This window comes from Coturnix japonica, chromosome 3, assembly GCF_001577835.2.
Source record: "Coturnix japonica isolate 7356 chromosome 3, Coturnix japonica 2.1, whole genome shotgun sequence".
NCBI classification, from domain to species: Eukaryota; Metazoa; Chordata; class Aves; order Galliformes; family Phasianidae; genus Coturnix; species Coturnix japonica.
Genome location: NC_029518.1, coordinates 11,660,865 through 11,721,812, shown reverse-complemented (window position 1 = coordinate 11,721,812; position 60,948 = coordinate 11,660,865). Strand labels below are relative to the sequence as shown.

General features: G+C 41.5%; 1 protein-coding gene and 1 long non-coding RNA gene across 2 annotated transcripts; one reads left to right on the top strand and one right to left on the bottom strand.

The window, feature by feature from the left end:
• Nucleotides 1-3,103: 3,103 nt before the first annotated feature.
• Nucleotides 3,104-39,068, bottom strand: JAG1 (jagged canonical Notch ligand 1). The gene is made up of 26 exons (XM_015857069.1): nt 38,328-39,068; nt 37,423-37,728; nt 26,611-26,662; nt 21,094-21,348; nt 20,069-20,129; nt 16,083-16,213; nt 15,662-15,781; nt 15,125-15,238; nt 14,510-14,623; nt 13,595-13,708; nt 13,151-13,197; nt 12,443-12,616; nt 11,751-11,901; nt 11,171-11,335; nt 10,524-10,637; nt 9,802-9,915; nt 9,577-9,690; nt 9,336-9,452; nt 8,803-8,830; nt 8,591-8,676; nt 7,733-7,846; nt 7,430-7,539; nt 7,106-7,342; nt 6,444-6,575; nt 5,802-5,952; nt 3,104-5,091 (listed from the first exon to the last, which is right to left on the bottom strand). Exons 1-26 carry the CDS (start codon nt 38,397-38,399, stop codon nt 4,634-4,636), a joined length of 3,651 nt encoding a protein of 1,216 aa, XP_015712555.1. The 5' UTR covers nt 38,400-39,068; the 3' UTR covers nt 3,104-4,633.
• LOC116653117 lies at nt 16,212-19,745 on the top strand. The gene is made up of 2 exons (XR_004306485.1): nt 16,212-17,454; nt 19,415-19,745. It is a non-coding gene; the product is annotated as an uncharacterized LOC116653117 (long non-coding RNA).
• Nucleotides 39,069-60,948: the final 21,880 nt, after the last annotated feature.

The following is a 60,948-nucleotide window of genomic DNA, read 5'->3' as shown; positions in this document are numbered from 1 at the left end:
TCACAGAGAAGGAGCTTGCTGGAAGCTGTGGGCTGGAGCTCTGGTCTGACGCCTGTTTGATACCTCAGCACTCCATGGCTGCCCCAGCACTTGGTAAGTCAGCCGCCAACCATCCGGTGGCCAACAGATTGCTCACAACCTTCAACACTTTTCTCCTCAACATTCAAAAACTGGAGTTAATCACATTCAGCACAGCTCTTTTTCTGTTTGGTTTTGTTTTCCCCTTGGTTTGGGAATAATAGCTAGCCTCTAAAAACAGACTTCATAAACAGTAATCATGATGACTACTGGTGTCAATACTGCAAAAGGAGAAGCTGAAAAATTCTTGAATATCAAGCATCTGTTAGTATCTTGCTTCTTTTAGAAAGGGAGGAGGAGCTTATGCAATCACTTCCATCTTCTGGGGAGGAAAAGGCTGAATTTGGTACTTCCCTTGTCAGAACTTCTCATCTTCTTTGCAGACACGAATATAAAAATTGCCTTTGCCTTGTGACTTGTTCCGGGGGAACTCTGCAAAGCCTAAGGGCTGCAATCCAAGCTAGAGGGTAAGGGCTGGAGCAGACACACTGCGGATAGCAGATGACAAGCTGCATCATGCAGTCTTCAAGGAGCAAAGGAGAAAATAACCATGTACATTTTCCAGCTTGCCAGAGAGCTGATTAATAATATTAACTCTTGCCATGGAGAAATGTCCATTGGTGCAAGAACAAGCATCGCTACTGTAAAGAGAAAAATATTTTCATCTGTGAAAATAGCTTGAGGATTGCTAGTCTCATACTTATGCCCTGAGCTGGTTTGTGTTACTTAAATGCTGGGCTTCAAATATACAAGAGCTCTCTGGCTGTCATTTGCTTGTATTAACAGCACAGAAATAGCCCTTCCCAAGGCTATCTTTCACCCAGTGACATGCATTTATCATCAGGCTGGTGTAATATGCGTGGTCAGCAGCTTTTTGCTAGTCACCTCTATGTAAGGTGGGCCCTTTCCGTGCGGAGGCGCAGTGACTTTGATGTGGCTGTGTTCAGTTCACGTTGAACCAAGCCCAGATTTGATGGGTTCAGTTAACCATAGGAATAGCAAAGCTGAGGGAGCAAAGAGGAGTAACGTATGAACTTTAAAATAGGTTTAAATGGCACCTCAGGAAGCACACAATTTTCATTCTTAGACAAATAGGAATCCAAAGAACAAAACACACTAACAGCAGGAGGCTTCTTGTGACTAAACATCTTCTCAGAGTAGTAAACCATGAACGGACAGGTTCCATAAATGTAAACATGTCTTGATGTTCTAATGGGAAAGCCTTAAATGTCCATGTTTCCATGTGTTTTCATCCCAATAGAAAACACTCTGTATATCAGCCCTCCACTGGGGGTAGTTCTGGGCTTTGGAAAACTGTTTTTGTTGTAAATTCTCCAGTGTGAAGTGAGTTTGAAGCTAACACTGAGATTTGAGGATGTAACATAACTTTTACCACTCTAATTTTGTAAGGCTTTATCAGATTATGATGAGTTACACAGGAAAACAATGCCATAACAAAACCTCTGCATGGGCAACAGAGTGCTTTGTTGCTCTGAAAAAAAAAAAAAAAAAAAAATCAAAATAAATGAATGCTGTGCTCAAAGTTTTGCTCTACACTGTTTTTGAGATCTAAATAGCACTGGCACAGTGTTAGGTGATTAAGTCTAATTAGAATTTGCCTCAGCAAGCTTTGAAGTAGCATGTCACAAACATGCTCCCATGACTAGCAGAAGTCCCAGTGTTTGGGTTTCTTTAATTTTGCCTAATAGAAGGCTGTCTCAGGTTGATTCCTTCCAATTCCAGTGTAAGTGTTAAGGTGATTTAGAAGCAGTAGCTGGTTTTGTGCTATTGAAGTTGAGATCTGTGTGAAGAGTAGACTAGAGGAAGATTGTTAATTCAGTTTTATAGCACAGAAAATTCAGTTGACAGCCTCGCTGCGCCTCTAAGCCAGGTGGAGAACTCCATTAAGCGGCTTTTTTAAGATGTAAGTTCTTTGCTTTATTGCAGATTGTAAAAATTCAGGAACAGGGGAAACAAATACTTAGGAGATTTGTTTGATTCAGTACTATTGAAGTGGAGAGATGAAAGTAATCCTGTCAATTTCTCCTTTAGCAAACAGTAAACTGATGATTCCCTGCTACTTCAGCTACATGGCAAGCAACTGTCTACAGTAAGAGCAGTAGCCCTTTCAAGTTAGAAATCTCATCTTGAAATATACTTGAAAAACAAACAAACAAACAAAAAAATTACCACTGAAGAAAGAGATTTCACCTTATTTTTTTGTTTCCAAATAGCGATAAAGACAGTACAGAACGGTATGTCTTGTGCTCAGGTTAATTTCAAGTGTTTATAACAATATTTGTATAAGCTATCTGCATTTATTACAAACAAATATGGAAGAAAAAGCCTTTTTCTAACTCTTGCTTTAAGATGAAGTACAAGAAGGAATCTGAACCTCCTTCATGTTATTTGTCAGCTGAGTTTGTTACTTACTTCATGTTTCCGTCAGCTTTAGCAAAGCTAAGTTACAGCTTCACTGGGAAATGAGCTAAAATAAAGAGTGAGGGCATCATTCAGCTGACCAGCACTTCCACACCCAGCTCCTCAAAGCCAGAGGGGGCTGCATTAGTTAAGCACTGAGCCATTTCAGAATATTCCAAAAGTTTACTTTATGCTTTACAAAGCATTTTGTTGCCCATTAGGCATCAGTATAATCTATGGCTCCTTTCCCATCCAGGTCAGCAGTTTGCATCTTGCCTAGCTACTTGGATTTGGTTACCATCTGTTGGTAGCTCATTGGCCCATGCAAAGTAAACTAGTTGCACAATTCCAGTCACATTATCGTTCCCTTTTCAAAAGGACGCAGAGGTACATTAGCCAGAAGACATCAAGAACAAGGGACGGGTTGCTTTTGAACCCCTTCAATTTGAATGAAAGCCAGACAGAAACGTGTAATCATCTAAGAAAAAGCTAGGCTTCACCAAAACCTGTGTCAGGTCTTAGAAATATAAGCTATCGCCTGCCACTCGTTTTAGCACAACTTAACCAATTGAGAGTGCTTCCAAGCTCAATAATCTCCACGCTGTTTTATGTTTTCATACAAAAAATTTAATAAATATTACTTTTCAAGATTTATTGCCAGGAACAACACATCAAAGATGCATTTTCATATAACACTAATATCACAATACAAGGTATCTTCGTGATCTCAATGGTTAACCACCGAGATTAGTATGTTTATAAGCCTTTTGATCTTAAACATTGTAATAGCACTTTGATTTCCTCACTTGTTAAGGCGGGCAGTGTAATCTATGGCAAACCTACACAGTGATCTTACTGGACATTCTACTGTTCAAGTATTCAACGACTAGCTTATTAGAATACTCCCTAAATGCAGTAGATTACAAAAAAATTCAAATCTACAAGTGGTTCAGTATTACATATTCATGGTGAGAAAAAAAATAATCAGAATTTACAAAATAAGATTGCTGTGTTTCCAACTTCACACGCTAATTTGATATTTTAATTACATGCAACCACTCACATTTCATCTACATAAAGTAATAGCTCAGTTTTGTTCCCTTAAACTGCTTCTTAGCAGATTATCTGCCTGTCACTCGTTTTCAAGTCTAAAGCAGCAAAAAAAATTTCTAGTCTAATTATCTAAACTGCCTCAGTCAGTACTTACAAATAGTCTTAAAGTGATACTATGGGAGGTGTTTCAAACGTTTGACATTGTACAAAAACCAGCATCAAGGCATGAAAGCCCGTCCTATTAAAAATAAACTATTTTAGAACACCTTAGTTTTGGCATATAGGCAACATGTAACAAGAAAATAAATTCAAAATGAAGAAGCCACAAGCTTACAATGCTATCAAAAACCTTCAACTCTAAACACATACATATAAATAAAAAGGAATGATATTTTAAGGCTCTTGATTATTAAGTTAATAAATCAAATATACACAGTGATTAATAAAAAAGAATTATTTACATATCTATACAAACTTCTATTTTTGACACATTTTCCTCTTTAAATTCTTCATTTACCAGCAACTGCTGACAAGTTTCCCCCCGCCCTCCCCCAACAAAAATACAATAAAAAAATAAATAATAAACTTATTTGTGATAGTTGCTGTGGTTCCGAGCTGCAAAGGCACTTTCAAATACAGAACTAGTTGTACGTCACCATAAAACCAATATACAAAAAACTCAGATTCAATAAATATAAATAAAATGTATCATTCTAAAGAAACTGCATAAATTGGGGCATCTGGCAGAAACAAAAAAAGAAATTAACACTAAGGAAGAGTAATAAGGCTACATAATACCTTATGAAACGTCTCCATGATGTATCAGCTACAGCTGAATTTACATTAGGGCACTTTTGACTAGTTTTGCATAGATGTGAAATGCAGCACTTGGTATTCCAGCCAACCACAGCAACTATCATTGCCAGTGTAAGCCAGCTTGTCAAAACTTAAATTAACAGAGGGACTCTAAGTAAATAATAGCCTTAGACTCAAATATTACACAACAGTTTAAGAACTACAAGCTCTTGAGTGCCTTTATAATGATATTTAAAGGCCCTGCATGGCAGCACCCAACTGTCTGCTATACAATGTACTCCATTCTATTTAGACTTTGTGCACTTTCCAAGTCTCTGTTGTCCTGTTTATTTGTCCAGTTTGGGTGTTTTGTGGGTGTGCTGTTGGGTGGCTTTTCATCTCTGTCTACCAAAGTGTACGCTGGCTGCTTGGCAAACCGGGCCTTTTGCTGGTGTTTGTCCATGTCATCTTCCTCCACTTCTGAATTGTGCGTCCTTATTTTGGCGATTTTAGAGTTTTTGTTTTCATAGTCTTTGATTGGAACAGTATTTGCTCCGTGTTTCTCTATGGGGTTTTTTATCTGATTCAGCTGCTCCCTTACGTTGTTGGTGGTGTTGTCATCAGATGCTGTGTGAGTATGGCTGCTCTGCTTTCTGCGCTTTTGAATGCACCAATAGAAAACAGTTACCAGGCAACAGATCCAGGCTACTGTTAAGACTGAGCTCAGTAATGGCACCAAGAAATCTGGAAGAGAGATGAGACCAGTTAACCCTGCTACAGACAAAGTGATCCATCCAGTGCTTTCCACAAAGGATAATCTCAGTTTTTAAGCCTTGTTTATGCACTGGGGTCTGGACAGTAACGTGAGGAGAATCATAGCTCTTTTGGAATACGGGATGTTTTACGTGAGCTTAGTATTCTAACTACTAGCTAACAGCCCCCTCATAGAAGAGGTCATCCTCGTCATCACAGGCACCACTACTGCAGGCTGCATTACACTGCTCTGCCAGGACTCTCTTGGCCTGGGGGCAATTCCCACCAAAGTCATTTCCCTCTCCATTTGTGGCTGGCCATAAGATGTCAGTGAGTTCCTGGTGCTATGGACACTTTTGACCTTAATATTTAATTCATCACATCTGGACAATGGAGTCACCACCCACATCAACTACACAGGAGCTCTCAGAACTAGCTAGCTATCTTCCTTGCTTCTACACGGAAGGGAGCAGCCCTTTTAAGAGGGTAAGTCCCTTGCCTAGAGCATTTTCTAAACACTTTATGTTATTATTCCAAACAGCAAGATCCTGGTGCAAAACTTTGTTGTTCCCAGTTACAGGGCCAACAGGCAGAGATTCTCATAGTTGCTATACATTCAAAAGAAAAGCTTAACCTGCTTTGAAAGTCTTCAGTAGTCATAAAAATGGATGTAAGTCATTTGGAGGCAGGGAAAAACTTACCTGTTCTGTTTTTGGCTGGTCGCCTTTGTACTCTGACTTCTGCAACTGCAGCAATTAGAGTGTTGTTTCCATCACGCTTACTGACAAGGTCAATAATCTTATCTGTGATTTCTTTGATTGGGTTTTCATCTTCCCCTATATCTTCAGCAGACTAAAGAAGATGCACAATTAATACCAGATGCCAGATCAGATGTACGGGTAATTTGCTATCTATAAACTTTCACAATCAGCTAAGGCTCTTAGTTCTTTTCATACTTCAAAAAACAACCAAACAACAAACGTAAACCAAACTAACCGACCAACCAGGAATAAAACAAAAATCCCAGTTACAGGAAGAAAGTAGCATTGCAGAACTTTAGCTCCCCTTATCTTTAACATGAACAAAACAAAACAACAGCGCTCAAGAGAGTATAATAGAAAACAGTTTACTGCCCTATTACTGTTGCTGCCAGATGGTAGCTTTCAGATATGCACATGTAACCAAGATTTCTTCCCTGTCCTTAAAAGAGAACTGGGATGGAAACTGAACCATGAGAAGTGCTGACAAAGCCAGGAATTAGGATTTTTATGAAATCCACATGTTACACACATATCCAGACAATTAACTACTAAGACATTTAGAAATATTCCAGGAATACTTACAATAGCAACATGTATTTCATTATTTGCCAAGTGTGAAGGCTCACAGGTAATATAGATGGAATATTCAACAGAAACATTCTTCAGGATATTCAGATTCCTCAGTTCACTGCAAATGTGCTCTGTGGTAAGGCCCTGGAGGAGATAAAGAAAAGCTTTTTGTTTTTTAAATATATATATGCACAAGAATACACACAAAAATACCTTATTTATATATGTATTATGTTTATGATCTATATATACACATCAAATACATATGCATATCTATAATTTACATACGTTATATGTATTTTCTTATATAAATTTTAGGCATAGGTTTTTATTTTACATATACATATGTTATATGCATTTATAGAATATAATTATATAGAATAAAATACACACATATGCAACTCTTACATCCAGGCAGGAGGGAGGTTTTGACCTTAAATAAAAGTTCTAAAAGGGAAGGGTGTAAAATTCCTTCCAAACCAGCTTTTATTCCCTCTGGACACAAAAACATAGAGGGTAGAAATCTGCATCAACCTTCCATATTTTCTGGTTTTTTTTGGTAATGAAGAAGCATCAGCTTTTACTGTACTTCTATCAGTTAAGTATGTCGTTTCATGCTCAGAGAGACAAACGTGTGTGTACCACAGCATATTGAGTTACGTTCTGCTACTTACTGGTGCCATCATTTCTTTATTAAAGGTGAAGGTGATGTTGGCACAGTTATCTTGGTAGTAAGAATCAGAATTGCATTTGGTCTTCACAGGTTGTTGATTAGAAGGCCAGCATTCACCCACTGCACTACAAGGGTGAGTGAAACAATGGTCTTCTTTAATGGGAACACAAGTATGTCCAGCTGGGCATTCGTTATGACCTTTGGCATGTATTACACAAGGTCGAGGACCACACCAAACCTAGAAGAGAACAAATACCACTATAAGGTAACCATTGGCTACAGAAAATATGACAGTACAACAACCAAGAAGACAACCAAGCTGTACCTTAGAACAGGTGACTTTTCCATTCAAACACTGACAAGTATTACAGTCATCATCCCACTTAGCACCATCTGGCATTACTCGAATACTGGTAAAGCAAGGCCTCCCTGTAACTGAAGACAGATTTAATAGAATTAAAAATTAAAGAAAAAAAAAAAGTTTGAAAAACATATAAGTTCCTAAACTCAGTGATAAGATACTCAATAACTTGCTTTAAAATAACTATTGCTCCCCACACATACAGCTGCCAACCCAGTAACATGCAGTTACAAGTAGTAAGACCAGCTATGATATCCCACACAATACCTTCCTGGCATCCTGGACCACTGCGACCCGGTGGACAAATGCAACGGTATCCATTAATTTCATCTACGCAAGTAGCCCCAAAGGCACAGGGTGAAGACTGACATTCGTTGATGTCTACGACAGGGGAAAACAAACAAACAAAGCATATGAGGCATTTGCCTGCTGGAGCTTTGTTTACTTTCTAGCGTCTATCCAAGGATAGATTCTTCGATCAAGTTCTTTGAAGTCTCTGCTGTGTGGCACTAACGAAGACCAAAACCTGACCCCTACAGCTACTTATGCTTTTCAAGGGCAAGGACACATTCCTTCTCACACAAGGATGCTTTGACATAACTTAGTTTTGTCCACCTACTCAATTCTTCAACCTATAACAATGTTAAACCCCTTTACAGTTGTATTGCTACTATGAAGCATCTATTTCCATGATTATTATTAAGGGTAAAAGGTGTCAGCATCCTCCTACCTGTAATTATTATTAAATTACAGGGAAGTACATACATCACCTGAGGGCATGTAGGTGGATTATTCATTGATAACATTTTTGGCTGGCACCCTTTCACGTCAAACAAACTCACGGCATGTAAACATATTCTAACTGGGAAGACCATATTGAAGGGCATTTTGCCCACTGAGCCGAACCAAGAGGTTTCGGCTTCAGCTTAATAGGCTTTAACATTTCTTTCATTTTCAGTGTAATCCCTGTCCTTCCCCTCATCTACTACTAATCTGGATATAGGTACAGGAGACATAGGACCTCTATCAGATATCTAATCTACCACTTAACTCAGCTGGTTGTCATGCTACAAGATTCAAGCAAGACAAAAAAAAAATCAAGCTGAATGCCAATGAAACACTTACTGATCCTACAGTCAGGACCTGCGAAGCCTGGAGCACACTCACAGCGATACCAGTTGTCTCCATCCACACAAGTACCACTGTTGTAACTGTGGAGAAAGTCAACAAGCATATTATGAAACTGCTGCAAATAAGTAGAATCTAGAATTTTAAGACAACAATAACAACAACAAAAAAACAAAAACAATGGATGAAAGACAAACATTAAAACTTACCAAGGATGAGGACTGCAGTCATTTGTGTCTGTAAAGTGAAGACAGACGATGTTAAACATGCAGACTGGCTAATACAACTCTGCAGTTAGTAAAGAATAATTGAACTTCCCCTACTGCCCAAATTACATGTAGCTCAACTTTAACAAAAATATGCTGAAATTCTCTACTAAATTGATTCCAGGCTTCCACCAGAAAATTTGTTAACTACATTGTGGAACACATGTACACAGGAAGAGATTGTTGTAAAAGAATCTAATGGGGGAAAAAAAAAGTGGAAGCAGAGCTGCTGGTAGAAAAAGAATGCAGGAGAAAACAAGACAACATCTGTCTCCACTTAGCTCATTTGCAACTTTCTCATGCCCAGGTCAAGGCTCTATCACATAAAGTCATTAAAAACAAAGATTCAGGTGATGCTAAAACCTACATCAAACAAGCTTTCCCTTCTGGTTTCAATCTCAACTCCAAGAGCGACAGGATGAGCTAATATTCTCGTCATGCAACACTCTGGAAAAGTTCAAGCAGAGATGACTTACTCTGAGTACATGTGGATCCTTCCCAGCCCTCCTTGCAGACACAAGTGAAAGAATCCCCACTAACTACGCAGGTACCACCATTGTGACAGGGGTTTGGCAGGCAGCTGCTGTTCCTTGCTGTAATAGAAACAAGATTTACCGCTAAGTTGTTAAAAAGCCATCAAAACTGAGCTCAGAGGAAAAACTGAGGTTGCAGACTCAGTGCTGCATCTGCTTCCTGATGATTATGCAGGGTATTTACCTATATTACAAGTGGCTCCTTCCCATCCTGCAGAACACATGCACTTGAAAGTGTCCCCCTCATCATAACATGTTCCTCCATTATTGCATGTTGCCTCATCACACTGGCTGTCACCTACAAAGAACCCAAACTATTTTTAATGCCTGTGTTTTCTTAGTGCTACACGAGAAGCTGAAGCAGCCAAACAGAGCATGCCTATCACAGTTTTGGAACTGCTGAACTTACGAGAGTGGCAAGTTTTTCCTTTCCACCCATTTTTACATTCACAGAAGAAGTCGTTGACCAAGTCTCGGCAAGTTCCTCCATTGTGGCAAGGGTTTTTACTGCAGTCATTAATATCTGGATATATTAAGAAGAAGAAAAACAAGCTAAGCAATGTTTGCAGATTTGACAAACACTTAATGCCTGAAAGGTGCCCGTTCCATCTTTAGTTTTGGCCTGAGTTTCAATCATGGATTAAATGCTTAAGTCAGTATTTTAAAGATTTAAGCACTGACACGGATAGGAAGAATATTCCACCCTGTTCCACCAGTTTGTTTTCTTTTTATTTCAGTAAACAAGAAGTGAAAACGTGTGTTATGTAAACTACCCTATCGGTCAGAGGATAGAAGGAGTGCTCACCCCTCCTCTGTTCCCAAGGCTGACAAAACAAACGTGACACAGACATGCCCTTCCTAAAACAGTATAAGCAAATGCTAAGGTCTTCCTTCAGGAAGTTGTCCAAAGCATGGAGTGAAAAACTAAACAGTAGGAGAATGTGGTGTGGTAATTTGGGTTTAGATTCAAAAGCCTGGGAATCAGCAAGGGGAAAAAAAGAAGATACCTTGTCTTCTGCAGTCATTGCAGCAATGTTTATGTTAAATAGGCACTGGACACTGTCATCTTAGAGACAGTACCAGTCATGCCTCCAAGAGATCTTACTGCATGCCAAAGAACAGTTAACTTACTTGTTTCACAATATGTTCCTTCCCATCCGTCACTACAAATACATTTGTAGGAGTTTACGCCGTCAATACAAGTGCCACCATTTTTACAAGGGTTGCTCTCGCAGTCATTGATATCTGCAATAGTTTGGAAGAGGGAGAGAGAGGGAGAAGGAACAAAAAAAATAAGAGTCAAATGAAATCAAACCAGAAGTACACCCATGGGAAATTATCTGAAGGCCATTTGGTGCTACTTCCCTTTCTAAGCTCCTTATGAGAAGAAGGGTTATAAGCAAGATGAGAAATAGCTCAAAAGCAGTGCAGAGAAAACTGAACGAACCCACTGCTCTGCAATTCAGCATTAAAAAGTAAAAATAAGAAATCAGGAGTCTTTAAGATCCATGTTAAACCCCACTATTAAATACCTAAGACCTTGTATACATAAGTTTTTTTAAAAATATACAGTTCAAGGCCAGAAGGTTCATTACTGTGAACTTTCCCCAAGGCCTAACAAATTCCAATCTGCCTCACCCAACCAGGATATGAAAACTTAACACAGTTCCAAGGTTCACTGTGTTAGGAAAAAGAAGCCTTCCAGCCATCCGGGAGGAAGGATGGAACAGTTAACCCAAAGCAGAAGGGAACAGCAAAGACATCTTTTTAGCTCTTACTCTCATGACAGTAGGTGCCAGTGAATCCTTTGTTGCATTCACAGGTGAATTTTCCACCTGCTTGGCTCTTGCATTTCCCATGAGGGCCACAGACATTTGAAGAAATATAACGAACTCCTTCTGGTGTGCTGTTAGAAGCCACTGCCACTGTACAGCTATCAATTACTGCAGAAAAACAGGAGACTTGAGTGAGGGCTGCCCACTCCATCTGATTTCTTAAGCTAATTGCAACATTTTTCTTTCCAGAGATGGAAATTTAAAAGACATACATAAGCTTACAGCTTTAAAATAAAAGCCCTATTCCTAGTATTTATGCATAAAAGTCATCACAGCATCTTATCTGAAAGTTGCCAGACCTATTTCCACAGTTTGTAACATATTCAACCAAAGTGGCTTATTTAAAACATGTTTTATATTTTGCTATTTTCTAAATAGCTACTATTTATAAATATTACCCAACTTCTCATTGAAATAGAGGCTATTTATATAAAAATGACTCTGCTTGTTCTACTGTTGCAGCTATATTACTATGGCTTTGGTAGGGGACAGGAAGAAACAGTTGTCAGTCATTTCTGCTCACCTTCACAAGGAGTTGTGCGGCAGTGATCTTTCAGGTGGGAGCAGTTCTTGCCTTCGTAATCTTCAGGGCAGTTACAGAAATAGTCCATAGCAAGATTGAAGCAATGGGCACCGTTCTGGCAAGGATTTGGCTCACAGTAGTCTATATCCAGCTGTAAGCAGTGTAGAGAAAGAAAAGAGGAAGGAAAAAAAAAGGGGGGGGGGGGGGGGAAGGGGGACATTGAGAGAAGGGAAAGACTGAGTGACACTGAAGTTTTATCATAGTTTTCCTTCAGTATGACAGGCAGACATTGTGGAATCTGACCTTTTTATCTACTGCCTCAATGACTTGTTCATAACACACAGAGACTTGCAGCTATTTCAACAGACAGCACTCTTGATATTAAACAGCCACTGAAAGTTAATAGTTAGCATGCAACAAAACCTGACGTGCAAACACTTGCGGTCTGTTTAACAAAAAAGAAGCTTCAGCAGCCCATGAGGGCTTTTCTGTTGCTTTCTCCTTCCCTGCTCTTCCCCCCTCCCCCCGTCCCCAAGATATATACTAATCAGTCACTTTCCTGGCAGACTGACAATGATATCAAGTACAACTTATATTATGGTTCACTGCATGCAAGGTATTCAGTGTACAGATCCAAAGCGCTGGTAGAAACACCACTGGCTGAGGGCCTGCTTTTCACCCATGCTTCTTACCTGACAGAGGTTTCCTGAGAAACCAGCAGGACACAGACATTGGAATCCATTGATTTCATCCTGGCAGTGACCCCCATTCATGCAAGGGTTACTTGCACATTCATTGATGTCTTTCTCACAGTGATCTCCTGCATAGCCAGGTGAACAGATGCACCGATAACCATTAACCAAGTCCTGGGAAGAAACAAGAAAATTTAAAGTTACATTGCTTCCCTCTACCTTTAAATAATTTATTAAAAGGAAAAAGAATTAAAAAAATATATCCTCTACATCTTCTGATACCAACATAAGACGGTAGCTCAAATTACAACTAGGTAGTAATAATTGGAAGGGAGGGGAAGTAGAAGAGAGGGGAATTAAAACAAAGCATCTACACACAGCCCCTAAAGGCTCGTGTTTGTACTTTTGAGTCAAACACTGACCCACATTTTGCAGTGAAATTCCTACATTTTACAATAGTTAGTTTGCACAAGCATCTCATTCACTGGTGACACTGATTGTGAAAGAGTCCTTTTACACAGTCATTTTCGGCCCTCATTGTTCTACATATATACCCCTACATGCTGTAACATGACAACCCCTCCTCCCAAAGAAACAACAATTTATGCCAGTTAATTGCTATTTTCTACACAACTTGTGTCGAGACTCAAATGTTTCAGTCACTGTTGCAAGTCTCTGGGAAACCAAAGTAAAACAAGAATGGCTTACCCGACAGGATCCTCCATTCTGACATTGTCCACGACAATCATTAATATCTGTAATAAAATTAGCATGTTAGCAAGCAAAAACCTATTCACTGTAGAAACAGAGTTCAATTCTCTTTAAAACTGCAGCTAGATAAACCTTCTGTCAAGTTTCCTGCACGCCTTCCTTAAGATAAGGTTATTATAATGGGTGGGAACCTCTTGCGATACTTCTACTAGAAGTAGGAAAACTTCACATCATTGTTTTACTCATTTTTATCACAATATAGCTAGGTTATGGACTAATGAGCCTGATAAAATTGTGTATTTTCATTCCATACTAACTACTCCCTTTCTAAAAACATCAGCTGCTGGGACTCAGCCTGATGCTTAAGTCAGAGCTTAGAATTCAGTGGAATATATACATTTACACAGACAATTCCAGAAACCCAAGGATAGAGGCACCTACTTATATCACAGTTGTGGCCAGACCAGCCAGTAATGCAGTCACAATAGTAGCTGCCAATCAGGTTCCTGCAGGAGTTGGCATTGACACAGGGTTTGCCCTCACATTCATTCGCATCTGAAAAACAATGTGAATGGCCAAATGCAGGGCTTGTAGAGTAGGAAGAGGAAAAAAAAAGTCTATGCTCTGTTTTCACAGCAATAATCAGCAGCTCATTCAGATCTAAGGAACTTATACAGTGTGGATTAGCGTGACTTGAACGAACAAAAGTTAATCAAACATCAGGCTTTGAAGCCTCTTTCATTTTCTCTGTAATTAGAATATACAGGCTATGCTAATTATTTTATAATTACCCAGCTACTCATTAAATGCAACTTCCCCTCCCCCCCTTCCCCCCATCTCAGTCCAGAATTTCGAAGGAGTGCTGCAGCCTGGTCACTGGAGTTAGTGTGTTGTGTAAAGAATGCAGACAGCTCAATCTTCGTGAGATCATCCGCATTTTGGAACCCAGCTGTGAACTTCTTGGCCTGGAGGAGTTGACATGGCTGAAGAGATAAAGCAACTTTCTCACAGGCTGAAGGAAGAAATACATGTGGGGGTGGGATTGGAATACACCCTCCCCACTTCATTTATTGTTTAAAGTACGTCTGTTTGACTTAGTCAATGATTTCCTTCAGCTGCTAGCATGCATCAGGAGCACTTACTCTATGCCCTGAATGTGTCCTGAGCCAGTCCTGCCAACATTGCAGCGTAGTTTTCTGAATATGCCAGAGTATGTCCACAGGCATCAGTGCTGTAAACATGCCTGAAGTAAAGGGCATGACTGCCCTTGCCTGCTGGACTATGATCCTTCCTGCATTTCCCTGCCACTCCCAACACCTGGAGCAATGTAAGGATAAAGAGAAAATGAGTTCTTACCTAGCTGGCATGTTTTGCCAGTCCACTGAGGTGGGCAAATACACTTAAATCCATCAACTAGATCTTGGCAAGTTCCTCCATGACCACAGGGATTTGGAGAACAATCATCAATATCTGTAACACAGAATAACAACAAGCTCAGCTCCGCTACCAAGCAGGTAATGTCAGTAAATGATAAACATGACAAATGGTTGTTGCTATGAGGATTTGCCCTGAGGAATAGAGAGACAAGAGGGTTTCTGCTTGGTATTTCTAGCTCTACTCCAATTTTGGAAAAAGCCTTTTAATAATAAAATGATAATAATAAGAAAGGGGCATTCAGAACACAGGGGAAGAAATTCACACCCCTAACCACGCACAAGTAGAAATCAGAGTTTGATACAAGCCTGTATTTTACCAACCTCGCAGCATGCTACCAAAATACTGTGTATTCTGCTTCTCTCTAGAAACTGCTTTTAACAAAAACCTCAGCATCGCAATATTAAATAGCTGGTAAAGACCAATGCTAAAGCTGAGAAACATTAAGTAAGCTGTCTTATTTGTTCGTTAGGTATTAGAACAACAAACATAGACGATGAAGCTAGCACATTTTAATACAATTTTGAAGGGACTTACTATCAGTGCAAGTTGGTCCAGCCCAGCCAGGTGCACACACACACTCAAATCCTGTAGACGTTTCTAGGCAGCTTCCTCCATTGTGGCATGGATCAGAGAGGCAGGCGTGCTCCGCTGCACCAGGGCAGGAGTACATTATGATACAGACTACGGCAGCATCACAAGTCACCCCCTGTTCCTGCTACACACTTCTACATCTGGACACCCATCAGCATTTGATGTATTGTTCTACTGGGCCAACTGTGAATCAAAGCTACTGCCTACTAGGAAGTCATCTTCCACGATGCTTATCAACACCTTGACTTGCACCTGTTTGAGTCAGAGCCAAACTAGGCAACTTGTAGTGATCTCTGGTGAGCAGAAGGCTGATTTGCAGAGATACGAGCTGATGGAGCACAAATATGCAAGTCTGATCTTTATAGCCAGCCCTGACATTAAGACTAACATCAGAAATTGACTTCCCCAACCTCATAAAATCCCCAAACAGCAAAACAATTTGCCATCAGTGGCAGCTCAAGGGCTGCGTCACACACTTACCAATCTCACAGTTCTGTCCTGAGTAACCCTCAGGGCAGGAACATTGGTATTTATCGGGGCCAGTGTTGCTGCAGGTACCACCATTCAGACAAGGCGGGTGGGTTCCACAGTAGTTCAGATCTGCAAAAAGGTGATGAGAGTTGGAAAGCTATGGTTTGAAAAGACAAACATCACCAACACTTATGCTTTGCTCTAGAGACTTTATAGAACACATCCACACACAGAACTAGGACTTGACAAAGAAAGCACATATGCTAACAGTGCAGTAACAGCAGAGAATGCACAGCTAAGGTGATGAAGGACAAAAGCTCCCACATTTCAGGATGCTTACGGTGGAGAGAACACACGCATGACCGAGTGAGTAAGTCTGCCAGTGTTAAAATTCAAGTGTTACCCTTGGCTATCCGTAAGATTAGCATACCTTTGTCACAGAGCTGACCACCCCAGTTGGTTTCACAGAGGCATTGCCATGGTTCAATGCAAGTGCCATGGACACATCCTGGGTGTGGAATGCACTTATCACAGTACTGGCCTTGCCATCCATACTGACACCTTCATTTAAGAATAAAAAAAATAGAATTAAAAAAAATATAAACATATACTAGAACAAAGAAACAAACTGAAATACATTAATAGCCCTCCCTTTCCCCCAGTCCTTTAGAACTACATAGATAGGACTGCAGAACTCCAAAGCATTAAGAAAGACTGGGGAGGTGCAGGAGGAGAAGGAGAAAGGAGAAGCTATTCAACATTTGTTTGATGGTTTCTTGTAAACAAACATTTTAGTAGTTTTGCCAAGGTCTCTGTAGCTGGCCTCCTGACAAAAGAATAACTGTTCAGAGAGAATCAGCATGAGGCCATTCAGCACAATAATACTCTTTTGGAGCCTCATACAAATGTGGCAGAGAGGGTGGGTGTGCACTACAAATCAATCTCTGGGCTTTGACAGGGTGCATTATAAATTGGAAAAGGAGGGGGGGAGTCAGTGGAAACAACAGTTATCCAGAGATCCTCATAAATACAAAGTTCCAGGCATCGCAGCCATGCTGAGTTTGCAGGATGATGAACTGAACCATAAACACCGACTCTGAGCTTTGGCAAGGCAGCAGCACAGCATTAGGAATTCTCTCCTCCATCGGAACCTAACCTTATTCTGAACTAGAACTCATACATGGAAAATATAGATTGGGCCACAGTAGGAGATTAAAGAAAACAGCACACGGCAGGATTCTACCAATGCATTTCAGAGCTTGATTTATGCCTATTTTCAGGTAACAACTAAAATGAATCCAATTCTAAAAAGCTTGAATCTTCATGTTGTGAGAAGAATGCATTATTAAGTATTTATTGCCACTATCAGCGAGTTACTTGAATTATGTTCTTAAAAGGAAGATGCTCTTTTAAAGTAAAGCTCCCATAAAAGAAAGTTCATTTAGGCTTTTACTCAGTTCTCATTACAAGGTATACCAAGGATTCTTCACATTAAAGAATTTGATCTATAGATAGAAGCGAGGAAAACAAGTTAAAAATTAAAAGCAAAGGTTGGTTGAAGTACTGCATTTCATTAACAAGTCCTGAGAGTAATTGATCAGCAGCAATTATGCACTAAGCTGTCACTAAATTATGAAAATAAACCTCTTCTGTACAGAAGTCAGCTAATCTTTCTATTTATAATACCCCCCACCATTCTTCTACAGGCAATTTCTTCTCATGGGAAAAAGCCAGAGGAATCTGTCCAATGGGTAATCACACGCAGCCAGTGGCGAGTCTGACTTCCCTTCTAAAAATCTCAGGTGACAAACTACATCCTAATTAAACTTTCTTTTTTTTTTAATAGCCATTTCAATTGCAGCCTATTCAGGGTCAGTGGGAAAATCTTAATAGCTTGTGTATAAGAAAATAGCTAGTCCAACTGATGTTTCTTTGTGCACAGAGAACTTGAAAGAAAGTCAGACCAGGCAAAACAACCTCTTTCAAGTATCTCCTGGAAAATCCTTCTTGTAGAGGGAAGATTGTAATAGTGCAGAATGATAAAAGAAATTATAAACATTCCCTTTTAATGTGTATTGTTTCGAAAGCAGCTTGCCTATGAGTTTGTATGGCAGCAAAACTAATGAACCTCGCCTGCAAAAACAAGCACTCAGATCTCAAATTTGACTCCTTCCTGCCAAAGTAAAATGTTTTTTTCTTTCTTATAACTCATTTCCTTTAAAGCAGATCTAAACAGAAGTTATTAAGAAAAAAAACCAAAAACACACAAAAGAGCATAAGCCATGGAGCCAAAGATACGGCTTCCTTCAGTCAGATCTTCCACATCTAACAAACAAAATGGGACAAACTATGGGCATGAAAAGAAAAACGCTGGGCATCAATTCCAGAATAAGATTAATGGTAATAATTCCTGATCAATAATATGTAAGCAACACTTTGTCATGAGAAATAGAAAGCTAACTTGCTCTGCAAAACAATTCATGAGTAAATTTGGGTTTGTTGGCAGGCCTACATTGAAGAAAGAGACTTGCACCAAATGGGAAAAGGATATTTTAAGAATGTTTGCAAGTTGTCCATCGTACCAGAACCCAGAGAAGCTTCTGCTAGAATGTTATTTTTAAACCTTGTTGCATTTGTAACATACAGCCTATATGACTCATCAAAACTTAAAAGAAAATAAAATCTTGCTTCTGCGTTCACTTTAAAGATATTGGTCTAACTTGGCAAGCAGAAGTTATCTGAAAGCACCAGAAGGACAGCATTGTTTCAAGACTATGCAAATCAAGTGTGGGAAAGTTGCACCTTAAGTAAATAAGAGCACTAGTGCATGTCTGGGCAGTGAGTGGGAGGTGAGAGACTTAGAAAGAGAAAGGGAAAAAAAAAGATCTGGAAACAAAGCCTGTTGTTCTGACTAGGAGACAGCAACCCTACAAGGCATGTTTATTCTGATGACAGAGGCACAAAATCGCTGGTAGCCTTGACTGACGCACTCCTCTCCCCATCTGGACCCCCAGCACTTCCTGCCACTTGCTTGGCTTTTTTGTTTTTAATTGAAATATATCTAAGTGGTGTTCTGGAGGTTTACCAGCCTATATCAGCACTGCTAAACATTTAAATCCCTTAGCATAACCCAGAATAAGCCTGTCCTGTGGCTTGACTTTCGCTTTGTCACATTGCTTGCAGAAGTTGAGAAGTTACTTCCTACCTTGCATTCAGAATGCTTCTCGATAAAATTGTTTTGTTTTAAAATGCAGAGTACAGAGTCGGTGCACCGTGATTATTTAGGCTGACCTTTCATATAACATAGACCGTCAGACATCTCAGATTTAATTCCTGTTTGAACTACAGCTTATCTAGAAAGGAAAGCAGCTCACTTCATGCAAACGTCTCCGGCAACGGAGAATGCATCAGTATGTTTGTCAAGCAGAAAAAAAAGACTTCTGTTCCTTCAGATGTCGGTGCTTTACTCATGAATACCCAAGCTTCACTTTTAACTTTCCCTACACAGGATCAATGTCACCGCTTTGTAGCCTCAAAAGTGCTGAGCTCCTTATTCCTTAGAAACAGGCATGAGAAAGGGTTACGTGAAAACACAACCAGTCTGCTCATAAAGAATGAGGACAGTTTAATATTTGTTAACCCCGTATTAATAATTGAGAAAGCCTTCCTGTGCCATAAATATACGCTGTATATTTTGAAGCATTCAAAATATTTAGTTGTTGGGTTATGGATAAACTCTGCTTCTCATTGTCTTCTTGCCAGGACAGAACAGACTTCAAAGCGCAGCAGCAAAACTCCACATTCATCAGAGCCTACTGACAAGATTTCATCCCAGCTATTAACCTCTCAGCACTCTGAGCCTGGCTCACAATGGTAAAGGAACAGAAAGATTTAACTAATCCTATTCTAAAGAATGCTTGACTTTTGCCTACTGATCGAAGAAAGCAGGGGTGGGAGGGAGAAAGGGGGAAATGTGAGTGAAAGAGAGAAAAGAGAAGAGAGAAAAGCCACACTGTACTTCAAGCTTGTAGTTGAAACAGCCTATTAATCAGGATAGTGGAGGGGAAAAAAAAAACCCAACCAAAAATAAAAACAAACAAAAAAAAAAACAAGCCACAAAACATTTGCACTATTTATGCAGCAGCAATTAGTGCTCATTAGGCAGTATTCACATGATTTATCCCACTCCGGCCCCCAGCCCTCAAAATGCCACCATTTCACAAACCAAAATTCAAATTATCAGTGCATTAAAAGCCTGCTGCACCCTTATTCTGGGCAAGTCCACATGAATAATGTGCCTTGCTCCAAAACACAGCTCCAAAAATACCCTCCCTCTACAATCCTACTGTATTTAGAGTCACTCATTTAATTGCTTGGTGGAGACAAGGAGAGAGAGAGAGATGGGGGAGCATTTACCTGCACTCTCCTGGAATTGTGCAAGAACCATGCTTGGGGCTACATCCCTGACGACAAATAGCTGTTAAAAAAAAAACAAAACGAAAGAATATCAGTGTGCAGCCTGCTCCCTGCATCCTCACACTGGTGGGAAGGTTTTAATCTCTAACCACCACTGTAATCCTACTAAATCCAAGGTTTTGACAAGTCCCCCCACATCAAGTCTATTAGAAAATAAAGTAGGTGACTCCCTGTGATATGAAATCTATCTGCTAGATTTACAGAGCACTGTTCAAAGAGTTGCTGCTATGTAAAAGCAACCATTTCACCTCTGAGCTGCAAGTCACTGAGTCTACAAGTTTATTTTCCTCTGTGGTGAACTGGCGCACTCTCCCTATCTTTACATCTAATTCAAAGCAACTTTTTAACTAGTCTTTATGTTTAGACCTATCTCTGAACAGACAGGATATTAAGATGAGCGTCTATTCAAATTGCAGTTAAACTCAGTCAGCAAGACATGCTGATACTGTTCCTTATTCACAGCCCTGCTTTCTCCTCCTGAAATTACTTAGGAAGTTGCCATTCCCTAATAAACACGCTGAACACCAGCTCAGGTAGAGCAAACACCCGGGGACTTTTCAAAGACCAAAGCTTCACACTTGCCAGGTCAGCTCTAAAACAAGTCTCCCTTTCCTGCTTGTCTTGAAGTTCTGCACCAAAGGGGAAATCCTGCCATTGAAGTCAGCAGCAGAACTCCCATTGAAGTCAGTGGGCTGGGTTTTCTTCCCAAGGGCAAAGATGTGGATGCTCAGAGAAAGAACACATCTGCTAAGTAACCCAGTACTAGTGAGATCTCTCCTCAAGATTTTAAAAACAAAGCAGAAACTAGTCTTGTCCTGCCCCTGTGTAACAAGTTACTCACTGTCCCATCAGTCCTCAGCCCTACTGTCAACAGAAACTGATCACTGAATTGCAACTTGGGTACAAAGAACTCAAGTCCTGTCCAAGACTACCGGTAATCCAGGGTTCGGGCATTTGTCACAAACCTTTGTTGCATTCTGGTCCCGTCCAGCCTTCCAAGCAGGTTTTGTTGCCATTCTGGTCACAGGTATGGTGAGTGAAGAAGTCATCCCTCGGTCGACAAAATTTGTTGCATCCAAAGCCATAGTAATGTTCTGCACAAGTCACACGGATTTGATACTCAAAGTGGGCAGCTCCTGTGTTATGTTTCAATGTCTGCCACTGACGGCTTGGATTGATCATGCCAGAGTGGGATGCCTTCTCAATTATGCGATCGGGATCTAAAAGTTAGAAAAGACACCAGAGTTAAACCTTTGTTCAGGTATCATTGCCTACCATGTTTCGTATCTCTAGCTTATCAGACTAGACTCTCCAAAATAGCCAGCTGGTTTTATTAATTTTGTGTTTTAGAGAGTAAGATAAGGCTGCCTTGAAGCTATAGACAGGTCACTGAAATGCACATACAGCCTATAAAGCCAGATACAGCTGAAAGTCAGAAGGAACTGATATCTTACTGCCCATCGCTTATCCCTTTCTCGTTGTGCAGACATCCCATAAGAATTAGTGATTAAAGACAATTCAGCTCCCTTTTCGCCAAGCTCCAACAGGCTGGTACATAACGCAGCTAAAAGCTGGCTCTCCCTGCTTCTCCATTACTGGTATTGGTTTCATTTTAACTGGAATGTTTACAAAGAAGAAGTCATACTACAAAACCCTAATAAAGCGATGTCCACAAACTGAACATAAGCACTACAAAATGTTTGCTGCCTTCTGGGACTCTGGTGTAAACACTACTTTGAAAACTAGCAACTTTGGCATTTGGTCAACATCCATGAGTTCTGGCTGAAAAACACCACAAAGTTCTCCCTTCAGATATTAGCTGACACTAAAAACTCAAGATGGCGAGAGCTCCAAGAAGAGAACTCAATTACGGGATGTATTTGCTACACAATCCCCTTCTCTCAATAGAGCTTTTCAAAGTTTAGACTTTGTTCTCGACATTTAGTTCCAGCAAAGGTTTTCTGGCCTTCTGAGCCCTACAACTGTCTAAATTATGGCTTGAAATAATAATATTTCACATTAGCTTGGAACATTGTATACATCTGTGGTATTTCACTTTGTAGTTCATGTCTTGTGACTTGAATGATCTGACACTGTCTTACAACCTGCTGCTAGCAAGCACTTGACTGCCGAATGAAAGTTTATCATAAAACAGCCAAAATATCCTTGCACACATAGTTAAAAAAAAAAAACACAACAAAACACAAAAAAACAAAATAAGTACCAGGCTACACTGTTCTGTGTATGGGACCATAATCCCAAACACAGGAAAAGTTTAGGTATAAGGGCAGTTTGCCAACACTATGTTACAAAGCAGTGCGGGAAGCACTAGCACATTCAAGTGTGAAGAATTCAAGTGTATTCACGTTCAGTTTGCTCTTCTGACAACTCCAAAAGAAAGCCTGGAGATTTTATGGAAGCGCTGAAGACTAATGAACCTGCTACAAGACACGACATAACACATGGGCAGTGTCTGACGTAAAATACTTCTAGATTACTGCTAAAGTCATTTGATTTTTAGCTTTAAAAAGAACATCCAAACAGGCTTTGCAGGAGTGCTACCTATTGTCAGTTCATCACAAGATCCTGCCTACTTGTCTATAGTTTTAAGAATAGTTAAGTCAAAGCCCTTGCTCCACAACCTCAGAAGGGTGCCTATACATGTAAGTAAGCATTTACTGATTTTTATGAGTATTCTTGGCTCAAGTGTGCAGCACTCATTAGCTGTTTACAGTGTGAAATTTAGGGCAACAACTTCTAATGCATCTTCTGGTATTTCTCGTTTTATATTTTCCAATTAAATGCTTTTCTGTTATTTATTATTCATTGGCACTAAGTCCCCAACCTCACATCTTTGTATAAGACTTTCAAAAGCATACAGGCTTTTATTAATTTAGATACCTCAGGACTTTCCATACTGGTATATCCAGAGCAATATCATACCCTGTACTGTGCAGGTGTAAGGCTCTTAGATCTCATCAACAAGATTACTAATTCTAAGAGGTACTTAAGCAGATGCATATCTGTTTGCCTTGAATGGGGCTAGTCAAGCGATTATAGCTCTACTCATGCGTGCTGGAGATGGCTTTGCTGCACTTGCCAAGATTACACCCTGATCTACAGCATAGCTGGAAATGGAATACATTTCCCAAAATACTGAGTGTGGGCATAAAGACATCCTGTTTCTTGTGAGTAAATCAGCTCTATTCCTTTTCTCCTCTAAGTAGTAGAAAGGGATTGACGCTCAACTTAGTATTGCACACCTTCCCACTTGCTTCTCTGGTCTTTTCCTGTTCTCTGTGAGGAACCTCACACAGACGACTGTTTTAGTCCTTGGCACCAGAAAAACAATCACCTTGGAAAAGAGATCTTGCCTCTGTTCTATCATTCTTCCCCTATCTGTCAGCTCATTAGGAAGTATGTCCTTGTACATCTGTGACACCAATTCCTTTGAGTTCAGTCTGTGGATAAGAGCTCAAATGGAAACACCCTTTTTAGTCCACTGGACTTCGTTTTGCTAAGGGCCCAGATGAAAGCCAGCTGCAATCTCACTTTGAATCACAGCTAAAATGCCTTTGATTTGATACATGTTATAAAGCTACTACCACACATTTAAATTCATAGGCTGACAGACTTAAGATCCGTTTCCATTAGCCATCACCCACAGTTTTCACAATGAAGTATTGGCATGTTCCTTCTTGTATAAGAATTTCTCCACCCTTCCTTATTCCCACCTGTCAGTATGCACTTACACAAGTGTGCTGACCCAGACATCGGGGAAGGCATTGCAACAACTCTTCCATTCTTAGCCTGCACTGACAATGTTTTGAAGTTTTAAAGTGTGCAATCCCAAAGCAGTAGATTGGCTAACAAAACAAGAATTCAACAGAGCTTGAAAGAAGGGGATCTTCATAATTCCCTTGACATCATCAGAGTAAAAATCCCATGCTTTGATAGAAAGATTAGAGGAAACATTATTCAATTAGAAATTGATGAAGCAGAAGAGAGTGGCTTTCTGTACATCTTTAGCTTCCTCTCAGCACTTTGCTGTCACAGTTGCTTCCCTTAGCTTTCTGTGGCTAAACTTTAAAGCTATTAATCTGTCTGTTTATTTAGTGAACAACTGTACCCAAGCTTCAAGGCACAGCAAAATTAGCTACTTTTACTGCCTGCCTTTGCCTTTCAGTGGTCTACCTTCTGGAAATTACAGCTATCAAGCATCAAGAAACAAAACGAACTAAAGAACCAAAGAAATCCAGACTCTATCTAAGCAGTTTGGGTGGCTAAGGACAGTATAATTGATACCAGTCATTTATGATAGCTCTTTAACATAGTTTGAGAGGCAATGGCAACCCCATTGGCACTGCGTATGAAGCAACAGTACCAAGATGGAATCTAGAGAAGAGTAAGGAAACTATTTACATTGAATCTTGGCTCCAGCAAAGCATGATTCTCATCAGCTTCAACAGGGTCAGAATTTAACTGCAAGACACTCTTGGAAGTAAGACAAGAGAGAGTATGTGATTAAAGGAACGTAGGAGGAGTGGAATGTAGAGAGGGGAAGGAAGCATCCATTCCAGGATCACCTAATGACTGCATTGATCAGAAGGGTGCTGAAACTATTGCAAAATACACAAAGCCTACTACACTCAGTTTTTTGAGAGCTATCAGAGAGTACAGAAATGTAGGGTTGGAAGGAACCTCCAGAGATCGAGTTCAACCCCCCTGACAAAGCAGGTTCCCTACACCAGGTCTCACAGTACTTAGAATTCAATAGTAATTAGGGTGAAAGAAAATCCTGGGTATTAAAAAACAAAACAAAAAAACCCACCCCTCATCACATTATATGATGACAATTGTTTAGTTCTAATTATTTCCTTAGCTGTTCTTCAAGACATTCCTTAGCTATGGGAAAGCTGACTGTAAGTAAAGTGACTTCACAAAGAAATGGCTTTGTGCAGTACTGTGACTGAAGTGACCTACAGATGGATGCGCGACAACAAAGCCAGTGCAGAAATGCAAATCAGGAACATACATAAGAACTTGTCTGCACTTGGTCAAATGTACTGCTGAGAAATGAGGCAATTTTGTCTGAAGACATTTGTACTTCCAGAACATGAAAGCAAAGAAAGGGTTCATTGTGTAGCTTTGGAAATGCAGTTGTTTCATGAAAAAAGATGAGCTCTAATAATAGCAGAAGTGGCAGAGACCCAGTCTGAAAAAAATCTTCAGATCCTACTGTAAACAAGACCTTCATTTTGAATTCAGGCATCTTCCATTTTTAATACAACTCTGCTGCTGAAGCAATCCATTTTCTACTCCTCCATAAAACATATTTAATCAAGAGCCAAGAGGTTTCCCAAACTGTGCTGGAGTAGAACTTGAGATCACAGGTACTGCAGAAGTGTTGAACGTGGCAGGTTGTAAAGCAAATCACAGACACCACTAAGCAGATCTGTGTAGAAAGGTTCTTGGACTTAAAAAGCTGTTCCCAAACTGTCTGTTCTTCACCAATTAAAATGTAAACAGAAAACCACAGCACTGTGTACATTTCTATAAGGCCTTTCTTCTGTGAAGTCCATTTCAGTCAAAGGGGTCTACAAGTGCCGTAAGATTTATGGAATATGGACCACAATGCTGACATCTCCTTGTTGAAGGAAAAGGCTTGTCATGTCAAAGGCTTACAAGTTCATAGTTCCTCCTGTGGCCTTTACCACACATTATTAAAACCTTACATTGAAAAAAAAGAGCTAATTTTGCATACCTGCTTCAGTACCAGTAGGCAGTATACAGAACAGCTCATAATGCCAGGAGACTATATAGCTTCTTCTAGCCAATGGTAAAAGCTCAGCAGAAAACAACTTCAGCCAAAAGACATTCCAGGGGAAAGATTCCCACCCTTGATTTCCAGCCAGCTCTACCAGGTGTTATCTGGTAAACATTTTTTATAGTCCCTGAATACAAGTCTGTAGACATCCAACCCCCAAGGAAGAACTGATAATCATTTGCTTCTCTTCCTCTTCTACAGTCATTAAATGCATCACCTGGCCATTTATTTCTTTTTTTTTTTAATGCAGTGTTCAGTTTTGAGAAGCAAACAGTTTGCAGGGAGAGGTCCCTCGTCAGCAACTAAATATCTAAACATCAATCTTAAAAAAAGCAAACAATGCACAAAAAAGAAAAACCAAACAAAATGAGAAAAACTCCTGAACCTTTATTCTCCCTGAGGAGGAGGTGAGAATTAACAGCATCTATTTTTAGGCATGAAACTGCTGGTGCCTAAGTGAGCAAGCTACTCACCCTCTACAGGAAATAAGGAGACAGGCTACTGCAGAGCCCGGAGCAGTTGCTCTGAATTGATTGTGGGAGAGCTTATCACTCTCCTCACTGTTCACAGTAAGCTGGGTAGGCTGCCAAATACCTTTCAGTAGACAGGAAATCAAGGAGCCCGAACAAATTAAACCAAGGGAACAAATACTTACTAGTAGAGTTATCATTGTAATCCCATGCCTCAACGAGCAACGTGTAGGATCTCTGCAAAAGAGAAACAAGAGTTAATTTCAAAGCCACCTGAAGGAAAAACAGTAATACAATTCAGATTCAAAAAATACCTGGTCTGCGCCCAGGAAAACATAAATAGGTAATAGGTTATACTTGAGACAAATGTGATCTCCTTGAAACCCTGTAAGCTACCTTATCCAGTCTGACTTAGGAGACCTTTCACCTTGGATACCTCATCTTTGTCATCATTAATGCATCTTATGTACTTAACCAGGAAGTCCAGCCTTTGACACTATGCTGTAGCCTCAGCTGAGCACGTGCGGAATTGCATACTGCACATTGAAGAGAGAAGACACTGAACTAGCATAGCAGCAACAACAACAAAAAAAAAAACAAACCACAAAACATCACAAAAAAAAAAACAAAACCAAAAACCCAACAAAAAAGAGCCACCACTCAACAACTGCTTCAAAAGAATTTTACTTTGAGAAAAGCAGTCTTAATTTCCCTGCCCCCAATCATCCTGAAAGCAAGAAGTGTTGCTAAGATTACTGTGCTCTGCCTTGACATCACAATCTCTAGGGACTTTGCTTTTCAGCACCCCCTTTGAAAGCTTTGTCTGCATGAGGGCCATCGCAGCTCCCACAAGTATCAGGTAACTGAGGGAAGAACTGATGGATGTGGGAAGGGGGTGGGCTAAGAGAGAAGCATTGTAAAACAAAGGCTAAAATCGAGCTATTTGGAAGAGCAGGGGAAAGGGAAGACGCGCTATCCACCCCGTGTCACATTTACAGACAAACTAACCTGCCAATGAGCTCCCTAGCACTCCAGTAATAATAATCATCAGCATAAACTAATCAAGAGTGACTCCATGGGTTGGACAGATGCCAGCTATTTCATCTGAGCCACCTTATCTTCAATCCTAACTTGAGAACAAGAGCCATTAAGATGTATTCCCCACCCCCTCCCTTCTCTGGGATATTATTAACTTAGCTGTATCTCTCAAAATTGCCATGTAGCCAGACACAGCCAAACTTAGAGAAGGATTCAAAAAAAAACCCTCAAAAATGAGAAAAAGCCAAAGAAGAATAAGACAAAAAACCCAACACCCTCTGATTTGATAAGTATATTAAGAACTACAAATGAAGTAATAAACACAACATCTTTCTGGTGAGAACAATAACAGAACAAATATAAACTCTCTCCATGAAGAGCTTTGATGCTTTGCCATAGAAGCTGCGTACTGTAAGGTTTATTTCTTCTTAATTATATATGCACTCAGTAGTGGCCTGCAGCCCTTAACACCTTTTCTCTACCAGAAAGCAAAATGCAGTTGCCAAAATAAACCAAAATAAAGCTGCTACAAGGTGCAGCTTTAAGGCAGACCTCAAATTCCTTAAGAGGACGAGGGGGGAGGAAAGAAAAAGAAGAAAGAAAAAGGGGCTGAGGCAGACTGTTTTCTCACGACTGGACACAGCATGCAGCCTCTGAATGAAAACCTAGTTTGTGATGGACACCAGCTTGGAATATAGCCTAAATATGTTTCATATTCAAAGCAGACTGGGATTCCATTTTGTTCACTGATAACTGTGGGAAAATGCTTCAAAAAGTAAGCAAAGCTGGGCAAGCCGAGACATGCATTCTGACTTTTACAGGAAGGCTGCATTGGCCACACCATTTTTGGTTAATATTTCATGAAAGTGACATATTTATTATTAGTCCAGAACAAGTCTCTCAACTTGGAAGAAGCTTCTGAAACAAAACACAAAAAGCACAAAGTGATCATTTAACAATATTGAAAGCAGACTGAAGTTCTTGCATGAATCAATCAAACAAAACTCAAATAGCGCTCCTGAGCCGTTTCAGAGATACACATTGCACTATCATAAATGCCTTCTTACTGGTTTAATTGGAAACAAAGCACAACGTGTTACTGCAGGCTTGAAGAAAAAAAGTGTTATGATATAGAGAATGAATTATGACAACTAGCGCTATTTCCAATAAAGTTAAGGATGTTTTCCTTTCGGCCTTGCATAATTGTTTTGGAAGATATTTTGTCTAAACTCATAGCAACAGTTACCGGTTGGTTCTCAGGACTGTTTACCAACACACCTAGCCCTTAAGGAAAGGAAAGGCTGAATCCTGGCTTTAAGTACTGATGTTGCTAGATACCTGCGTGACCACTTTCCAACAGGAGTTTGTTTACAGAGTAAAGAGCTTCTGCTTAACTGGATAGAAATAAAACACAGGGAGGAAAGACCTCCCCTAGCAACTCCCTTGTTTCTATGTGCCCCCTCTCACCTCATCTGACATATTTTAAATAAGGAATCCCTATCCTGAAAAGGGAAGGTATCAAGAATGGCAGTTTAATCTCTAGGCTCAGTTCCTCTCAGCACGGGGCAGAGAAAGGACAAGACTTTGCGCTCAATACAAAAAGCACAGACCCCCACGTTCCCACAACAGCAGTAAGTTGCCCCTCAGCGATACAGCCATCACATAACTCTAACCAATGCCTCCCCACCACTGCCCCAAAAAAGGGCCCTGTGCAAAGACTGAACCATTGTTATATTTTAAAAGTGCATATCATCCCCACTCTATAGATCAACAATTAAGATATCTCAGGAATGACTACTTACAGTGAGGAGGTTTAAGTTTTCCCATGCCCACAGCTGACCTCTGCCCATCTTTGAATAAATATATATATATCCAGACACAAGAATTCCACATCGTGCACCTTATTCCATCAAAGCAATGTCCTAAGCAAAGAGGCAGCGGTGAACTTTCTGGAGTCACACCCAATTAGCCACTGTAAGACTGAGCTTGACCAGAAGAGAGAGACTCTGACTTGAGAGGAAAGGCAGTTTGAAAGGAACAGCAAGCTGACACAGCATCCACAGACTGATCCACCCAGAGGGCTGAAAGGCAGCACGGTCAAATTTAAGCGTAAGTCCTATGAGTTAAGCTATGAGAGGATGGAAATGATTGAGATCACTCTCCAAATAAAATAAAGCGAGCAGCCATGTGCAAGGGTTGTTTTCCTGAGTGACAAGCTACCATTACTTAGCCTCAGCCCACTGATAATACAACTCACTGAAATCCATCAAAGAAAGTCCCTTTTAAGGGCCTGAAAGAACAATACAGCATATTTTCTAGTTACTTAAATATTTGCAGCTCCAACTAAACAACAGGCGTTCAAAGCTCTTTTATCTGCTATTTCTTCTTCTCTTCATCCAGATATCTGTCTAATAAAGGTGTTTTTATACTCTGGCTTCTACAGACATTCTGTGTGACAGAGGAAGACCAAAACATCAGGCTTATTAGCAAAAGGACAGCCTCCTTTTGAAAGAGGCTGCAACTTGTCAAACTTCTTTCCCTTCTATCCTTGTGGTTAAACCATGCAAGAGCTTTGCTGAGCATGTGAAACCATGACTAGACAAATGCAGTGGGAAGTTTGCATTCTTAATGTTGTGCCTGCTCCTCCCTCTGCTGAACAAGGAGAGCAGGTTAAGCTCAGCCATGTTCTTCTCCTCATGCACTCCCAGCCAGGCACAGCTGCAAAGACTCATCTCAGAACAGTCCTCAGTCTCTGCCTGCCCACTAGGAAGAAGGCTAGGAGCTGGGCACACTATCATGGGGGCACAGCACATTGAGGGAGCTGCTGCAATCTCTCTGCCCTTCAGCTAGAAGGGGTTGAGACAAAGAATGGATAAACAGTAGTAGTTCAGAGCTCCCAAAAGGCAGGAAGGAGGGCAGCTCTGAGCACATTTAAGGCTAGGCACAAAACCACTTCCCCTAAAAGTCAGCAGGGCTCTCCCTTGAATGCTCCTGCTGCCACATGGCAAGTCACAATGACGCCACGCAGTTGCATCACCACGTCATGCCACAGTCAGCCAGTGAACCCTGACAATAGAGTGCTCCTCCACAGGAGCTGAAGACAACTGGTTCTTCATCCAGAGAAATTACATTACAAAAGAGAAACGATTTCCTTGGTTCTTTCTTGAACACAGTCGGGAAGCAGTTCTATGGCCCAGTTGACACAAGGCTAAGGCAACAACTCATAAGTTGTTAGTCTCTTAATTCTGCATACATTGGCATAGCAAGCTGTAGTGATTTTATGCATCTGAGTTCCTGACCAAGTGCTAGGCTGAGCCTCAAACAGGCAGGTCTCATCAGAACATGCCCAGGTGAAAATGCAAGCACAATGTTCTTTCACTCTTCATTTTGAGCACTACCACCATCGCTGTTAGTGCTGGTAAACACTTCAGTGCCATTGAAAGAATATACAAAAACAAATTTAATTCATTGGCAACTTACAGGAATGACTTTCACCCACCATTCCAGCTTGGCATAAGCCAAGCCAGTAACTGAAGATCATCTCCACGACGCAACTCCTTCCTGCCAGATGATGGACACAAAGTACCACTATCCAAACTACGCATGTGCTTAAGCATCCAGTAAATCAGCCTGATCTCTGATCTGTCAAACTTGCTGGAATAATGAGTGTCCTGTGAATACATAATGTGCTGAAGTTGCCATTGTGCGAAGTAAGTCCATGGTTTGTCTGGGAGCCGAGCAATGCTGAGTCTACTGCTGCTTCCTGTTGCTTGTCCTGTATTAGCATTATTTTTGGATAGGCCCCATTATGTTCTGTAATCCTCCCTGCAGTCAGTATGGCCACGCTATTGTTCTGGGTTAATATTAGCAGTCAGTGTCGCTGTCTGGGTGGCCAGGCTACAATGTATTCCAATCATAAAACTAGCGTGCATTAATGAAACAATGAACTGGGTTAGAGGGGGGTGACTTTGGATCCATCCCTCCCACTGCTCTTCTTAGAACGCACGTATATTTATACTGTGTGATGCTATATGTAAAATCTTTCCTTTTAAACTAAAGATTTTAGGTGACTGCAGCTACTGAGGTGCATCACACAATAACAGCATTTTAATCAGCACCTTATCTGGTTACAGGGTGATTTTCTCACGGAGCCCCGCTTGTTAAAGGCTGGTAGATAGGCCAAGATGTCAACAGTTGCTTTTGACCTCCCCCAACAAGCAGATTACCTGCTTTTATCAGTCCCCCTACCTGTTTAAAGCATCCCACTGATAATTAAATGCACCAGTTACAAAAGGGTGGCAAGGTTAATAGAGAGAATACCTAGTAGCCAGCCAAGCAAAACAGTCAGGTTCACATAGAGCAAGCCTGAACAAGAAGCCTTTCTACTTATTTACCTAAGTGCATAAGAACTGGGTCGAGCTGGTAAAGGACTCGGGATGTTTGACTACTTACAAACCACTTTAACCACTTCTATCCACATTTTACAGCTTCTTCTGAATACTACAACAATAATGAGTATAATTTAAGCTGTAGAAGAGTGACCACAGAGCCATGAGCACCAGAGAAACAAGAAAAGATTGTAACAACTTCTAATTTTCACATCTCTTCCCATTTAAGATGCATATGGCTCACATTTAAAATTATTATTAGAACTGAATTAAGTAACATATAAAACTTCTGTCCCTCAGCAGAAATGCTAACTTTAGTCTGATTGTTCAATGGTGATCCTGTCTTTAGTTTTATCTATATAGAAATGCTTTTAAGAAACACAAGCTTGAGGTTATTGCAGGGCACTGGAGGTACTGAAGCCGGAATAAATGCCATAAATGCAAGCCTCTCAAACTGCACATCTCACACCATGAGCTGAGGCCCAACTTTACCAGCTTCCCAACTCATTTACTTCTACTGAGGCCTTCATTCCACAACCAAGCAGTAAGTTTCCCCAGCTAGAAATTTACGCATAAAGCATCAATTTTATGCAATTCATTTTTAGACATGCAGAATTCCAGCTGCATAAACAAGCCGACAGCACTGGATATATGCAGTCTGAGAAAGTTTCAGAATAAGCTTCAACATGGGGCCCAATCCAGCTGCCACTGAAGCTAAACTGGAGCGGGCCTTCATTATGTAGCACAAGAACAAAAGTTCTGGAAGCAGGCAGGATTTATTTTTAGGCATATTATGGTAATATAATCAAATGGATTTACCAGGAAAATGAAGTCCTGAACTGACTGGAACATAAATAACTCTTTAGAACATGTAACAAGTCCAAAACCCCCAAGTAGCTGCATTGCTTCTCTGCAGTCCTGGGGAAAAAAACACAGCTTCACAGATGGTAATTACGCTCCAGAGGTCAGTTAATACTCTCAGCTCCATCTTGGCTAGTCATCCCAGGCAAAACACTGCACTTTAAGTGCTGAAGATTTATTCTTATTAGTGAACAACAAATGACGGGGTGCGAGTATTATTTGATTGATATGCATTTTGTTATAGCATTTTCTTCTGATCTGCCCCTGCTCCGAGATGATTTAGCAGACATTCCTTAAGAAGAGCTTAAACAAACTGAGCATATGCTACTGCAAGTTCTCAAAAGCTCACTGCAGAGAGGGGAAAAAAACCCACAACACAGAATAAAATCAAGCTTTAGTTGTATGATTGTTACCTAATGGTTTGAAATTATATAAAAGAAATAGAACAACAACACATGCAACAAAGCAAACAAAGATGAAAATAAAACAACAATAACAAGAGCAGCTGAATGATGTGATGCTTTTCTCTCAAAAGGCCACTGCATTAATTAATGAGGCACAGATAAATATTTTGGAAGCCTCTTTGTCAAGGCAAGGGGGGAAAAAAGGAAATAATGAATCTTAAAAACTAGAACACAACACTAAAGCTCTTTTGTTTCCTTCTTTCTAGCCAGAAAAAGCAGTGCCTACACAGAGGACATCTTTTACATCACCAGGAACCAGAAACAGTAAGATTTGTCATTAAAAGAAGGGAAAGGCCAAATATTTTATCTTTTAAAGATGGAATTAAAACATTCAAAACACTTTTTCCATCATATTTTACACTAAAGCTATTTAGATGCTGGAGGGTTTTTTCCACCCTCAGTAGTTTCCTGGTGGGTTGGTGCAATTGGCCCCAATATTAAATAATTACAAGGATCATAATTTCAGGATAAACAAGCTGTTTCAAATTAGAGCTGTGCATACCAGAGGAACTGCCAACTTTGACCTGCTTCTTACTCACAGCCTCATCAAATCTGCAAAAAAAACCTCTCTTCACATAAAAGCAGAGTTTACTGCTAAGCTTTGCTTTGTTAATGCATGTGTGGCTCCCTCAAGGTACAGCACACATCAGACTATGAATGTTGCTTGATTCCTTAAGAAAGGCAAGAGATTTGATTTATGCCAGAGAAGAGCATGTGTCTACCCAACAAAAACTTGTTGGGACCGACTTTGACAAGTGGAACATGGAAATTCTTTTGTTCCATACTTTTTCTGCGTGGCTTCATAAGCCAAGCCTGCCCAGCAAGAAAAATCAATCAAGTCTCTAAAAGAACATATGAGTAAGGCCTAGCTGTGTGTATATATTTTAAAACTATTATTATCATTGCAAATTAGTGTAGAACTGCAAGCTACTGCAGGGGTGGCTTTCCGGATGCACTCTAGTGTGTTTTTATGTGCTGGTCTGCTGCCCTGTTCCCTAGCAACTTTGTCAAACCTCCAATCACTTAAATGAATTTACGGCCCACCATCTCCCCAGCCATTACTCACAAGGATTCATATCAAAACTGACAACAGCTAACTGCGTGAGTCTGTAATAAGACTCCAGAGCTTCAAATCTACCTTACAACTAACAGCACATTTACATTACACACCATTCTCTTTGTTCAGAAACTCTAAAACAACGTACCTATTTTTGACAAAAGACCAGAGGGGCAGCTTGACTGGGAAGAAGTGCTTTGAGTTTCCCATCCCAACCCCCATTTTCTTGTTGCTTTTTTAAAGTCACAAAGGCAACAAGAGTTTGGAATGTTACATCCCAGAAAAACCTCCCTTGAACAACAGAACACAAACAACTCATACACAGAGATGGGCATGAATTTTCAAGCACAACACCATTAACGTTTCAGTTTAGCTCCAGTTTCTTCAAATATACCAACTGAAAACTAATGGTAATCTTCCATGATTACCCACATTTGTAAATCTCAAGCTGATCTCACACTTTGACTAATCAGTGTTAACCCATCTAAAGAAATTGTTTTAAGTGCTGAAATTTCAGCATCAGATTTGAGTTGGCTCATTAAGTTTACCAGTTTATCTTGAGAGCTTTCAGAACTACTTAAAAATGATTTCTGTACACAGTTTTAGTACAAACAAGTGCCTCGTCACATTAGATATTCTTTTGTTCCAGTGCTATTTAGAAGTCACAGTGGCTAAGCAAAAAGCCATGTCCTGTGAAGTTAAAGCTGGGATGCAGGCTTAAGGATTAATTAAGGACAGTCATCACAAGCTCAAAAACAATATTTTTGCATGGAAAAAAAAAAAACAAACAAAAACATTTAGTCCAAAAATTTCCAGTTGCGGGAAACAGTTGTCAGAAGTTGATGAGCTTTACTCATTTTGCAGGCTGCACTGGAGTTACTCTGCTGCTCTGCAATCCCAATCATTCAGCAGGACAACAGAGACATTTCTTCCACTAAAGAAGCAGGGAAAAAAAACCTTCTTCCATGGTCCCCAGAACCCCCAAGTCCTTCTACTACACTGAAAATTTCCCTTCCTAGTGATCCTAAGGACAGAAGAGTGTTAGCAGGGGAAACTTTGCTTTTCACATCTTTCCTATATACACATATCTTCAGATCCAAGGCATTTAAATGACTGGGAGCTGACTGGTGCAGGGGGGAGATGTCCCTAACTTTTCTGAACAAAAAACCAACCAAGAAAAAAAAGCCCTGCAGTACAAGCATTACAGCCACTGGCAGAGCTTCAAATACCTCAGATTTTTACAAAACCCTTTTCTCCCTTTGATGGCATATTTGATAACAGTTTTATCTCATTCATGTTGGGGGAGAAAAAAAAAGAAAAAAGAGGAAGAAAGGACAGACTTGTACTTCCAACAGAGAATACTTTTGTTAACTCCGCTATTGTACTCTGTAATATTATCTCCATAAAAACGCAGGCTTGATTTCACCCTTCTGCCTCTCCAGCCTTTGCTGCTCCAGAAGTCACAACTGACAGAGAAGGCAGGTAGGAGGCAGCACAGGACGCTTCAAGAACTCGCAGCAGCCTACAGCACTTGGCCACAGGACTGACAAAGTGGGTGTCTGCACTACAACTGGAGGAAGGAATGCTTTCGGGGCGGGCTTTCCCCCCCCAAAATAAAAACTCCACGCCCTCACAGCAACCAGACCTTATCTGACTATAGGAAGGGCCAAGCTCTGAAGAGTGCCGAAAATCTACAAATGCTTCCACCTCTCCAGCAATGATATAGTGACACAGGATAGGAAACAGGATTCACTCCTCCCCTGCTTGCACGCAAGAGCCCTCCACCCCTTGCAAAAATGACTGTAGGCATCTAGGTTAGGATGACTGGATATTCAAAACTGCTGAGCATCAACATATCCCAAGGCAGTCACTGGGAAAGTGTGTGCTCAGCACCTTTGGAGAAGGGGAGGGGGAAAAACAGTTTCGTTTCCTAGGTGATCTTTAAATACAAGTTTTAGGAACATAAATTTGGGAGTTTTCTGCTAATATACCAAAGCATCTGAGAGAGCCACCCCAAAAGGCAGACTGCCATGTGTGCACAAAAGCCCCCCCACATTGGCCATCCTCAGCTTTCACTTGTGCATTGGCAGCACTGCTGGGCACAGAGCAGTGCACCTCGTGGTACTGAGACCATGGCAGTGGCAGTCTTACATACCCCCAAACCCTAGTGCATGAATGGGTCACTGTCCCACGTGATGGTTGTTTTGGAAGGGTGGTCCTTAGGGTCTGTGCAACAAGTACAGGGCTCCTCTGCAGGTCTAACCATATTAAGGCTCGAGCTCTCCAGAAGCAACAAGAAACTCTGAAGGGCAAGCCAGCATTCTGCACGTGACCACCAATGAGGCAGATCTCTACTAATGAAGAGGTCACCCCCACTGTTGTCCCACAAGGCTGACCGCTGTTTACTGAAATGGACAACAGTGGGAAAGTGGCTAGCAAAAGGCCCCACAAAGTTTTGCAAACTGGGAAGCCAGAATCTATGGATCACAGAGGCAGCGTGCCAGAAAAGGCACACTGTGGGTAAGAGAGGGTGAGATGGACCAAAGCTATGGCCAGGCTTCTGCCTTAGCCTCCAGAGTCTGCACATACCTCAAAACACAGCAAGCTTCCCAGGGAAGCTGGCAACCAGCTCACCCAGAGCAGCAGCAACTCCCATCAACACCAAGCAGCACAGCGAGATTTCCCCTGGGGGAAGCAGGAAGCTCTTCCCAAACACGCTCCAGGGAAGGAGGCCAGCTATGACACACACTTTTCACACGGGATCCCTCCACAGCCCCCAACCCACCGCTCCTTTGGCTTAAGCCCAAGGCTTCACTGCTTTGGAAAAAAAACAAAATAAAAAACAAAAAATAAATAAATGAACTCCTGACCTTCTAATTCTCAAGAGGCTTATTCATGCCGTAAAGTGCAGAGATACAGGGTTTGCTTCCCTGACCCATTTAGATCCCCCTCGCTGCACATCTGACTTTCAAATCGAACAGGCTGAGCATTGTGAGCCCCAGGGAACACAAACAAAAACAACCACCGCGTTTCTCTCGTTCCTGCCGCTCTGTGCCGGCTCCCCTCGCCGAGGCGCCCGCCGCCTCCCCAGCCCAGCGCCTCCGTCCCCGCACCAGGAGCCGGAGCTGACCGCAGCGAGCCGAGCTCCGGCAGCACCATCCGGCAGCGCGGAGCGGGCCGCGCACTCACCGGCCAGGCGAAGCTGAAAGGGATAACAATCCGGTTCTTCTCATTATTCCGGCCGTACTTTAAATTGAAGGTATTCCCGCCGATGACAGGGGTGGATTTGGATCCGAAGCTGCACGGGCCGCCAGCAGTGACCCGCGATTGGTACTCCTTGAGGCAAACTTTAAAGTAGGTGTCACACTCATCTTTGGTGCACTTTTTATCTCCGGGGTTTCGAGTGCCGTCGCAGCAGTTCCCATTCTGCAGCACGCCGTTCACATTCTGCACGGATAAGATCTCCAGCTCGAACTGTCCCGATGCTGACACCACCTGCTCGTCCCGAGAAAGAACCGCAGGAGAAAACAAAAAAAAAGAAAGAAAAAGAAAAAAAAAACAAGAAACGAAAAACACGGTTACCTCACCTTCCACCCCAAACAACCCTACGGCAGCTCTGCAGGCAGGGGAAAGTCATCTTAAAGGCAGCTCGCTTTAGAGAGGCACGCACAGAGCATTAAGGGGGGTAAAAAAAAAAAGCAAAATCCAGCTTTTTGCCAGCAGACACCCATGAGAAAGGCTCGTCAATGATCCCAGCAGCTCGGATGCTGGAAAAGAACCCGAAGCCCCGAGTTCTCAAAGGCTCCTCGGGGCTTCGCAGCCCGTCAGGAGCGGCACGGAACCTCTCGGAGGGCGGCGGACGGGACGAGCAGCACCGCGCTCAGCCACGGTGTAAAAAGCTAAAAGTCAACAAACCAACCCAAAAACCTCACACACTGCACATAAAAACAGGGGGGAGAGGAAATAAGCCCGAAAACAAGCGATACGCGCTGAGGGCACTCGGAGCCTCGCCTCGCCGCACGGACCGCTGCCCTCCCCGCCCCACGGCTCTCGGAACCCCCGAGCAGAACCGAGCAGAACCGCCCCGCACGTACCTGAGCCCGCAGCCCCAGCAGGGCCAGGAGGAGAACGAGGGAGCGCGCCGCCGCCCGCCGGGCCGCACGCATGCCGCCGCCGCGCTGCCCGCCTGCAGGCCAACGCCGCTCGCTCCGGGACGCGCCGGGGAGGGACGGAGGGAGAAGAAGAAGGAGGAGGAGACGCCGCTGCTGCCGCCGCCGCCGCCCGCTCTATATACCGCGCCGAACAACGCCGCTTTTCAGGCGCTTTCAATAGCGCCCCGGTCTTCAATGCAAAGCAGCCCGGCCTCCTTTTATTCTCCTTATTCTCTCGCCTCCCTCTTTTTTTTTCTTTTCTTTTTTTTTTTTCCCCTCTCCTTTCTTTTCGTCGTCCGCCCTTTTTTTTTTTTTCTTTTCCTCTTTTATTTGATTCTGGCGATTATTATCCCGATCCTTTTATTGCTTTCAGGTCGCCGGGCAGCGCGCGGCGGAGGCGCCCCCCGGGACACACACATACACACACACCCCCCCCCCACGCACACATACACACACGCACATGCAGCGCACGCACCGCCCGCCGCCCGTCTGGCAGCGCCGCCGCCGCTCGCCTTCATCTACCCCACGGCGGCAGGCGGGGAGCCCGCCCGCGCGCGCATGCGTCCATCCATATGCATGAGGGGCAGGAGGAGGGAAGGCAGGTACCGACGGCACCGGGAGGCGGGGAGCGGAGTGAAGCTCCTAAGGACGGAGGCGGGCGGTGGGCTCCTCCCGCCCCGAGTCCCGGCTGGTTCGGGGTGAACCGTCCGTCCATCCATCCATCCATCCATCCATCCATCCATCCATCCATCCATCCCGCCCCACCTGGCGGAGCTGCGATCCCCGCTGCAGGTGGTGGCAGCTCGCGGCAGCTCGCGGCACCTGAAGCCAAACGGCTCGGCACGAGCCCCTCGGGGAAGTCGGAACGCAGATCGCTCCCTCCCGGTGCCGCATGGTCCCTCCCGCTCAGCCCGGCTCACCAGCCGGTATTTTCCATCCATCCCGAGTGGGAAAACGGCCCCGCAGCCCCGCATGATCCACAGTGAGTGCCGGGCTTCGCCACCGCGCTCTGCCGGCAGCGGGCTCTGCAGGACTCCGTGCCGCAGTGGTTTGGTTTGCACCGTAGCAAAAAAGCGTTCGGGAGCGCTACCCGAAGAGCCGCTCGTCAAAAGGCACGGAGCAAACGAACGGGAACTTCGGTGTATCTCTGGGTCGGGCAGTTCCCCGAGCCCCGTCCAGAGCCGGTGAGTGCTGGGGGCTGCCCCGGGCCCTGCAGACACCGACCCGGTCCTGTGTCCTCTGATCCCGTCCTGACGTAACATGGGAACGTGTGTCTGTGTTACACACCTGAGACTGTGAGAGAGGAAATAAGATTTTGGACCTCATTGTAGCTCCTTTGTTTTCATGTCCTACGACAAAAGGGCTGTGCATACATGTCCTTAATTGGGTGAGATCTGTGCTGGCAGTGCCCGCAGCCCTGACCCCAGAGCCATGCTCACACCTCAGCCGTGCACCTGTGAGCTCACAGCATAGGTTCCATACCAGCACCTGGGAAATGCAGCATTGCTTAGCACTCCTCACTCCTTTTTCAACCCAGAAGCTGTAACAGCATCAGTTGTTCCTTACTCAGAGCTGTTACCTTTCCTCAGGCTGATAAACCCTTGTATCTTCTCCACAACATGGCTGCAGTTTGGTGAGACGAGAACCAGCATCTCTCCTGTGTTTCAAATGGCTTCTCCTAAGCTTCCACAGCCAATCTGAATGTTACTCATTTACAAGTGCCGCACAGCTGCTCCTCTGGGCCTTTAAATACTCTGCTGCCTGCTAGTAGGCTGTGTACCTCTAGGGCAGGTCTGGAGTTGGCCTTTCTGTGAAAGGTTACTCCACCTGTTTGACTCCAGTGCTTAGGAAACCCAAAGTGCTGGTTCCCACAGTGCTTGTGACTCAGCAGTGAAGCTGTCCTTAAACAGAATTACTTGTCCAACAACTTTAAATGCTTTGCAAGCACTTACAAATTAAGCCTCCCAGTGTCTTGAGATGCTAAGTATTACTGATAGGTAAACCAAGGCAGAGTGAGTAGTGTAGAAGTGTATTGCGAGCCCTCTGACTTGCGGCTCTAGAAGACACAGTGACCTCACAGAAGTCGAAAGCAAAATCTCAACTTATTGAGGCCCAGATTTCACCTTTGAAGTCCCATCTCCTGCTTTTCTTCACTGAACTCTCCAGGCCATTAGCCTCTGCAAAGCAGCACTGAAGATCAACTGACTGTGCAGCATTATGCCACTTGAGGATCTTTTTGCAGATGCCCATTCCACCGTGTATACAGCAAGGTACGAATCACTACATGTGTGAGTGGGACCTGAATTGCGGTTGCTTTGAGTAGCCTGAGACTGATGCATTTGAGATTCCTGGTGTAATGCCATCCTTGCACATATTCATGTCACACGAGGTGCAGAGCCAACATATCTTCCTTTGAGGCCAGTGAAGAACTGTTCATTTTCTGGCTCTCAGCTTTTTGCATTGCGTAAAGTTACTTCCTGTTAATCTTCCTATTCTGACATAATTATATTACATCCACATTAGAAGCTGTTACAAGCATCTTGTGTGCCAAGGTCCAGTCTTACAGAGAGTGCTTTGCTTTAGGCCTGAATCAGTTTCCTAATGCAGTTAGATCCTGCTTCATCAGAGCCACTGGGAGAGTGCCCAGCACTTCAATGGGACGAGGATCACAGCCTTTAGAGGGAGCGCCTGGCCTGCAAGGGTCAGGTGTCCTGAAGTCAGTGCTTTGTGTTAGGAAAGTTGTAATTTCCTTTTAAAGCTCTGTGAGTCATTAAATCATGGCTGTGAACAATCCCACAGGATTTCCTTAGATTTGCCATACCCAAAGGTAAGTTTGGAACGGCGCCCCTGAAAATTCTTCATCTGGGGATCTGATCCTCATTTTCAGGGCAGTGACTGAGCCGTTCTCTACTGTAATGCAGACCGAGGAGGGTGCGTTGTGGTGAAAGTCCAATCTTCACCAACCTTCAGTAATCCCAGCTACTGCTGGAATCTGCAGTCATAAAGAAGTCATAAACCTGATGACCTCATTCCAAAGCAAATGAAGAAGCTGGAGGAGCCCTTTGTTTCTCCACAGATTTATTTATATAAATATATATATATATATATACAAGTTATTTTTAGGTTACTTTTTGCTTTTCTGTATGAGCCACTGGATAAACTTGTTCATCACAGTTCCAGATATAATCATGAGCAGACTGAGTGAAAGAGGGGCAATGTCATCCACTTGGCTAATTCCTTATCTAGGAGTTAAGCATCCCTTTTGCAAGGAGAAAACCATATCGGTGCAGTTAATCATGGATGAGTGAGCTTTTAGATAAGGCTTTTCCTATAATATACCCATAACACTTTATTTTCCTCTTGTTGTACTGCAGCTGACCTCCCCACTTGGGTGAGTGTCAGGGAGGCAGAGATAGGGGCTGTACCGCGCTGCTTGGCTGACACACATTTCAGAGCAACACATTCCACCAGATGAACACATTTGCACAGTTGAGTGATCTAAACTTAGAAAGCTAATTTCTCTAATTACTAAGTGAGACTGAACTCCTGTAAAGGTTTTCATCACCTGAGTGGAATGGGAATTGCACTTCCATAATCATTTAATGTTTAGAAACTAATTAGAAAGCATTTAGTTGGGGAGGCCACGCCCCGTGTTAATACTATTTCACAAATGGATCAGGAGAGAAACCTACCTGTGTTGAGAAAGTTGAGCAAGAAGCAGAAGCTCAGGCAGGAGAAAGACTGGCTTACCAGGCACTGAGCAGTGCCAGCTACTTCCAGAAAGGCTGCAGATCTTCCACGTCAGGCAAATTCTTAAAGCCATGTCTCTAGGCAAGTTTTTCAATTGTGCTAAAAGGTTTTGGAGAAGAACGGAGACCCAACTCCATTTTGTTGCTGCAGGCGTGCGCTTTCCTGCTTCCCTGGGGTATGTTGCTCAAGACAATTACATTTTTATAGCCCCATTTTGTGCACTTTGCACGTGCCTTTGGTGTCTTTGAAATTCCCATCTTAGTTTGTCAGTTCCCTGGAACTAAAAGCTCAGAATCGAATTCAGAGGTTTCTCTGAGAATAAGAAAAAAAATAAAGACTGTGAGGTGCTCAGAAATTACTGGGGTGCGAACCAGTAAAGTCCCTGACAGAGTTAAAAGCTGTAGAGCCAAAATTTGCATCTATTGTAGAGCTTTAAAGTTTTATCCATCTGTAATTAACTGAACCCATAACATTATTGCTTTCCGTCACAGCTTAAAATTGAGACCTTACTCCATCTCAGAGAATAGTACTGCTGTACTGTTTCTCCTCCGGTTTCCTTTATTTATATTCATATTACATTTTCTGTTTTCTGGTTGTTTCCCTGTTAACCCTTTGAGGATCAGGTGCCTCTGCCTTAGCTGGTGATCCCAATTTCTTTGTCATCCTGTTACCTTCCCAGTGTGGGATTCCTACACACCAGCCATTTGAACTCAAATCCCCACTTTCTGAACACAGAGAGCTCTGAGTACAGCTTTAGGTGTGAGCAGGGGGGCGGCTTATCAAGCTGGAGTAGCTTCCAGTAGGTGCAAAGACTGACACTGAGCAGTAATGGCATGTCTGCCACAGACAAGATGACACTTTCTTTTGATAAGCTGCAGCTTCAGCTATTCCTGTCTGTCATAGAAATGTCTGTGCTAAAGCCTGAGCTGAGCCCTGTCTCCAATAAGTAACTGATACCTGTAAGACAGCTCCAAGTTCCCAGCAGGGTTTTCCACACAGCTCTCTGCAAGGATGCTTCTTTTAGCTCATTGTATTAAGTCCTCAGAACAGAACAAGTTTCAATTTCTTGTGATGAAAGTATCAAAAAGTTGGAAGTTTCCCCTTCATGTAGGTTGTTTTCACTGTTAAATGCATAAGACCGTATTTGTTCAAATGTTATCAATCCCACATTATCCTAAAGGTGCAGTACTGAAGAATGCAAGGGTGTCATTTTAGCCAAGGAAAAAGCTCAAAAGAGGAGGAATGCAGTTAGTAAATTTAAATGGGGGTGAGCAGTGTAGGATTTCCTGCCCTTGCATTCAATTATTCCATGGCTGATCTGACATTCTGGGCCTTGGGTTTGTCCTGCATGGGCAATGTAGGTGGAGCTGCTTCATTTGGCATGAAGAAAAATGTAGAAGACTTAGGATTACTAAATAGTATTAAATAGTAACGTTACTTGAATGTGTATTAGTAGCTTTTGTGTCACCGATCAAGCGGGGAGGCATTTGACACACCTGTATATTAGCAACAGCAACACTGGAAAGAGTGAGTCTGTACTCTGGGAGTTTTGGTGTATTCAATTCTTTGAACACAGTCCATGTAAACTTCAGCAGTTCATCTGAGCTCTCAGTCCTGCTCCGGCAGCAGTCAGCTGTGATTAAGGTGCCTGCAGCTACCAGCAGAATGGTGGTGATAGGAGTGAATGAGAAGGAGTGCAATAAGAGTATGCTAGGGGCATCATGGAGAGATCGGGGATAAAATACCTTTTTGCTGGTTGGAAAGTGTGAGCAAGACGCAGTGCTTGGCTGCTCAGCCTCTCTGACTAAAGGTTTTTCCTTGTCCTTTCTGCAGTATGTGCGAGTTTTTACATTTCTACCTCCATGTCTCACAACATTTTCAGACACAGATTATTTTCCCTTCTGTTTGCTCCTGATGTTGACCCTTAGTGAGGGACTATTCCATGTGAGATGAAGGACATGCTTGGAGAGGGCCCAAAAGAACCAGGACTTCAAACTAGTTAGTTTCTTTGAAGGCATAATCCAGTGTGCATCCACTTTGCGTCTGAAAAGGGCTTCAGACTCTTGCAGATCCAGTCTCTGTATTGCCCTGAATTGCATGTCAGTTTTTTTTGTTATTGTTGTTTCAATATATGTAATGATGATTTTTATTTACTATGACAGAGGGGAACTAATCAGTCCCTGCTACAATTTGAAGTGAAGCAGTTCCACATCTGTCCCTTTAAATGCATGTTTGTGGTTGGCTGCCTTTTATTGTCCCATCTCCTCTGGGATTATAGGGGAGTGTTCGTGTGTGTGTGTGTGTGTGTGTGTGTGTGTATGTGTGTATGCACGTGTATAAGGATTTCCCAGCCTAGTGAGTGATCCCTCATTTTGCATCCTGAAGCCTTACCTCCTTCCTTTCCAATATTTATTGGAAGCACGTGCTAAGGAATCTGTGAGCCCTCAATGCTAATCAGTGCATGGCACAGCACAGAGTGAGGCACCAGATGCAAAGGGATGGGCTCGTTTCCTAATGAGGGTGTCCAGAGACCCATCTGTTGAGTCTCGTGGGCCCTCAATGAAGTTAGCTGTGCAAGGTAGCGAGAGGAGGCTTTTTTTCTCTAATGCTTTTAGTTCTCAACAAGTGCAATCCTGTATAGAGCAGCATGTCATGGGGTTAGGCTTTGTTGTTACTAGCAGATAATGAGACTTTGGAAAGAATGCCCCCACCCCAGCTGAAAGGAGGATAACCCTTTTCTACCCCCTCCCTTCCCATCTTCCTTGCTCGGATCAATAACAGGTCCCTAGGCACAAAGCCTGCATTCTTTTATTCTCAAATTAGAGCAGCTGCAGCAGCAGCACCACAGCTCATTGAAAACCTATTAGCTTTTGAAAGACTTAATCCAGTTTGAAAATAACTAGTGTTTCTCAATCCTTCACGCACTCACTCCCCTAGAGGCAATATACTTAGGCTGCATTGAGAGTGGACTGTACTTATTATTATAATAACCTGCATCTCTCTCAGTGTCCCAAAGGGGCAACAAAGAAGGCAAAATGTCAGTTTCCCAGCTTTGCGTGGCCTAACAACATCAGATTGACTCTGCTGTATCACACCCCATCACTGAGCCATGCTGCCTGCTTTCTTGCCTTCAGTAGTGACTGATATCTTGTGATTCACTCTTCAGCTTCATAGCTTCAAGATCAGAAGAAACTATTGCGATAATCTATTTGACCTCCTGTGCAATACAGAATTTCATTCTACATCCTAAGGAAAAAAATAGTAGAAGCTGAATTCTTTGATGTTGCTTTGCTGGGTGACAGTGGAAATGTGTGATTTCTTTCAGAAGGGTTCTATTTGTTATAAGGTTAATTTGTTCCTTCAGGATTTTGTGAATAGAAGCCTTATGCATACCCAAAACGTGCCTTGCTTTTGAGTTAGATGAACTGATTTTAGCTGAAAAAGGTTTGCTCAATCTCTTGATTTCTTAGTTAGCTTTTATATTTAATCAGCTCTTTTGTGTAGATCTCCAACAGCAGCCCAGTGAGCTGGTTAAAAGATGGACATTTATTATTTCAGAGACATTTAGAGACAAATGTCAGAGACAAATGCCTCATGAGGAGCAGAGCAGTAAGGAAACAAACCCTTTATGAACAAGGTCCTTAATCTTGTGCCTCAGGTCACATTGGAAGTCCGTAGATGATCAGGGAGAAGTTTCTTTATTTTTCTTGAACTCCAGCCTGGTCTGTTTGCTGGGACATCTTTCTCTGTTCAGTCTTTTCCTGTACTGTGCCAGTCCTAAACCATTCCTGTAAGTGCTGCTAACTGTTATCCGTAATGATAACGTAGATGTTTTGCCAGTAGCTGGGGTAAGACCACCAGCTGACTTCCTGAAGGCCACCGAATGGTAACAGCTTTTGATTTCTACTGACCTGGACCAGATTCAGTGTGGTGACCTAGAGCTCAGGGGCTCAGTATCTCATTACTAATCCCTTGAGCCAGCCAATTCCTTCCACCAAGTCAACGTTTTCTAAAGTGTTAAAAGACTTTTCCTGCCCGCCTGCCCATTAAATCCTGCTCTTCAGTCCATGTCCTTGGATCAGCCTAATCACTGAAGTGGATCGGTTTCAAGTCTTAATGATGCAAGCTCTGGTACTGGCAGTGCAGGAGATGGCAGGCAGTGCAGCTGAGGCAATGTGCGGGCAGCAGGGCAGATGCTGCTCTTGGGGGTCGGCTTTGGGCTCGCCCAAGTGTGTTGCTTTGAAATGTGTTGCCAGCTATGTGGTGTTTCCTGTCTTTAGCTTATTTATTAGAGATTTACAATGTATATATGTTTTTAAATCTATAGAAAAGAATCATCCACTAGAACCATTATTTAGGTGCCTCATGTCCCACTTCTGTGATACTGTAAAACTGTTTCTTACTTTGTGAGACAGTGGACATGGCTTAATGGAATGAACTGCATAGAGTGCATCAATATGTTCCTCTGTATCCTTATTGTTGAAGTTCTGCATTTTAAAGATACAAGGAAATGTGCTGGAAAAGAATGAGTATGGAAGAACATAGTTTTATATTAGGATTTGCCTTGTCTATGTACACTTAATAAGAAATAACTTCATAGAACTATAGAATCCTTAGAATTGGAAGGGACCTTTATAGCTCATCTAGTCCAGCTCCCCTGCAATGAACAGGGACACCACAGCTAGGTCAGGCTGCAACAAAGCCTGACCCAGCCTTGACTTGGAAGTCTCCAGGGATGTGGCATCACTTCCATTGTTCTCACTTTTCAGTTGGGTACAGCTTAGAAATCTGTGTCTTCTATATATTGGCTTACTCTGTTAGCAAAGCCTCTTCTTAATTCATGCAAGTGATTAAGGGTTGGCACATACATTGCTCCATGTATTTCTTTCTTTCCTCCCACTCCCCCCCCCCCCCCCCCCCCCCCCCAAGCAAATATGTTTGTTTGAAAAGGAGGACTATTCTTAGACAGTTTAGTTACTTATCATCGATAACTCTTTTCTTTGCATTTATTCTCGTGAAGTGGGCTTAGCTCTGTTTTTATGAGGAAGATTTTTCTCTATGCAAAGTAGAGACTCTGCTTCTCCCACTTCTTATGCAGCTGTACATGTGGCGGTGTCCCTATGTTCGTGTACAAATTTCCTTTATCAATTCTTTTCTTTAAAAAAGCCTTTGACTGTGTGAGATATACTGGTCTATAGATGAAGAAAACACAGATCCCCCAGCTTCTGCACTTGGTCTGCTATAGGAGTTGCATCTTTACTAAGGGACACTACCACATTTGTGCTTATTTTCATTCAACAGACCAGGATACTCTGATTTCAGGCTGCCTCATTAACAATAAGCTTGTTAAGAACAAGATGTTAAGTCAGCTCCAAAATCACAGGGGGTCTTTCCTACTTTCCAATACTGGTGATGTCAGTTAGTGCTGTTATCATTTGAAACTAGTTTCTTTATGTGCAGATTGATGTGAGAGCCCAAGTCTAATAATGACACAGAAGTAAAATCTAACAGTGTCCTTCCTTTTGCTAGCACTTTGTTTATCTGAATTGTTTCCCAAGTTAACTCCTGTGGCCTAACCCCGCAGAAGAGAAGATCTAATCTATGATTGTCCTCTGGGACTGTATTCCTGCAAGGTCCTTGAAGAATATATCCTGTTTCCCAGTCAAAGAGTCATTCTGAGGATGTGTCCTGTCTTCTCATTTGAAGATTGTTTATATGTTATTTATGAACTGTGTTTTGTCTATGGACTACTCCTAGCATGTAGGCATTGTGGTGCTTACTAGAGGAGGAAGGATTAAAATGGCTCAGACTTTACATTCAATGTCACGCATTATATGCAACACTGAAAATGCACCCAAGCCCAGCCTACCCTTGGAGGCAGCAGGAGTGATGCCATCAACAAGATAGATTAGGTCTGCAATAGAGAAGTAGAGAGAATTCCTAATGACCTCTTTTGGTGATGTTTTAGTGCACAGTATGTTACCCGCTGCTGGGTGTCAGATGTGGAACAAAATGCTGACTCTTTCAGGATGGTGCTAAAATATAAGCATATCATTGATCATGTTATGCTTGAGTGTAAACATTCAAACCCGGCTGTAGCAAACAGAATGCTCTCAGTTATGCCAGCTAGGGTTACAGTTTGGCAATTTTATTAGTGTATGAAGAGGTCAGTTATTGTTCCAAGGAGTTTTTTTCCTGAAAGGAAGGCAACCAGCGCTGAAGAGCTGAAAGCACCGAGTTGTGCTCGTTTGGATTAAAAATAGGTATTTTGGGCAAGCAGAGCTTCCAAATAAGCAAATTCTCAAAACAAACAGTTTTCCTTTTGGTAGCCGAAAAGGAAACCGCACGTCCAGAAGGAATGTAGATCAAAGCAAACTCTGCAAATGATGCAGAAACACATAAAATAACAAACAAGCCTGGTGGGAAGAGGGGAGCTTTTGTAAGTAGATAGGTCTATTCATATTACACTGAAACCAAATCCAAGACTGCTAAAGAAGATACTTGAGAGAGGCATATAAGGCTATAGGCTTTTTCCTCAGAAGATTTTTTTTTTCAACCTGTTTTTGCAAGTCTATTGTATTTGCCAAGTGACATATAAGGGCCATACTCAGCAGTAGGAGATCTTACTGATACCAGCCTTTGCCTTTCACCACTCTCTTATCTCCTACTTTCTTTCTCCCGCTGCTTCCCTCAGCCTCTCTCCTTAAGTCTATGACAAAACATCTGATTGTTTTTCTGCTTGTCCTTAATGTTGTTAAAACACACCATCAAGTTGTCTCTCAAAACTAAATTTCCAGTTTTTAGGTAGTTTAAATTTCCTATTTAAATGGAATAATTCTAAACTTATATGTAAGTATTAGGTGGCTAAATCAGAATGCTTTTGTTTAACGCATTATATATAGGAGTAAACATCTACCACAGAATTCTTTTTTGATAGAAAACATGAAGTTTTTGTTAAACATTTTAAAATTCATTTTATTTATGTTGGAATACATATATTGCTGCAATAATACATGCTTGTACAAATTGAATTGATAGAGATTTGGTAATTGTTGTAGTGCAGTTTCTTTTTAGCTTAATGACTTGTTCAGTCCTTTCTTGTATGCAGCTTCATTAAGAGATGGATAATTCCTGAAATTCTCCTGGTTTTGAATCTTGATCAAAGAGGAAGGGCTCTGCATAATAGGGAAGAGTCCTTTGTCCAGCAGCCATGGAGAATAGTGGAATTCCTGGGCCAACTGTGTTCCTTGCGGTGGGCCCTGCAGAGTTACCCCTGTCTCTTATGTCCTGCAAGCTCCTTCCATGTTCTTCACCGGCTGAAGAAGCCGTATATATGCCACCTACCTCATGTTTGGTAGGAAAAGTCTGTTGTGCAAAAGGAAATTTATGTCATCTAGGACAAGAAGTGAGAAGGCAACTGTCCTGAGCAACATTTCTTTACACAGAACTGAACATGTCTCTTGCCTCTCACACACTTCTGGAGCCACACACTTTTCGAAAACACCCAGGTTCGCATTGCCTAATACTGGAGCAGAGAAGGTTCCCTGAGGCACTATGTAGGTGAGGACAGGACACAAGCCAGATTTACTCCATCCTGCATAGTTGGAAAGATTCTATTTTCTGTTTCTTTTATTAATTTAACTATAGAGCAGTCTCCTTTCCTTCTGCTTTCCACAGCAGTGTCCAGTCAGGAAGGGCAGACCCCACTGCACCCATCCTGTACAGCTCATAGGATATACATCAGGCTTGGTTAGGCACCTTCCCACTTTGCCTTTGGCTGTGCACAGAGGTGCATGCTCATTGAGGGAAGGGCAGTTTATTGTAGAAAAGCCATACAGTTGAGCAGTAACGTTAACTATCCCTGTGGTGAGTGGAAAGCAGTATGGTTTCACTGTCATCGTGGTAGCGTGATATTTATTTCAGATGGATCTTATCCCTTCATATTACTTGTGAATTTGGCTGAATCTGCAGAAAGCTGAAGTGCTCCATTCTACAAACTGTTCTTTCATTTCTTTTCCTGAAAGGAGGTAAACTGTTTCTCTAGTAAACAGAAACTGAGAGCGCCTCCCAGCAGTGAGCAAAGCTTTTTCAAGACTTCACTTGTCTTGAGAAACTCTTTTACAACCAGAATGTGAGTAGGAAGCTATAGCACATTGCAAGAAAAACAATAACAGTGTTGCATGGTTTTGCTAAAATATTAAGAGGAGAGGGAAGCTTGCAACCATGTTCTTAGGGGATCTGAGTCAGTGCTACTCTCCTGAAGTCTGTTATTGGAATAGCTAAGGGATAGGTTCAAGAAATGTTTTCCTGCTGTACCAACACAGTTTTTATTATTATTATTTTTGTGCCATAAGATTTCCTTCAGCAAGTTTTGATTTCCGCAGAAATTGTCACTTTTTTGAACATTTTTATTGTGGCCGCTTTTAGCCCTAATGGAGATAAGTGAAAGTTTGAGCTCTGTATCCAGGGAGGCTCATCTCTTTATGGGTGGTGGAGCAGTCAATGGGCTCTATGTATCAGATTGTTAGACAAAGGGGCAGCCTGCAGCAAAAGGGATGTTTGTACTGCGACCAGAACAGGCTCTCTTAAAAATAATAGCCAAGAGCAAACACTATCAATTAACAAGTTAGATGCTTGTAAAAAAATGTCAGCCCATTTGCTAAACCATTAGGAGGGGAAATAAGACTTGACAGCTCACTGCACTGTGATTCTAAGCATGATATTGCCCCTTTAGAAAGAGTGCTTCTGGTGTTCTGCAAGCAGGGTGAGAGCACTGCAGTCATTGATGACAAGTGACTGGGAAGATTTGTTGCTGTACAGAAGTTTGTGTATGCCTTAGTTTGAGGTTATTTCAATCTGTCTACATCAGGTGGAGTGAAGACTGCAGCTGACAAAATGCAAAGCTGTCAGAGTTGAACTGATGAACTAAAGCTGATGTTCCGAGAAGAGAATGTCATAAAGTCACTGCTGTTATACTAAATGTGACCCTTACTTTTGTGATTTCAGATTACTAAAGACATTGGATTTTTGTTGTTGTTTTTATTGAAAGGATTATCCCCAAGCCCACACTAGCTTTGCTGAGGGGAACTTACCTCTACATTTTTACTAAGTCTATCCCCAAGATGATGCCTTCGTAGTACAGAATAAAATTACATCTGTAATCTCCTTCTTCTTGGTAAATATATGTCAGGGCTTAGGGGAACAACGTTAAGGGGGCACAAAAGTAAGAGTTGTTATCACTGAATGGAGGCAGGTTGTGTAGAAAATAATAATAATAATAATAATAATAATAATAATAATAATAATAAGAAGAAGAAGAAGAAGAAGAAGAAGAAGAAGAAGAATAAAGAAAGTGCATCTCTTTCTGCTTATACTGGGCTTCCCCTTCTTTGTGGAAGGGGAGGTGACTCTTCTATGACTTTACCACGTGGTTAAGTCACTTCAGCCACCCAAGGTTGAAGAGAGCTTGATGTGGAGTAGATCAGCTCCAAATAAAATTGGACAACTTCTGAGTACAGAGTATTTCAAAGCCGCTAGAACATCACTAACTTAACCCAGAAGTTTTCACATTGTCCCACTGTGTTTAGCTAATGAAATACATATGGAAAGCCATATTGGAGTTGGAATTTTTTAAGGACCACTAATCAATTGTTGAAGGCCTTGCACAGAGATGAAGAGTGAAAGGCTGACTCACACAATGTAGCTTTCAGTGTGACTGTGAAGATTGTTTGATGACTCTGTAACTGGTAAGTGGCACTAGAAATCAGCTATATTGACCAAGAGACACTGGACTGAAGTTCATAAGAAAGCCTGCTTAGGAAGAATCACTTTGCCCACATCTTTCAAATAACCAACCAAGGCAAGAAATAGTGTATGCTTTTACATGAAACCAAAGACATCAATTGGCTGAGCTGCCTTAGCATAACCATTGATATAGCAACTGCTTCTATTACAGTGTAGCTCTTTCACAGTATCTTTTATGCTTATGTATGTCAGCATAAGAGATGTATTCTCTCTCTCAATAATCATTGGCTTGTTGTCAACCAGAAGTTATAATCAGAATAATTCATATTTAAGTGGCACTTACACAATGAAGGTCCTGCCTTCCTGAGATTTCTAACAACTCTGATCTAAAAAAAAACTGTTTTTAAAGAAGGAAAATGCTAATAATATAATGATGTTATGGAGAAGTCAGTTACATAAGAAAGAAAACAAAGGAGAAGCATAAACATTACCGGACTAGATAAGATATCCAGTGCAATACTGTCAGTACCAGTCAGTACTAGGGGCAAAAAGTTGGAAATCAATTATTATTTGCTTAGAGGAAATAAATATCCTGGGCTGTCTTATGGTAGTTTGTATCAGAGTCACAGGGCTTTATAGCAATTTTGTTGTATCTTGGCAGAAAGTGAGTTATGATAGTCTCCGCATAAAACACTAATTCAGTTTTAAATGCAGCATGTTTTGTTTTTCAGCTATTATTCTGGCAGAGGGTCCCACAGTTCAATTATTCATATTGAGACTTTTCTTAAAGTAATTTAAAATGTTATCTTTGTAATTGGCAGGACTTCTGTCTTTTGTTATGGGAGACATTGAGAAAGATGTGACAACCTTTTTGAATGTGTGGTATGTTATGTAATTCATCTCATTTACAATCAGCACCAATAAGCTGGTGTTTCCAGCCTATTTTATTTTTTTTTCCAGATGCTTCTTTAAGCTTCTGAGCATTTCACTCGACCATCTCTGGACCTCTCTGGTTTTAGTTCTCTTCACTCCTTGTGGATTCAGTATTTTAGTCAAGAAACTCATGTAGTGTCACTATAAGTAAAGTAATGAAATTCATACTAAATGCCCATATATTATTAAAAACAAAAACCACACATAGTTAAGGCTTAACAACACTTACCTCATCCCAGCGCTCTCATTTATTTAGGTTTTAGTTTGTCAAAGCAGAAGTATAATGAATATTGTTGCTAAGAAAACTATGGCTTGTCTAACCCAGATAGGTCAACTATATTGTTACTTAAGAATCAGAGCTGACTGAAAATAATTAAATTACAGGAAAGTTGCAGTACTGAATGCGTCTTTTGAGTCTGAGCATGATTCTTCACATTGCTGGTGCAGGTACATTCGCTAATGACTCCGTCACAGTTTTGCAAGTTTGTGGAATGTGTCCAAACACTGATAGTTGCCCCGACTGTGTTTCTTAGCATCAATATTATGATGTGGAATACCGATGAAAAACCATGAAACCATGACAGAACCATAGCATAGTGGCACTGAAAATCTATCAGTTCATGACCTGTGGTCTACAGGATGATTATTTTATAATTTTGATGTTTCATGCACGCTGAGGTATCTTTAATTCTGGAGTACGTGTTTAAGGAAGTTTAGCATACTCCACATTTCAGAGTGTATTGCTGCTGACATTGATCGTGAAGCAGTGTAAATGGTATTGTAGCAAAAATACTAAGTCACAGCTTGAACCAGTAACTGAGAATCTGGTGGGTGCTCACCTGGGTGGCAGGGCCAACACAGGGGAGCTCAGGTGCATGCAAGGCTCCTGAGTGACTGGAAGGGCTGGAGCCAGGATCCACCCGTTCCCAGACCTCATGTAAGGGTTGGCAGGGGAGGGTTGGGAAGGATGTTTCTGGAGGTCTCTGTGTACCCAAGGTCTTCTGAAGGTAAGTGGTCTTTCTGCTATTTCTGTGCCTACAGCTGCTGTATTCAAGCAAACCCTTTCTCGCTGTAGCCCTGCTACTCTGCTGTTGTTGCTGCACTTTCCTTCATGTTACAACATGTTTCATGAGATCTTGAGCTGTGGTGAAAGGAAAAGCAACAAGTCCAGTACACAGAGAACAGCAGGCTTTTGTTTACTGAGTCAAAGCTGTAAAACCATAAAGAAAGCAAAGGCTGAAATCAAGGGAAATAGAAATAACAGAGTGGGAAGGGAAAAGGAGGATCAGTGTTTGAGGATTCTTATGTATGAAACAGCATTTCAGCAATGAGGGAATGACATGAGTCATTCTTCCAAAACTTTGCTTTATGTGGGAAGCTCTTTATTTTAGTTTGCATTTGAGGCTCTCGTAGGTGAAGGGGTTATTTGTCAGTAAAAATTCACTAACACCTTCCCAAGTTTTATACGTTCAACCTGATTCATCATAGCTACAAGTAGCGTTATGTGCTGATAAATATGCTCCAAGACTGCCAGATGAAGATAGAGAGTTCCCTCTTAAGCTGAAGGAAATGCTTTCTGAGATCTTATGCTTTAAAAAAATTCTTTCAAGTGTCCCTGGTTGAGTTTTTCTGCTCTCATTAGAAGTTACTCATTTCTTGAAAAATCTTCAGTCTCCTCAAGACTGTTAATGCAAATACACTTAGGCAGTGTGATTGCTGTGGGGCATCTGGCTTGTAATCAGTCAGTCCTTTCAGAGCCTATCTCCTGCTTTGACATCAACCCAGAGCATGCCCGGTAGCATCCCAGGGAGCCATGTGCCTTATATGTGCATTGCAACTTGCACGAGGTCAAGTAGGGGGAAGCCAAAGGATTTGTGCAAATGGTGGAGCCAAGAAGAAGGTCAGGGATGGCATTTTGTGGCCATGGGAAAGAGACAGTTCTTTCCCCTGGGTAAGGATGAGTCTCTGTCTGTGCTGAATCTCAAAGGATCGTGGGGCTCCCATGGCTGGCACCCAGTGTTCTTAATTTTGTGGTGAATAAGAGCCCTGAATGCACATAATTTAGCTAGTCTGCCTGAAGTTAATTGTTGAAATAAATCATTCTCTAGTTTAAAGAATAAATCTTCAGTAAATTTCAAGAGCCTAAAGCACTGCTGATTTTAATCATTACATAGGGAAATGCCTATACAGTTTAGTGCTTCCAAACCAGCACTAATGTGATTAAAAATTCAAGCCTGAATTTAAAAGCAAAACAAAAGGTTTTTGGGGGATTCCTGAACTCACAGATGAAAGAGGAGAAGCCCAGTGAGCATAATCCCCCCATTCCCTCCAACTTTAACTGACCAGTAAGCAACATTCCCACTTGATATACAATATCAATACAGTGTTCTGCAACATGCAGTCCTTTTGAGGAGTAGAAGTGCTTCAAGAAAGGTGGATATTTTTGTTTCTTGGCTCTGATGGGTTGTTGCTGATATTTGGCTTGGGTATGACAGGAAGTGTGTTGTGGTGTGTCAGACTGTACCACAGAGAGCAATTCCAGTCAATGGCGGGTGTTTTCTGTCAGTCTACTCTGTGGTCATTCAGTGGGCTCCCAAGGGCAGTATTTGTTGACTCCAATGATATTCTTGTTCAACAGCATGCCCTGCTTTGTTAGGGATTTTTTTTTTAAGGTTTGGCTCATCAACAGGGGATTTTCTGAGGCTGTGATAAGGATCAGTTTGGGTGAGATGGATTCTAGTAAAGCAGAAATTCCTCAGCTCAGCTGAGGGCTGGAGAGTCATGCTTTCCTAAAGCTCCTGTCCTTGATTTAGGAGCTGTGCTGTGGCAGAGACTGTTCACTCCAGGGGCAGGGTCTAGGCTGTAGTAGTAGCTAAAGAGATTTGTCACCAGTCATGAGCATGGTGGGTTTTAAATGGTCTAAAGCTTCTCCTTAGGACTGATAGATGAATTGGCACTGGACAATTTGATTGCTTCTCTGGCAGTTCACTGGGTGCCCTGGTTGGTTAGCTAAAAGGCAGATCACTGTTCAGCTTTTTGACATTTCTAATACATGGCAGAGATCTGTATAGGAATTATGAATCCATGATGGCCTGCAGGCAGGTCATTCCTACTAACTCTTTTTCATCCTGGCCACTGGTTGAAAACCCAGAGAGACCTGATGGTCTTGATATTCTCCCATGTTTTTGAATATTTCTCATTTTTTCTTGGAGAGCACATGGAGCTCTTTTTTTCTGGAGCTTTTTTGCAGGAATGGACACTACTCTTGTCTTTTCCAGTGCAATAGGCCAATTTCTCTATGCACTTCAAAATATGAAGTACTTACTGTTCTACTCAAAGTGATTATAGTGTTTTAAAAAGATACACTTATACAGCTTCTGGCTCAGCACCATTTTAGCAATTCTAAGTTGCTGGGAATTAATTCATTGTAGCATTTATGTTACTTTGAAGAAGTGATCCAACAATTCTTTTGGTTATATTTTATATGAAATGTGTGTCACTGTTGGAACCAGATACTTTAACTTTGCACTAGGCTGGTGTACACCAGTTAGTAACGTGTCCCCTGGCATATGGAATCAAAACCAAGTGTTTTCTCAGACAAAAATACCACCCAGCTCCCTTGATTCTTGGTATCCTAGTCCCCGTGTACGTTATCATGGATAACAGATATGAAAACACAGGGTCCCAGTGCTATTTTCAGTGACTCATCCATTTCAGAGATCTTAGAGTTCACTTCTGTCTGAAACAAAATGCTTGTCATATGTTATCAGAATGGACCAAGAGTCACCTCACTGTGGAATTAATCAGAAATAAATAAAAGGATTTAAAACATTGTTCAATGCATGCGAGTCCAGGACATGTTTATCTACAAATGTGGTTTTGGGTATAAGCAGTATGTAATGAGCTGTTGTATCCTGTCTGAGTTACAGTAACGTACTTAAATCACAGTAGTATCACATATCATCGATGCAAGTTTTCATTGGCAATCATTTCTACAAATCATTTTCTGTAAAAAATCATGGGAATAGTTGTCTTTAAAGTTTCTTTTGAAAAAGGTGGCTATATAGATAATAAATTCTAAAAGAAAAAGCATCAAAATAAGAGTGTGACATTTCCAGTTATCTTTAGAGGGAGATCTGTTCTACAACACATTTCAGGTGACAAAACACAAATATGATGCACTGTGCTAAATGAAAAGAATGAATAGACCCTTTGCTGCTGGGAATAAAAGACTATAGTAATGTGATTATGATAATGGTCAACAAGTCATAGTCTTGTACTTTTGTTCACTGTAATTAACTTCTTGGAATGGCACAGTCGCTTTCTCTGTGCTCATCAGATGGTCCTGCTTTTGTATCTGCAGTCTGTTATTCCTTCTGCAGGGCTACAAGCCTCCAAATGCATTACTAAATGAATTCATTGCTGGAACAAAGATTCAGTAGTAGAATAGAGATTGATATCTTTTGTTGTCAGACATTCAATACCATATAGCAATCCAATTACTTAAGCTGTTTCTATCAGTCTTATTATGGCTCACTATTGAGGCGTGCTTTAAAGCTGGATAATTCTGTCTTGCAAGAATGTAGTGGAACAGATTAGAGCTTTAATGAGAAGGCTTTCTGTGGGTGAGGGCATTTCTATTGTACGTATTAGGATTGAGGAATCATACCTAGGCAAAGGCCTGGAGTCATTGTTGCAAAGAGCGATCAAAGGAAAGCCTGAAATCTGTACAATTGCTTGAAGAAATGTTATGGATTATAAAATAAATACTAGTGAAGTTTCAGTCTGTTACTGCCTATCTGATGAGCATCTGCAGTACACTGGAAAAAGGAAGTTGCTTGTTGGAATATAGATTGTGGGATGGATATCTCCATTTGCTTTTCTGGCAGCATAAGTTGAGTACAAATCTTATTCTGTCTACAGCTACCCAGGATGGATATGTAGAGAGCAGAGTTTCTAGAGTGCAAAAACACACTAGAAAAGAAGCATCTGATAACAACACACAGAAGAGGAGAGAATAGGCTATGAAATCATCCTTCCTAGATTTGCATCCTCCCTCATGCTCCCTACAGGACAAAGTAGGTTTAAGTTGGATCTCAAAAACAGCAGAAAGATGAAATCTGTAAAACCTCAAAGCTAAGGTTGAAATGTAGAAGTGAAAAATAACTACTTTTCTGTGAGGAAAATAAGCCAACAACATGAATATAAACAAAAATATTTATTTCAGTTTTTGTTTGTATTTTTGTGAGTGTATGTGGTGGGAAGTGTAAATGCGTGTATGTGTTCAATGCTCATAGCAGAGCTTATTGTGGCAAATACAAGCAGGAGAGATTTGGGAGACGCCAGTCTATATTTGTATGTCTGGCAAGACAATTTGGCTCTTTCTCAAATGTGTAATTTCTGTTGGATTTTTTAGGACATGATGGGAGTCTCCAGCTTTCTCTTAGGTTTTGCAAAAACATCTGCACTTTGAGTCAATACGATGTGAACAGAAGCAACTGAGATGTTGCTGAGGATGAAATAAATTGGAAATATAGAGTGTTTTTGTATGGAATACATGTGGTTTGGTGTCATCCATGAAAGTGAGACTTCATAAACTTGCCTGGAATTCCATCTCACTGTCTCTAAATATTTGAGGCGTGTTTTATTTTGTGTGCTTTATTTAATTTGTTTCTTCATGTAGCATTCAAAGCTGTGTGATTTCTGCAGGACAACACTGATCTGGAAACAACTTAAGGATATGGCATGTTTTTCATAGATTCAAATGCATATGATTAATGTTCTTACTGAAAACCTGATTTTTTGTTTCTTGCACTTGCCCTACACTATTAACAACTAAATAGTTATTCATAAAGCATGCAGTATTACAACACAGTCTCTGCAGTATTTCCAGAGAACTGTTTAGAAGCATAGTAATTATGAACACATTTTTTTTCCAAAGGAAATTGTATTAGAACTAGGATGAGGGTGTAGGTGTGTGAACTGTGATATGTGGCATACCTGGACTTTTATCTATACGTTTTGATTTGTTTCTGAGATTTTGTTTCTCTTTGTAGACCACAAATACTGCTTTTCTTCAGCAGTAGAGGTTTGACACTGTTCTGGGCAGAAGCTAGATTTTATTCATTGCTTCTATTGCCAGTTGTGGATTGAGGTTAATGTTTCATAAAGCAAAGGACAGTATCTGCTCATTCCACCAGTAGCTACTGCTAAGATATTTATTTTGAGTCAGAGCTAAGGTGATTTTTGTGCTGAATTATCCTTTTATTTCTCACTCAGGAGTGGAGGGGGCAATTAAAGATTTAGTGTGCCCTGACCTTTATTCTTTTCGTTGCTGGCATGAGTGATGTCTACAGTACTTTCTTGTCATTTATGAACTCTGTTTAGTAAATGTGGGGTTTGACTTGGGAATTTCCAAGGGGAGATTTTTTTTATGCGTGTTTTCACTTTTTTTATCTAAATATATTGAAACCTGCAGGCCAGATACTCAGTTGGTGTAAATCAGCTTAATTCCATTGACGTCAGTGGAGTGGAGCCAGCGGCAGATCTGACCCACTTCTTTAATCTGATCACTTGTCCATCTTATTTATTTCAAATTACATCAGAGTGAGCAGAGCCTTACCTCATTCACCATCACCTTGATGTAGGTACAGCCTTGCAAATCTTGACAGAATACTATGGTCACTGAGAAAGATGTAGAAAGCAAGAGTAGAATCCAGGCCTCTACTATGTGGAAAATGGAGCCAAGGCATCTGACAAATCCTGTTTTACTTAGTGTGTGTGTGATACAGCAAATTCTACCTTCTTCATAAATCCTGCAAAACCTTAACTTAATAGTTTGTTTTATGTGGTCAGAATATCTATTAGCTAATTATCTTAATAACATGCTACTTTTCTAATAAATCTCTGCACCTACTCTTTAAGTGGACATGAGAAGGTCAATGGTATGCTGGGATGTGTCAAGAAGAGCATGGCCAGCAGGTCGAGGGAGGCTCTTCTCCTACTTTACTCTGCCCTGGTGAAGCTGCATCTGGAGTTCTGTGTCTGGTTCTGGGTTCCCTAGATTGAAAAAGACAGAAGTCCCTTTAGAGTCTAGTGGAGGGACACAAAGATGCTTAGGGACCTGTTGCATGTCCTGTACAAGGAAAAGGTGAGAGACCTGGGAATGGTTAGCCCGGAGAAGGCTGATAATGTTTATAAATATCTAATGGGTGGGATTCAAACTGATAGGGGTGGATATTTTCAGTTGTGTGTAGCAATAAAACAATGGGCAGGAACTGGAACACAAGAAATTCTGTACAGACAGAAGGAAGGACTTTTTTTCCTGTGAGTGACAAAGCACAGGAACAGGTGGACAAGAGGAGCAGCAGAGTCTCCTTCTCTGGAGATACTCAAGCCCCATCTGCATGCTTTCTTATACAATCTGCTGTAGGGAAGCTACTTTAGCAGAGAGGTGGACTAGATGATCTCTAGAGATCTCACCAAGCACTAAGATTCTGTGAATGTATGTATATACATATTTTTTTTGGTTGTGAAGAATGGATGTATCAGTAGTGGTTGAAGAAATCTATTCTTGCCATTAGACTCACCTGGCGTTTGAACTGACTCTTGGTTGCTATTCTTATTTTCAAATAATAATCTTATTCAAATGTTCTATAAGCTTCCAAATGTGTGAACTACTAAACTTAGACTGACTGAATTTTCTGTAATTGTTAGTGCTTGCCCCTGAAAATTTAAACTAATACCTTTATTTCTTTTATGTTCTGTAACTTAGAAGGAAAATACTTCTACTATAGCAGATTCTTTTTCTTTGTAATGTAGCACAAATTTCTTTACCTACCTCAGTTGTTAGTTTATATTTCCCCATTAAAGGGAAGAGTTTCTTGTTTGTTGTCTGCTTCCTGTAATTGTTAATATTGACAAGGAAGAACTGATATTCTTCTTTCTGGGATCCCACTGTCTTGCACATTTGTGTCCAGCCTGAACAACCCATATTCTCAGCAGTCCGCTGATTCTCTGCAACATTATTTACTGTCCTACAACTCTGAAAGAGTTAGTCATGAACTGGCTGTTGATTTTGTACAGGACTTTCTCTAGTACTTCCCCTTAAGACTTTCTAAATGCCAAAATGATGTGA

What these genes read in the sequence shown, in the direction of transcription:
- JAG1 (XM_015857069.1), bottom strand. Translation starts at nt 38,399, where the DNA reads ATGCGTGCGGCCCGGCGGGCGGCGGCGCGCTCCCTCGTTCTCCTCCTG. An exon ending in TGGTCAGCTCTGTGACAAAG is followed by an intron (nt 15,782 to 16,082) that starts GTATGCTAATCT and finishes ACCTTTTTGCAG; the next exon opens with ATCTGAACTACTGTGGAACC. An exon ending in ACCAGCCAAAAACAGAACAG is followed by an intron (nt 5,092 to 5,801) that starts GTAAGTTTTTCC and finishes TCTCTCTTCCAG; the next exon opens with ATTTCTTGGTGCCATTACTG.